Genomic DNA, 63,214 nt, shown 5'->3' with positions numbered 1-63,214 from the left:
CTAGTACCAACAGCCCTGTGATGGAAAAAAAAATTTAATGATCTTGTGTTGCTTGTAAACCACTTCTACTATTAAATTAGGGCATGTATCAGTTTAGAAAGTAATATTGAGCCACTCCTGCATGCAGCGAACCATGCAAAGCATGGAACTGGCTCAGACTACTGGGTAATGGTGTCATATGGAACAATCATTCTTTCTCACACTGCAAAAAACCACTGTCTTCTCATTTACTGGCAGCGGTGAGTTCTGTTGTAAGAATGGAGGGTCAAGAGAGAGCAGAGGTGAAGAGAACCCATGTGTTATTATCAGTCACAATGTAGTGAACGTGCTGCTGATACTCATGGCCATTTTCAGCCACAGTTTACACCATTCAAGCAGCAGAGTTAAAGAACAAGGAGGAGATCCACTCCAATTTACAGGTCCACAGCAAATGCCGTCTCATTGGCTCTTCACTCAACCCTGGAAAATCTGGACAGCAAAGATGCATACATTGGGATGCCCTTATCAACTACAGCTCAGTATTCAATACCATTATCCCCTCAAAACTAATCAATAAGCTCCAAGACCTTGGCCTCTACCTCCACGTGCAACTGGATCCTCGATTTCCTTACATGCAGACCCCCAGTCAGTCTGGATTGGCAACAACACCACCTCTATGATCTCCATTGGCACAGTTGCAACACAAGGTTGTGTGGCTAAGCACACCTCTCATGCCATGCTCAAGTTTAATAATGACATCACTGTCATAGGCAGAATCAAAAGTGATGAATCAGCATATAGGAGGAGGATTGAAAATCTGGCTGAGTGGTGCCATAGCAACAATCCCTTACTCAATGTCAGCAAGATCAAGGAGCTGATTATCGATCATCGGAGGATCAGAGGTGGAGATAGTCAGCAACTTTGAAGGAGCTGACTTGGGCCAAAGCAGGTAAGTGCAATTGCAAAGAATTCATAGCAGTGCTTTAGGAGTTTGCAGAGATTTGGCATGCCATCTAAAACTTTGACAAACTTCTATAGATGTGTAATGGAAAGTATGTTGATAGGCTCTTATGGAAACACAAATGCCCTTGAATGGAAGATCCTACAAAAAGTAGTGAATATGGCCTAGCCCATCACAGGTAAAGCCGCCTATACCATTGAGTGTATCTATATGAAACACTGTCACAGGAAAGCAGCTTCCATCATCAGGGACGCCCACCACCCAAGACATGCTCTCTTGCTGCTGCCTTCAGGAAAAGGGAACAGGAGCCTCGGGACTCAGACCACCAGGTTCAGGACAGTTTACTAAACAACCATCAGGCTCTTGAACCAAAGGGGATAACTTCACTTGCCCCAGCATTGAAATGTTTCCACAAACTATAGACTCACTTTCAAGAACTCTTTATCTTGTGTTCTTGATATTTATTGAATATTTATTTACTAATGTATTATTTCTCCATTTTTGCATTTGCCATTTGTTGTCTCCTGCGCTCTGGTGGAACGCTCATGTTAGGTGGTCTTTCATTGATTCTGCTGAGGTTATTCTATTATGAATTCGTTGAGCCTAGCCACAAGAACATGAATCTCCGGGTGGTGTACATATAGTGCTATATATGTACTTTGATAATAAATTTACTTTCAATAAAGTATTTTCTCAGTTTCACAAAGTGCATAAAGGGGTCTCAGGCAGTTTCCTTTTGAGAGCCATCTGACCTCTGTGGAACAGCAAGCATTCAAACTGTTCACTTTTCTCTATACAAGGTTCTTGAAATACTCGAGAATTGAGAACATGGGACTTTATTTACCACTGTGATAACAGTATAATGATTTGTGCAGTCGATCACTTACATTTTTGCAACAAGATGTTATCTTTGAGTTACACAATAAATGGTGAATATTTTGAATATTTCAAGAAAGTAATAACTCCATGGTGGTGTCCTGTCATTAATGGTGCCCCATCTGTTGCACAAGCAAGAATGTTGGTGCTTGTTCTCTGAAAAATTGCTCAACAACCTGAAATATTGACACCTCCTTAGCATATGTTTCTCTTCCCCCTTGCAAATAACAACTCGTGAACCAAGCTTTCATGTTTTATGAAACGAACCCAACTAAGAATCAGGTTTAATAGCACTGGTTTATGTCGTGAAATCTGCAACAGCAGTGCATTGCAATACATATTTTTTTTTAAAAACTATATTATGACAAGATATACATGTTCCTGGGAAACTTTAAATTTTGTAAAGCGGAAGGGTTGGGCACAATGCACGGTGGGCAATCCAGTACATTGTATTCCTAACCACTGGAGAGTGGTGTACTGTTTGCTAAATTTTTTTTACACGTAGACGATGCAAAGCACAGAATGGCCATGACATTAATATGAAGAACTTGATAATGGAGAAATTTCTGTACTCTCATAGAAACAGTTCTACAAAAATTTAAATCATCACATTTTTCCTTAAATTCATAGTTTGGAGACCTCTAACTAGCTTGTCACACAGAAAATACAATTGCCCAAAACCATCATATTACAACTATGTTTTTTACTGTACTTGTTTTATTTCTAAATGATTAGTAACATTTACCAGGATAGGTGCAGTTTCAATGGCTCTCAAGAAATTTGATACTGCCTAAGCCAGGGGTAGGCAACCTACCAGATCAGATCAGGCCCACGAAGGTATTTTGACTGACCCGCGAGCAAATATTGGGATACTATGCTTATCCGGCCCGCGAGCGATTTTTCCTTATTCTGAGTGTTTCACGCGACCACGCTGATGGACATGCATGGCGTCTTGTTACACTGGTCCCAGGTTCCGTTTTGTTCCAAACCAAACACTGGTATATACGAATGACGGGAAGGCAGACTACCCTATTAATATGTATTAGATACTCTCCGTGCACGCACAGGTTTTCAGATGGGATTGTTCAAATTTGTAAACAGAAACAGCGTCACTATTTTAACAAGGAATCCACGCTAAATATCCAGATATTTACGTGTGCTACGATACTTGTTGAATAACTCGCGTTTCGAAATAAAATCGAAGAAAAAAATTCCAATGCAAAATGCAGGAAGGTAGACACTGAGTGCCGAAATTTGCAAGCCACTTGGACACTAGATTACTTCTTCATCGAGCAAGCTGGGAAACCAGTCTGTCTCATTTGCCTAGAAAATGTTGCTGTGAAGAAGGTGGCAAATAATCAGGCAATATTACGAGACCCGCCATACTGAAAATTTTGACAAGTTTACTGGGCAAGCAAGGAAAGAGGAAGTTGAGCGAATGAAGGCTAGTTTCGGAAAACAAACATCATTTTTTGCCAAGGAAAGCAGTGAAAATGAAGGAAATACCCTTGCCTGCTATATTCATCCAAGTGGGAAGTTTCCTAACTTAGTGGACCGTGCAAAAAAGATGGCATCATTGTTTGGCAGCGCTTATCTGTGTGAGCAATTATTTTCAAAAATGAAGCACACCAAGAACCATTTGAGAACAAGATTGACTGATGCCCATCTGGATAACGTCTTGCTCTTGGCATCAACAAGTCTGACACCCAATATTGAGAAGCTTTCAAGCAACAAACAGCATCAAGTTTCACATAGATTTATCAACTTTGCGTTAAAATTTTCTTTTTTATTATACTTAATTTACTTCTATTCAATGCATCATGTTCATACATTTTATGTTTAAAAGATTTTTTGTGTCCTTTTAATAGATTCAAAAGATGCCTTGATTGAAATAAATTGCAACTAAACTGAGTTCTTTGATTGGCATTCTTGGTTAAGCACAAATGATTTTCTGGCATGTGTTATTCATTAATTTGGGGCAAAACATATCTAGATGTATTTAAATGGATAATTCCCATATTTCAAGTTTTAATGGCATTTATCTTGCCTACCGTCGGCTTATTAGTACGCGATCCAGCCCACAGAGGCAAAAAGGTTGCCGACCCCTGGTCTAAGCCAAAGAAGGATTGCCTGATTGTCACTTCTGATGCCTTTAACCACCCCAAACGTTGATGCCTTTTATCTCTGGCACACGGTGCCTTTAGTATGCATTATCTACAAAATGAAGTGCAGTTATTCACAAACCTGCAATCTATGCCACTATGAAAGGCAAAGACAGCAAGCACATGGTAACACAACCATCTGAAAATTCCTTTCCAGGTTGTACACTATCCTAATGGGGAAATATTCCACCAAGTGCTCTTTGTTGCTGGGAATAAATACTGGAATTCCTGGACTTTACAATTCCAGTTTTTTGCCACTTTGTTGATGGAATTTGGGAATGGTTAGTAGAAGTTAATCTTTCTCGAGGAAAAAAATGGGAAGCCATTGATTGTCTTTTTAATTCCAATATTATTTTGAATTATAGGATACCAAAAATTAATATTTCACTGCTTAATATGAGAGCTTCATTCCTACCTGAAAATATAAAAGGTGGAGTTATATCATTAATATTCAGTCACATCAACAAGTTCACAGCCACCGGCTTTGGACAAGAAAATCATTTGTATGAAGGAGATCTTGTGAATACATTGGAAAAGCCTTCAAGGCTTGATAATGTACTGGATGAGCCCGTAAGCTTCAAATATATTAATAATTGAGACCTTTAATTGTATGAATGGGAATTACCATTCCTTAGAGATCTGGCACATTGCTATCATGGAATAATTGCCAGCTTTAGCATTTGGATTATAACTGCCAACTGATGTTTCAATTTGTGCTGGGTTCTTGAGAGCCCCTTCGAAAAAGATGTTTTTTTTTACTGGGTTGTTAATCTGCAAAGTAAATGAAAATATATATGAAGAGTGGGATTCAAGTTTAAAAAATCAGGAATACACAAGATCTGGAAAAAAATGGCCAATGTCTTGAGTAGGCCTTTGTGCACTTTTTTTTCTGCCTTGTTATGTGTACCCTTTAGTCCAGGCTGTCCTCCTGAGGGACTGATGGTCAAAAAAGCCTTAGAAGATATTTTTCCTCCTTTCCACATTAAGATAATGTGATTTTCTTTTTTGTTTTCGTATTATTAGAAATTCTTCTGTTACTTAGAAATTATCCACAGCACTGAGAGCCAGTTCTTCATTATGGGATCTGTGTACAAGTTGAAAGCTTATTTTGGCAGAGAGTATGAATTCTAAGATATCCTGAAAAAAGACAAATATGTAATCTAAAATGTGTGACAATCTCCAAATAAAACTTTGTTTTCATTTCAATTGTAATAACCTGATGAGATGGCCAGAACCAGAAGAGAATAGAAGAGATTTACTGGATTTCCCAGATGGAGGGTTAATGAGATCACTTAGCTTGTCATTTAAAAGACATATTAATTCCACTGGGGGGGGGGGTTGTATTTAAATTAGTTTGCTCCACACTTGCAAGAACCTAGTTAAAATGATCTCTGTTGATGTTTAAAGTTGTATAGAAAAGTGAAAGTAGTTAATGTTTTGAAGCATGTTCAAGCCTCTTGCGAAATGCAAACTTATTTCACAAGAGAATCCAGAATTAAAATAGCTTTTTGTAAGCACCAGGGCCCTTAAAGCTGAGTTTAACCAGATTTCTCTTTTGGAACTCATCACACTGCTTTATTTTACAGAGTTTCAATTTCAGTTTTGAGGGTGGTTTTGACGAGCAGTTATTTCATTACTTTGCTTGTAGGAAGGTTTCTCTTCCAGAATGCTATCCCTTCAGATAATAGAATGCGTCATTATGCTGTCTCACTAACTATAATCAGTTTACATATACAGAATATTGATTGTGCAGGAAGTAAACCAAATCCTGATTCACTGTATCCCCAGTAGGAATTAAAACAGCAGACAATGGACAGGGTTGCATCCTACAATTGTTTAGAAGTTATTTGGATTGGATTTTAATAATTAGTTCTTTCCTTTCCACCACTTTTGAAGTATCCATGGTGTGAGCCCTAATTCCTAATCTTTTCACCTCAGTGACCTAGATTTGACTGTAACCCATACTACTGGAATAAAATCTGTTTGCTACCCATTGAGAGTCCTTAGTAGAGTGGATTTAGGCGCACTCTCAATTCAAAGATGTGAGAGCAGATGAATGGTAATTGACTTGAAATTTTTATTATGTTTCTCTCCTCAAATACATCCCCACCTGCTGAAAATTTCCATTTTTATTTGTGGAGCTTTTTGCTTTAACCTGTGCCTTGACCCTAAATATTAGATAAATATTGCTATTCCTGGGCTGAAAGATTTTTCAGACTGACCCTGGTTGGTATTGCATTCCACAACTATTGATAACACAAAATTTGACCACCCTTCAAAGAAATGACTCCAGGCTCATGTAGTTTTAATTTTCTATATTTAATGAATATTCATTTTTAAAAAAGGTGGGGTACAAAACAGAATCTATTCTAAGGTACAAATATGATTTTTAGCCAATTATCAAAGAGAAGGAGTCACATTCCTAGGATAGAAAAGAAATATTTTAACTCACCAAAATCTCTCAAACATTCAAACATATTGTACTATTTCTATGCCATTGTGGTATGTTCCATAGTAGGAAATCAAATCAACTGTAAGCAATTTTCCTTTCTAAAATAGATTATAAAATGGAGTTTCCTACAATCTTTTTGTAAATTTTACCAGTAAAGATAGATGTGCTTGAAAAGTACTCAGGTTTGTTAGGGCAAAAGAAAATATAAATCTATGGGACATGTGTTACTTGCAAAAATTCCTGTAGAAAATCACGTTTTCCGTTGTGTAATTTTTTTTTTCTTTTATCAGATGATTTGTAATCTTCTGTCTACTTCCTTTAATCTTCTTCCTCTCCTGACTCTGAGTACAAGAGGCAACATCTTGCCAGGGCTACTGTCAATAATACTGACTGCCTGCTGGGCAACCTAAGATAAGTTCATCTCCGCCTGACACAGTTCAAATGGAAAACTTACAGGAGTACTGAATATTAATGATATTTTAGACAGTTCTGGTAAATGAAATATTCTAAATGTTACTTGCAGATACTCCACTATACTTAAACTATCAACATCTACAAATCAATGGCAAATGAACATACAAATCTCCAACCAATTCTCAAGAGTTATGTTCTTTCATTGACCTCTTTGACATGTAGTGAAAGGAGCAAGTATACAAATTTTAAAACATTAAGGTAAAAATATTCCTAGAAAAGACTATGTAATCCCCCATGAAATTTGTTGTTCACACCAGACTGAGTATAACAAATTTTAAGGTTTATATAAAGGAGTATGGGTATGATGGCAGAATGGCAAATAAATGGTTGTGCCAATTTCATGCCGAAAATTACAGACTGCAACATTTTGGAAAAAAATAACAAAATATATTAGAACAGTTGAATGATTTATTTAAAAAAAACATTGCAATTAAAATCACAATTAAAAATTTGATCCTTAAATTTGATTAACTTTAATCACATGTTGCATTGACATAAAAACAACATCTATCTCAGTCAAATTTGTTTGATCAAGATTGCTAATTAACCCTTCCTCATTGCTCAAAACCCAGTCCAGAATAGCCTGCTCTCTAGTCGGTTCCTCGACATGTTGGTTCAAAAAACCATCCAGCATACATTCCAAGAAATCCTCTTCCTCAGCACCTTTACCAATTTGGTTCACCCAATCTACATGTAGATTGAAGTCACCCATTATAACTGCTGTTCCTTTATTGCACACATTTCTAATTTCCTGTTTAATACCATCTCCGACCTCACTACTACTGTTAGGTGGCCTGTACACAACTCCCACCAGCGTCTTCTGCCCCTTAGTGTTACGCAGCTCTACCCATATCGATTCCACATCTTCCCGGCTTATGTCCTTCCTTTCTATTGTGTTAATCTCTTCTTTAACCAGCAACGCCACCCCACCTCCCCTTCCTTCATGTCTATCCCTCCTGAATATCGAATATCCCTGAACGTTGAGCTCCCATCCCTGGTCACCCTGGAGCCATGTCTCTGTGATCCCAACTATATCATAATCATTAATAACAATCTGCACTTTCAATTCATCCACCTTATTACGAATGCTCCTTGCATTGACACACAAAGCCTTCAGGCGCTCTTTTACAACTCTCTTAGCCCTTATACAATTATGCTGAAAAGTGGCCCTCTTTAATGCTTGCCCTAGATTTGTCGGCCTGCCACTTTTACTTTTCTCCATAGTACTTTTTGCTTCTACCCTCACTTTACACCCCTCTGCCTCTCTGCACTGGTTCCCATCCCCCTGTAGTGAACTAACCTCCTCACGCCTAGCCTCTTTAATTTAATTCCCACCCCCCAACCATTCTAGTTTAAAGTCACCTCAGTAGTCCCCGCTAATCTCCCTGCCAGGATATTGGTCCCCCTACAAATTTGGGTAAGAGTGACCATAATATGGTGGAATTCTTCATTAAGATGGAGAGTGACATAGTTAATTCAGAAACAAAGGTTCTGAACTTAAAGAGGGGTAACTTTGAAGGTATGAGACGTGAATTAGCTAAGATAGACTGGCAAATGACACTTAAAGGATTGACGGTGGATATGCAATGGCAAGCATTTAAAGGTTGCATGGATGAACTGCAACAAATGTTCATCCCAGTTTGGCAAAAGAATAAATCAAGGAAGGTAGTGCACCCGTGGCTGACAAGAGAAATTAGGGATAGTATCAATTCCAAAGAAGAAGCATACAAATTAGCCAGAGAAAGTGGCTCACCTGAGGACTGGGAGAAATTCAGAGTTCAGCAGAGGAGGACAAAGGGCTTAATTAGGAAGGGGAAAAAAGATTATGAGAGAAAACTGGCAGGCAACATAAAAACGGACTGTAAAAGCTTTTATAGATATGTAAAAAGGAAAAGACTGGTAAAGACAAATGTAGGTCCCCTGCAGACAGAAACAGGTGAATTGATTATGGGGAGCAAGGACATGGCAGACCAATTGAATAATTACTTTGGTTCTGTCTTTACTAAGGAGGACATAAATAATCTTCCAGAAATAGTAGGGGACAGAGGGTCCAGTGAGATGGAGGAACTGAGCGAAATACATGTTAGTAGGGAAGTGGTGTTAGGTAAATTGAAGGGATTGAAGGCAGATAAATCCCCAGGGCCAGATGGTCTGCATCCCAGGGTGCTTAAGGAAGTAGCCCAAGAAATAGTGGATGCATTAGTGATAATTTTTCAAAACTCGTTAGATTCTGGACTAGTTCCTGAGGATTGGAGGGTGGCTAATGTAACTCCACTTTTTAAAAAAGGAACGTCGGTGGTGGGGAAACTGCTGGAGTCAGTTATCAAGGATGTGAAAACAGCACATTTGGAAAGCGGTGAAATGATCGGACAAAGTCAGCATGGATTTGTGAAAGGAAAATCATGTCTGACGAATCTCATAGAATTTTTTGAGGATGTAACTAGTAGAGTGGATAGGGGAGAACCAGTGGATGTGGTATATTTGGATTTTCAGAAGGTTTTTGACAAGGTCCCACACAGGAGATTAGTGTGCAAACTTAAAGCACACGGTATTGGGGGTAAGGTATTGGTGTGGGTGGAGAGTTGGTTAGCAGACAGGAAGCAAAGAGTGGGAATAAACGGGTCCTTTTCAGAATGGCAGGCGGTGACTAGTGGGGTACCGCAAGGCTCAGTGCTGGGACCCCAGTTGTTTACAATATATATTAATGACTTGGATGAGGGAATTAAATGCAGCATCTCCAAGTTTGCGGATGACACGAAGCTGGGTGGCAGTGTTAGCTGTGAGGAGGATGCTAAGAGGATGCAGGGTGACTTGGATAGGTTGGGTGAGTGGGCAAATTCATGGCAGATGCAATTTAATGTGAATAAATGTGAAGTTATCCACTTTGGTGGCAAAAATAGGAAAACAGATTATTATCTGAATGGTGGCCGATTAGGAAAAGGGGAGGTGCAACGAGACCTGGGTGTCATTATACACCAGTCATTGAAAGTGGGCATGCAGGTACAGCAGGCAGTGAAAAAGGCGAATGGTATGCTGGCATTTATAGCGAGAGGATTTGAGTACAGGAGCAGGGAGGTACTACTGCAGTTGTACAAGGCCTTGGTGAGACCACACTTGGAGTATTGTGTGCAGTTTTGGTCCCCTAATCTGAGGAAAGACATCCTTGCCATAGAGGGAGTACAGAGAAGGTTCACCAGATTGATTCCTGGGATGGCAGGACTTTCATATGAAGAAAGACTGGATGAACTGGGCTTGTACTCGTTGGAATTTAGAAGATTGAGGGGGGATCTGATTGAAACGTATAAGATCCTAAAGGGATTGGACAGGCTAGATGCAGGAAGATTGTTCCCGATGTTGGGGAAGTCCAGAACGAGGGGTCACGGTTTGAGGATAGAGGGGAAGCCTTTTAGGACCGAGATTAGGAAAAACTTCTTCACGCAGAGGGTGGTGAATCTGTGGAATTCTCTGCCACAGGAAACAATTGAGGCCAGTTCATTGGCTATATTTAAGAGGGAGTTAGATATGGCCCTTGTGGCGACGGGGGTCAGGGGGTATGGAGGGAAGGCTGGGGCGGTGTTCTGAGTTGGATGATCAGCCATGATCATAATAAATGGCGGTGCAGGCTCGAAGGGCCGAATGGCCTACTCCTGCACGTATTTTCTATGTTTCTATGTTTCTATGTTTTATTGCTGATCTCAAGTCTGTCGTATATAAGGAACTGGTTTGTATACATTCACTAAAGGCAGCATTGCTTAGGCTGTTTTCTTAATTTCTGAGAAGGATATGTGGTAAGTAAGAATGCCTTCAACATTCTGGAATTTATATTTAATGATGGTAAATTATTCCTTCTGGTTATCAAAATAGTTTTCAAGATAGTAAGATAAAAATAAATTGTTAGAAAATTATGTTATTGCTTAGGTGGAAATCTCTTCTACAAATTCTGTTGCATTGGAGTCCATAAATTATAATAGAATCTATTGCTCAGAACAAGAGGGAGAATATTGGAGTATTTGGGAAGCAAACAAGTCAGGTGACCAACCATCACTGACTTTATAGCCAATTGTCCTTCTATGTTATTCTGCAATTTTATGATTTGTTGAAATACATTCTTTAGATGGACTGTGTTTATCTTTCCCTGTTGTGAAGTTTTCTTTTGAATGCCCAAAGAGGTAAATAACTGAAGTTAAAGCTGTTGAGAGAAAAACAAATTAAGTAATGACTGAGCAAGTAATGAGTAATTTACTTCACAAAAATAGTCTAAGATTGTAGTTCAGCAATTTTAACTTGGAATTCCAATAAAAACTTAAATCCTTGTACATGCATAACAAATGTATGTAATGATGTACCTGTGCGAATTGATAATATCTCTCCTCAATGACAATCATCAAGGATGTGTGCTTAGCCCACTGTTCTACTCTCTCTCTACCCATGACTGTGTGGATCGGTATAGCTCAAATGCCAGCTATAAACTTGCTGATGATAAAATCAATGCTGGTAGAATCTCAGATGGAGACAAGTGGGCATAGGGGAGTGAGATATACCAGCTATTTGAGTGGTGCTGCAGCAACAACCTTGCATTCAACAACATCAAGACCAAAGAGCTGAGTGTGGACGTAAGGAAGGGAACACAAACTAATCCTCAGGGAGGGATCACTTCCAGTCAAGATAGTGTCTGTGTACAACATTCTTTTGGTCAACATCCTCTGGATAGATCATGAAACTATCTTTTTCACTTCTTTTATGTCTTTTACATTTGTTTGTCATCTTGAATGTAATTGTGGAAGTGTTTGAGCCTGGGTTTTGCTGTTTGGAGATCGCTTGGGTGGTTCAGTACTCTGCAGTCTCTGAGAGGATTCCGGGAGGCAGAGGCAGTGTGCACGAACTTAATAGTAGGCAGTATGGGGTGCAAAACGATAATAACTTGCATTGTTCACCAATTAAAATGACAAGGGAGGTTGAAGCATCAAAACGAGTTCAGAGGGTGAGCGAAGGTTGCTTGCCTTTTGATCCATTGCTATGTACCAAAGAAGGGAGAGCTGCCACTGCGCCCTGATCCATTTTGTTCGATTTTATTTTTGTGTGGGAGGAGGGACTTGTGGGTTGTGCTGCCTTTCTTGGTTTCGAGGCTACCCAGAGGATTGAAGAATTATACACTTTGGTAATAAATGAACCTTTGATTTGCAGTTTGGTGATCGTTTGGGTGTTCCAGCACTCTGCAGTCTCCGAGACAATTCTGGCAGGCAGAGGCAGTGTGCAGGAACCTCATGGCGGGCAGGCTGCAGGACAGGGTGCAAGCTGCTGTTCGATTCCATTTCACCAATTAAATGACGAGGGAGATTCATACATCGAGGAGAATGCGGAAGTTTGGAGATTGTTTGGGTGTTTCAGCACTCTGCAGTCTCCAAAAAGATTCCGGGAGATGGGCAGCGTGAGTGAACTTCATGGCAGGCAGGCTACGGCATGTGGCGTAAGCTGATAAAAGCAATGAGGGAGATTGAAACATCGAGCAAGTGCAGAGAATGAATGCCAGCTGCCTGCCTTTGGATTGCTCTGCTACTCTACTGGAAAGGGGAGAACCTGCTGCTATGCCTGGACAGTGTTGCCCAGGTTTTTTGTGTTTTGGATGTGGACTTGGACTATACACCATTTTTCAGTCTTATAGTGTTATATTCTGTGTTTTTCACCAGATCTTTCTTGTATTTTTTGTGCAGGGACGGAGATTTGGGAGTTGATGTGCCTGTTCTGTTTTGTTCGTTTTTTTTTTGTACAGGAGGAGGACTTCAGAGAGGGGGTTAATGTGGCAGTTCCAATTTTGTTCTGTTTTTGTGACAGGAGGGGAGTTTTAGGGGATGTTTATCATGCTGCCTTTCTTTTCATTCTTGGTTTCATGACTACCCAGAGAGGAAGAATTTCAAAGTTGTATACTGTGATAATAAATGAGCCTTTGAACATTGAAGATGAGAGAGTGAACAATTTCAAGTTCCAGGGTGTCAAGATCTCTGAGGATCTAAACAGGTCCCAACATATCAATGCAGCTATAAAGAAGGCAAGACAGCGGCTATATTTCATTAGGAGTTTGAGGAGATTTAGTTTGTCACCTAAAGCACTCAAAAACTTCTATAGATATACTGTGGAGAGCATTCTGACAGGTAGTATCACTGTCTGGTATGTGGGGGGGGGAGGGCTATTGCACAGGACCCAAAGAAGCTACAGAAAGTTGTAAAATGAATCAGCTCCATCTTAGGTACTAGTCTCCATAGAATTCGAGATATCTTCAAGGAACGGTGCCTTAAAAAAACAGGATCCATATTAAGGATGCCAATCACACAGAACACGCCCTCTTCTCATTGTTACCATCAGGAAGGAGGCGCACACCCAGTGATTCAGGACAGCTTTTTCCCCTCTGCCATCTGATTCATAAATGGATGTTGAACCCATGAACACTACCTCACTTTTTTATATTATTTCTGCTTCTGTTCTATTTTTAATCTAACTATTTAATATACATATATATACTTACTCTAATTGATTTACTTATTTATTTGTTTGTATGATTCTATGTTTATCTATTGCATTGTACTGCTGCCGCAGTTAACAAATTTCACGACATACACCAGTGATGCTAAACCTGATTCTGATTTACATTTGCACTTCATTGTGTATTCATGTTTCAACCTTTTTCCCAGAACTTGCATTCATTTCATTAAGTGTTTTCACTCCTGAAGCAGGTAGAAGTTCACTGGAGATATCTGGTAATTGTTTTAATGTTTCTCTTCTTTATGAGTGAGGCAAAACTACAATGAAGAGAAATTTCTTCAGCCAGAGGATGGTGAATCTGTGGAACTTGCTACCACAGAAGAATTTAGAAGCCAAGACACTGGTAAATTTAAGGCAGAGTTTAATAGGTTTTGTTTTGCTAAGGGTGTTGACGGATATAGGGAGAAGTTTGGTGAGTGTCGTTGAAAAGATATTATGAATGGCAGAACAGTTGATGGACTGAATGGCCTAATTCTGTTCCTACATTTTATGGTCTGAAACGTGTAGGGTGAAGGAAGCATTTTGAATCTGTCCTTGCCCTGTGCACCTCATTATAGGCTTCACTGGGAATTACTTACCAAGAGAATCTTGCAATTCAGAACACATTTCATGCTCATTGGACTGGTTTGAGCATAGACGACAGAAGGAGTGGTTGAAAGGACTTGTTTGAGCTGGAGTCTTCTAAAGAGCGGATCTTCGCAGGGATCTGTGCTGGGACCTCTGCTGCTTGTGACATATATAAATTGCCGGGATGAAAATGTAGACGGGTACATTAGCAAATTTGTCAATGATACCACGATTGATGGAGCTGTGGATAGTGTAGAAGACTGGCAAAAAAATACAGCAAAATATAGATCAGCTGCAGAAATGGGCTAAGAAATGGCAGATGGAATTGACCCAGATAAATGTGAGGAATTGCACTTCAGTAGGGCAAATGCAAGGAGACAGTACACTGTTGTGGGCAAGGACCCTTCAGAGTGCTACTGAACAGAGAGGTCATGACATCCAAGTTCATAGCTCCTTGAAAGTAGCTACACAGGTTGATATGCTGGTTAAAAAGGCTAACAGAATGCTTGCATTTCTTAGTCAAGGCATCGAGTTCAAAAGTCAGTTGGTCATGTTCCAACTTCGTAAAACTCTAGTTGGGCTGCACCTGGATTATTGTGTACAGTACTGGTCTCCCCACTCTTGGAAGGATGTGGAGGTTTTGGAGAGGGTGCAGAATATGTTTACTAGGTTGCTGCCTGCTTTAGAAGGCATATGCGATCACATGAGGCATGATAAATGGGTTGTTTCCACTGGAGCTCCAGAGGCTGAGAGGTGGTCTGAAAGAGGATTACAAGATTATGAGAGGCATAGACAGAGTGGAGAGGGAGTATGTGTTTCCCAGGGTTAAGATATCTAATACAAGACTGCATGCATTTAAGATGAGAAGGGCTAGGTTCAAGGGGGATGTGAGGTGTATGTTTTCCCCCCCTCAGTGTATGGTGGATGTCTGACAGGCACTGCCTGGTATGGTGGTAGAGGCAAATACATAAGAGGCTTTCAACAGACGTTTCGATTGGCAAATGGATGTCAGGAAGATGCAGGGATTTGGACATGGTGAAGGTAGGAGAGATTAGTGTTTGGGAGTTTTTGATTTGCTTTTTAGCTGGTTCAGCACAACATTGTGGGCCAAATGGCCTTTTGCTGTACTGTACTGATCATTGTTCTATGTTCTACTTAGTTCTCAAAGCATTTTCATAGCAAACAGACATGTTTGACTGTTACTTTGTAGCTGTAGGTTAAATCCTTTGCAATTTACAAGTTGCTATTTCTTAATTCAAGGTAAATAGCAGATTGCATATGATTTTACAGAATGAGCAATTTTGTTACAGTATCATCAGTCATTAATGCTTCCTAAACTACACAAGCAGACAATTGTGTTGTTAGTTTCGACGTGCCATATGCTCAGAGTTGTTTTTCTGCACATCACTGATGTAACGTGTGGTTATTTGACTTAATATCGCCTTCCTGTCAGCTTAATCAATCTGGCCATTCTCCTCTGACTTCGTTCATAAACAAATGTTTTCGCCCACAGATGGCTACTGATCAGATGTTGTTTTTTGTTTCTCACACCATTCTCTGTAAACTCTGTAAACTGTTGTGCGTGAAAACCTCCGCAGTTTCTGAGAAACTCAAACCAGCCTGTCTGGCCATGGTCAAAGTCACTAAGATCGCACTTCTCTCCAAAGCTGATGTTTGGCCTGAACAACATCTGAACTTCTTGACCATGCCTGCATGCTTTTATGCATTAAGTTGCTGCCTCACAATTGGAGGATGAGATATTGGCATTAACGAGTGTAATGAGATACACAGGTGTACCTAATAAAGTGGCCACTGAGTGTATTATGCTCTGCTTGGACCATTTCTCTGCCAGTGAGGTATTTTTGAAATACAGAGTTTCTGGTAAGTTGGAAGCACAGGAGCCAACCTCCCACAAGCAGAGATGTTATGACAATGTGTTTGATAATGACATCGATTGAAAGGTAAAGGATTGAACACCAGGGAGAACTTGCATACCTATCCCTAGGAACATGGAAATCACCCAAGAGGTTTAACATCTCAGCCTGGATTCCCTCAGCACTACATTGAAATAGCTTCCTGGATTTAGCACTGTTCACTAGGTTGAGCCTCAAACCACCCCAATGCCTCAGGGAGAGGGTGACGCTACCTGGGCACATTTGACACCAAGTACATTCACTGTTAAGAACTCAGCACAGAAACAACATCAGGGAAATGGAATACAACACGATAAATCATATAATCACGCTCCGCGTAGTCAGCAGTAGAGGAGCTTGCAGCTCACATTGAATAGAAACTAAACCACCATCATTAAAAAGAGAATCACATTGTGTGGTGTGTGGCCAAGTGGTTAAGATGTTGGACTAGCAATCTGAAGGTCGTGAGTTCGAGCCCCAGCTGAGGCAACGTGTTGTGTCCTTGAGCAAGGCACTTAACCACACAATGCTCCAGTCGACCCAGCTGAAAATGGGTATCTAAAGCAGTTTTTATATTCCAAAAGGCTACCTGACATTGTACTACTGCAGATAACCAAGTATTTTCAGAGAGGTATCTGATTGTACAAGCCAACATATGGGAACTGAATTCCACACAAATATAATGTTAGCTGTAGTTGAACATGCACTACCTAAACTACAAAAATACAGCAATGGCTTTCAAACTGAGCTGGTTTACTGACCCAGCTCTCCAAAGATAAATCTTTGTTGTAATACAATAATATGTCTGTAGTCAGTTCACTTGTATCCTCAGGTGTCAGAAATATTCTACTTCTCGATTTGTAGTTTCCAGAAGTCATAGGAGCAGAATTAGGCCATCCGGGCCCATCGAGTCTGCCTCACCAAGGTATCTTGGCCGATTTATTATTGCTCTCAACCCCATTTGCCTGCCTTCTCCCTAGAACCTTTGACAACCTCATTAATGAAGAATGTGTCAACCTCCACTTTACATACCCCCAATTACTTCAACCTCACAGACGTCTGTGGCAATGAAATTCACAGACTGACCACCCTCTGGCTCAAGTGATTCCTCCTCATCCCTGTTCTAAAGGGACATCCTTCTACTCCGAGGCTGTGCCCTCTGGTCCTCGACTCGTCCACCACAGGAAACACCCTCTCTACATCATCTCTATCTAGGCCTTTCAATATCCGTAAGGTTTCAATGTCTTTCTGTTCTCTTTCCCAGAGCTATCAAAAGTGGGATCTCTTCCACCAGACAATGACCTTCCAAAAAACACTTGGCTTCCTGGTATTTCTCCTGCTGATTGTTAACCCTGAGTTTTCCAAAGCCCAAAGCCCAAGAAGGGCATATTTTGGTTCTAAAAGAAGCATTAAAGATGTGAATCAGGCAGAGGCTGTGATGGTGAGTTGATTTACCTCCACTTCTTTATCTTCGTGCAATGTTAAACGTCTGCAATTCCAACAATTGAACGGGTTCATTAACTCAAGTTCAAGTACAATTTCCTTGTCATCCGTACAAATATACCATCAAACGAAACAACATTCCTCTGGAACTCGTGCAGCGACAAAACGTTTATCACACACAGCACATAAAACAAAATATTACCACAAATAAATTAATAGAATATTAGTCACAATGCATGCAGTGCGCAGTGAAAAAAAATAGTAAAACAGTAAGTAGCTCACTGTCCTGTGACAAGACATCGGTGGTGGCAGGGCATTCACTGGATTTGTAGCCTAATGGGAAAAGCTATTACCCAGTCTGGCAGTTGTAGTCCTCAAGCTCCAGTGCCTCATTACTGATGATTATGGGTCAAAGAGATTGTGAGATGTGTGGCAGGGATCCTCAATGATGCCATGGGCCCTTGACTAATTCAAATGTGTCAGATCATTAACATTGCAAACAACATTTTAGTTAATGTAAAACATCTATTTTTTGAATATATTGAACATATGAAACGTGAACATTCCCAAGTGAAGTTGAGTCTATTGTAATGAACATAAGTTCGGTGAGGTGCAGATACAGTACAAAGAAAAATTTGCATACAACAACATCACAAGGATGAAGGGACAGACAGCACACAGAATATAGGTTATACATTAGCTATACATTAAATAATGCCATATGCAAAAAAGTCCATTTGCAGTAGCAAGTATATATTTTAAAAAAGTTAATTGACTGGAATAGGAAGGAATGGGAGATGGAATTGATTGGACACAATAGATGAATGTGAATTGAGGCAGGCATCACTGGCAGTGCTGGAAATATTGTCAATTACAAATTTCCCATGGGAAGTTACTAACGGACAGTTATAGAAAACTGTGAAGGTCTTGCAGTGAAAATGCTCCCATGACACTCCAGGATTTATTCATCGAGCAGATACTTTGATCTGTGCACAAGTCAGGTGAGAGGTGGCTTGGGTGGAACATGGAGGTAATAATTCCTAAGGAGCTGACTAGTCAAACTAAATATTGAGAACTGGTGCCAAATACTTTCCTGTGCTCAGTGGAGAGGAGGGTTTACCCATGATGGACTGGGCCATATCCATTACTTCTTGGAGGCTTTCTTTACGATGTCATTGGTGCTTCCATACCAGGCCGTGATGCAACCAGTCAATATTCTCTCAACACACATCTAGAGAAATTTGTCAAAGTTTCAGATGATATGCTGAATTTTGTCAAGCTTCCAAGCAAGTATAGGCGCTGCCATGCTTTCTGTGTAATGGTCCTTGCATGCTGAACCCAGGACAGATCCTCCAAAGTTATAACACCAAGGAATTAAAAGTTGCTGCCCACTCCTCCTCTGAACCCCAATGAGGTCTGGCTCATGGACCTGCTAATCCCTCCTCCTGAAGTCAGTAATCATCTCCACCTCCACCTCCAACGGGATCCCACCACTAAGCACATCTTTCCCTCCCCCCCTCTCTCTGCATTCCGCAGGGATCGCTCCCTACACAACTCCCTTGTCCATTCGTCCCCCCCATCCCTCCCCACTGATCTCCCTCCCGGCACTTATCCGTGTAAGCGGAACAAGTGCTACACATGCCCTTACACTTCCTCCCTTACCACCATTCAGGGCCCCAAACAGTCCTTCCAGGTGAGGCAACACTTCACCTGTGAGTCGACTGGGGTGATATACTGCGTCCGGTGCTCCCAATGTGGCCTTTTATATATTGGTGAGACCCGACGCAGACTGGGAGACCGCTTTGCTGAACACCTACGCTCTGTCCGCCAGAGAAAGCAGGATCTCCCAGTGGCCACACATTTTAATTCCACATCCCATTCCCATTCTGACATGTCTATCCATGGCCTCCTCTACTGTAAAGATGAAGCCACACTCAGGTTGGAGGAACAACACCTTATATTCCGTCTGGGTAGCCTCCAACCTGATGGCATGAACATTGACTTCTCTAACTTCCGCTAATGTCCCACCTCCCCCTCGTACCCCATCTGTTACTTATTTTTATGCACACATTCTTTCTCTCACTCTCCTTTTTCTCCCTATGTCCCTCTGAATATACCCCTTGCCCATCCTCTGGGTCCCCCCCCTTGTCTTTCTTCCCAGACCTCCTGTCCCATGATCCTCTCGTATCCCTTTTGCCTATCACCTGTCCAGCTCTTGGCTCCATCCCTCCCCCTCCTGTCTTCTCCTATCATTTTGGATCTCCCCCTCCCCCTCCAACTTTCAAATCCCTTACTCTTCCTTCAGTTAGTCCTGACGAAGGGTCTCGGCCTGAAACGTCGACTGCACCTCTTCCTACAGATGCTGCCTGGCCTGCTGTGTTCACCAGCAACTTTTATGTGTGTTGTCAGTAATCATCTCCCTGGTCTTGCTGACACTGAGTGAGAGGTTGTTGTTGCGGCGCCACTCAGCCAGATTTTCAATCTGATATGCTGATTCGTTACCACCTTTGATTCGGCCAACAACAGTAGTGTCGGCGACAAGATTAAGTATGGCATTGGAAGAAAGGAGAGTGCTGGAAATGTGGGAGCAGCAGATGCCCGTACCATTAAAATAATTAAATTTGCTGTGGCTTTTAGACAAGGAACACCGTGGATAGATCAAGTTAAGGCCGAGACCAGCCATTGAACTATGTTGGAAGGTGGGACAGGCTTCAGAGCCGCATGGTTAATCCCGTTTTCCTAAACTGATTAATAATATCACATCAAAATCAAGTTTAATATCACCAGCATAAATTGTGAAATTTGCTAATGATGTGGCAGCAGTACAATGCTTACATGATAATGGAGAGAAAGAAGAAAACTGCAAATGACAGTAAATATATAGTGTATATGTATTAAGTAGTTAAAATAAATAAGTAGTGCAAAAAATAGGAAACAAAAAGGTAGTGAGGTAGTGTTCATGGGTTCAATGTCCACTCGGAAATAGATGGCAGAGTGAAAGAAGTGTTCCTGAATCACTGAGTGAGTGCCTTCAGGCTTCTGTACATCCCTTTTGATGGTAGCAATCAGAGCAGAGGGCATGGCCTGGGTGATGGTCCTTAATGATGGGCACCACCTTGAGGATGTCCTGGATACTGCAGAGGCTAGTGCTCACAATGGTGCTGACTAGTTTTACAATGCTCTGGAGCTTATTTCAAACCAGTGCCATAACCCTCTCAGACCAGATGGCGATGCAGACAGTTTGAATGCTCACCACAGTACTTCTGCAGAAAATTCCGAGGAGTGTTTTTGGTGACAATCCAAATCTCCTCAAACTCCTGTTGAAATTTAGCTGTCGTCTTACCTTCTTTATAGCTGCATCGATATGCTCGGTCCAGGTTAGGTCCTCGGATATACTAACACCCAGAAATTTAAAATTGCTCCCTCACTCCATGAGGATTGGTGTGTGTCATTCACTCAACTACTTTATGTCACCTGTCCTCATACCCCAACTCTTTTTCCTCCAACAGCACCCTGGAGAAAATGCTTAGGAATTCTTCCATGGGCAATGAAGTCAATGGTCTGAGATAACTGAGCTGCATTTTGAATTCACTATTCTTTGTTTCTTGTCAATTTACAGGAAGAATTGTGCAAAGGTATGAGATGCATATTCCTGCGTAGCTCTCTGGGAGACAGAAGGTAACATTTTGGTAAGTAAAGATCTGTTAAGAGCTATTAAGAACAGTGCATTCCAGTCCTCCACCACTCTCTGAGTAAAAAAACCTACCCCTCACATGTCCTTTGAACCCACGCCTTCTCACTTTCAATGCATGCCCTTTGCAATTTGACATTTCAACCCTAGGAAACAGATACACCCTGTCTACTCTATCTATGCCTCTTACAATCTTGTAAACTTTTATCTGATCTCCCCTCAGGCTCTGGTGCTCCAGAGAAAACACCCCACCTTCCTTTCCAATTGCATCTGGTCTCATTTATAACCCAAGCTGATGCTGAAGAAATAAATCTCCAGAAATATGATTTTATATCTGCAAGGGGTGGGTGTGTGTGTTTGTGTGTGTGTGTGTGTGTGTGTGTGTGTGTGTGTGTGTGTGTGTGTGTGTGTGTGTGTGTGTGTGGCAAATATCCATCAGCATTTCCTGGTGCATGATCCAGAGCGCATGACTGATGATAAGAGGATGTTCACCATGACATTAGAGTAAACTCCAGATGTTTTCCTCTCCTGTGTAATAAAGAACTTCAATTTGCTACATCCCCACACCAATTGTGAAATATCATTATTCGAGAATGAGCAATGCTAAAAGTCCAAGTGCAACTGTTTAATTTATATTTTCTGTCCATTACACTACTGGTGTTTAGGGCAGTAGTAAAGGTCCTCCTTCTCTGGCCATGTTCAGGGCTTCCTTCAACATGTCAGTAGCTTCCTCTTGGCTTTCACTACTGTCTGGTATGCATTCCATGTGGAGACTCCAGAATACCATCACACTCTTTATTGCTGTTTCCGGAGCAGTTTTGTTTTACCAGTCAGAGTTGTTATTCCTGAGCTGAATCCCTGAACCCGTAGGACCCATGGACCTCTCGTATTCTGGCCGCTACCTTTTGACTTCTTTGGTATGACTGATGCTATCAAAGCCAAAGCTTAAAGCCCTGACTCCAGCCAACATAGATCTTCAGCTCATTGAGCCACATCGGCCTCCAGACCTAATGACAAGGTGGTGGTCCTCTTGCAGGCTTTTATTTATTGCTATCTCTTGACACATTTAACATTTATCATAAACTATTTCCTCTTGTTTCCAAACCTTTCTGAATCGTGTTTTCTATCCTATTCGTCATTAAAAGTTGATTGTATTCTACTTTTTAAGGCACCAAGCTTTAGGTAACAAATGAAGTTCTCTGATCTTGTGTAGCAGATTGGGAATTGCCCAGAGGTCTACAATCAGCTAAAGACTGGATGGTGACAATCTTCAGCCTTCCATGACGCTTCAATCAGTGATTAATGGATGCTTTAAATGAGTCAAAATGAAGTTGATCATCAGCTAAAGCCACATCTGAGTTTATTCTATTAGTTTACTCTCTGAATAATGCACATATAATGTACAAGTTTAAAATTCATTGCATCAATAAATGTTGTGTTTGATAAATTCAAGAGCACAGATGTTAGATACTGTCTCCTTGCATTTGCCCTAACAAGGAGCAACACCTCACATTTACCTGGGTTCTCCATCTGCCATTTCTCAGCCCATATCTGCAACTATATCGTACTATATCCTATGCTAGTCTTCGACACGATCCACAAATCCACCAATTTTGGTATCATCCACAAATTTACTAACCAACCCAAGTACATTTTCATCCAGGTCATCTATATACATAGCAAACAGCAGAGGTCCCAGCACAGATCCCTGCGGAACTCTACTAACTACAGTCCTCTAGCTCGAATAAGTCCTTTCAAACAACACCCTCTGTCAATGCGCATGCAGATTTTGAATCCAAACAGCCAATTCGCCACAGGTCCTATGCATCTTAATCTTCTGGATTAGCCTCCCACGAGACACTTTGTCAAACGCCCTACTGAAATCCATGTAGACAACATCCACTACCCTACCCTCATCAATCTCTCTCATCACCTTGTCAAAAAACTCAATCAGTTTGGTCAGGCATGACCTGACATGCAGAATGCTATGCTGGCTTCCCTAATTAGGCCATGGGTTTTTAGATGCTCACATATCCTATCCCTAAGAATATTCTCCAGAAATTTCCCTGAAATTGATGTGAGACTCACTGGACTGTATTTCCAGGAATTTCCCATGTTCCCTTCATAAATAATGGCACAACAATAGCCACCTGTCAGTCCTCCAGGACTTCACCTGTGGGTAGAGTGGACACAAGGATTCTGGTCGAGGGTCCTCTTCAACAACTTGGGGTGAATCCCTCCAGACCCTGGGACATCGTAGTTTCATGTACTGATCCATGCTCTCAACATAACCCTAACCCTATCCCAAACCCTAACTTTCCAAATGGACTCAGTGTCTCACCCCTCCATTATGTCTCATCTAAGTGCAGCTGTGATATTTTCCCTGAATAGTAGAGCAACTAACTCCCCAATCCCCTTTATCTTTTCTAAAACTTCAAAAACCTGGTATATTAATCACTCACTCCTGTCCCTCTCTCAACCAAGTTTCAGTAATGGCTATAATATTGTAATTTCATGTACTGATCCATGGTGTCAGCTCATCCCCTTACCCACAATACTCCTAGAATTGAAATATACACACTTCAAACTATCCGACCATTCAAACCTGTCATTTCAATTTTGCCTTTCAATTCTTTCCCTGACATCTGCCTTCTGATCCGATCCCTCCTTTATTTGGAGAGAGAAGTCTGAGAATCGGAGTGGGAGTGCGGCAGAAGACATTTTGATTTTTTCTTTTTCTCATCGGAATTAAGAGAGGCGGGACTGCACAGGCGTGTGACGTTGGGCACTGAAGCGCAGAAGATTTAAAAGGTCAGAAATCCTGATTTGGGTTTAATTCGGAGAAGGAAGTCTGAGAATCGGAGTGGGAGTGGGGTGGAAGCCATTTTGATTTTTTCTTTTTCTCATCGGAGATAAGAGAGGTGGGACTGCGCAGGCGTGTGATGTCGAGCAGTGAAGCGCGGAAGATTTAAAAGGAACACACCCATTTACAGCAGGCAGCATCATTTTGCGGGCAGCGGAGTGAGCTGGGAGCAGAGTGAAGGCCTAAGGGCTTTGGCTCAACAGGCTTAGGCAGAAGTGGGCGAGGCAAAGTAGGTTTGGTTTTCAATTTTTCCTGCTATTTGAGGAAAAAGGGAAGTATGAGTGTGAGGGCAGCTTGCTGTACTCGGTGTCGGATGTGGGAGGTCGTGGAGTCTCCTAGCCTCCCGGACGTCCACATCTGTGCCAGGTGTGCCGAGCTGCAGCTCCTAAGGGACTGTGTTAGGGAACTGGAGCTGCAGCTCGATGACCTTTGTCTGGTCAGGGAGAGTGAGGAGTTGATAGAGAGGAGTTACAGGCAGGTGGTCACACCGGGGCCACGGGAGGCAGACAAGTGGGTCACGGATAGGAGGGGGAAGGGGAAGAGTCAGGTCTTAGATAGTACCCCTGTGGCTGTGCCCCTTGACAATAAGTACGCCTGTTTGAGTACTGTTGGGGGGGGGACAGCTTAACTGGGGGAAGCAACAGTGGCCGTGCCTCTGGCACAGAGTCTAGCCCTGTAGCTCAGAAGGGTAGGGAAAGGAAGAGGAGGGCAGTTGTAATAGGGGACTCGATAGTAAGGGGGTCAGATAGGTGATTCTGTGGACGCAGTCAGGAGACCCGGATGGTAGTTTGCCTCTCTGGTGCCAGGGTCCGGGATGTTTCTGATCGTGTCTAAGATATCCTGAAGTGGGAGGGTGAGGAGCCAGAGGCCATGGTACATATAGGTAGGAAAAGGGAAGAGGTTCTGAAAGGAGAATATAGGGAGTTTGGAAGGGAGTTGAGAAGAAAGACCACAAAGGTAGTAATCTCGGGATTACTGCCTGTGCCACGCGACAGTGAGATTAGGAATGGAATGAGGTGGAGGATAAATGTGTGGCTGAGGGATTAGAACAGGGGGCAGGGATTCAAGTTTTTGGATCATTGGGACCTCTTTTGGCACAGGTGTGACCTGTACAAAAAGGACAGGTTACACTTGAATCCTAGGGGGACCGATATCCTGGCGGGAAGATTTGCGAAGGCTACTGGGGAGACTTTAAACTAGAATGGTTGGGGGGTGGGAATCAAATTGAAGAGACTAGGAGAGAGGAACTTAGTTCACAAATAGAGAAAGCTAGTAGACAGTGTGTGAGGGAGGATAGACAGGGGACAGAGAATGGGAGCACTCAGACTGAAGATGTAGGGGAGGAGGAAGAAAAAGATAACAAAGTTGTTTGCACCATTAGGGATAAACAGAGAGTAAGAGGTGGAGAATTTCTTAAATGCATCTATTTTAATGCTAGGAGCATTGTAAGAAAGGTGGATGAGCTTAGAGCATGGATTGATACCTGGAAATATGATGTTGTAGCTATTAATGAAACATGGTTGCAGGAGGGGTGTGATTCCGTTGTTTCAGGTGTGATAGAATCGGAGGGGCAAGAGGGGGAGGTGTTACATTGCTTATCAGAGAAAATATTACATCGGTGCTTTGGCAGGATAGATTAGAGGACTCGTCTAGGGAGGCTATTTGGGTGGAATTGAGGTATGGGAAAGGTGTAGTAATGCTTATAGGGGTGTATTATAGACCACCTAATGGGGAGCAAGAATTGGAGGAGCAAATTTGTAAGGAGATAGCAGATATTTGTAGTAAGCAGAAGGTTGTGATTGTGGGAGATTTTAATTTTCCACACATAGACTGGGAAACCCATTCTGCAGAAGGGCTAGATGGTTTGGAGTTTGTAAAATGTGTGCAAGATAGTTTTTTGCAGCAATACATAGAGGTACCAACTAGAGAAGGGGCAGTGTTGGATCTCCTGTTAGGGAATGAGATAGGTCAGGTGACAGAGGTATGTGTTGGGGAGCACTTTGGGTCCAGTGATCACAATGCCTTTAGTTTCAATATAATTATGGAGATGGATAGGACTGGACCCAGGGTTAAGATTTTTGATTGGAGAAAGGCTAACTTTGAGGAGATGCGAAAGGATTTAGAAGGAGTGGATTGGGACAATTTGTTTTATGGCAGGAAGTAATAGAGAAATAGAGGTCATTTAAAGGTGAAATTTTGAGGGTACAGAATCTTTATGTTCCTGTTAGGTTGAAAGGAAAAGTTAAAAGTTTGAGAGAGCCATGGTTTTCAAGGGATATTGGAAACTTGGTTTGGTAAAAGAGAGGGATCTACAATAAATATAGGCATCATAGAGTAAATGAAGTGCTCGAGGAATATAAAGAATGTAAAAAGAGTTTTAAGAAAGAAATTAGAAAAGCTAAAAGAAAATATGAGGTTGCTTTAGTAAGTAGGGTGAAAATAAATCCAAAGGGTTTCTACAGTTATATTAATAGCAAAAGGATAGTGAGGGATAAAATTGGTCCCTTAGAGAATCAGAGTGGACGGCTATGTGCGGAGCCAGGAGAGATGGGGGAGATTTTGAACAATTTCTTTTCTTCGGTATTCAGTAAGGAGAAAGATATTGAATTGTGTAAGATAAGGGAAACAGGTAGGGAAGTTATGGAAACTATGATAATTAAAGAAGAGGAAGTACTGGCACTTTTAAGGAAGATAAAAGTGGATAAATCTCCGGGTCCTGACAGGATATTCCCTAGGACCTTGAGGGAAGTTAGTGTGGAAATAGTAGGGGCTCTGACAGAAATATTTCAAATGTCATTAGAAATGGAGATGGTGCTGGAGGATTGGCGTATTGCTCATGCTGTTCCATTGTTTAAAAAGGGTTCTAAGAGTAAACCTAGCAATTATCGGCCTGTGAGTTTGACGTCAGTGGTGGGTAAATTGATGGAAAGTATTCTTAGAGATGGTATATATAATTATCTGGAGAAACAGGGTCTGATTAGGAACAGTCAACATGGACTTGTGCATGGAAGGTCATGTTTGACAAATCTTATTGAATTTTTTGTAGAGGTTACTAGGAAAGTTGACGAGGGTAAAGCGGTGGATGTTGTCTATATGGACTTCAGTAAGGCCTTTGACAAGGTTCCACACGGAAGGTTAGTTAGGAAGGTTCAATCTTTAGGTATTAATATTGAAGTAGTAAAATGGATTCAGAAGTGGCTGGATGGGAGAGTAGTAGTGGATAACTGTTTGTCAAATTGGAGGCTGGTGTCTAGTGGTGTGCCTCAGGGATCTGTACTGGGTCCAATGTTGTTTGTCATATATATTAATGATCTGGATGATGGGGTGGTAAATTGGATGAGTAATTATGCAGATGATACTAATATAGGTGGAGTTGTGGATAATGAAGTAGGTTTTCAAAGCTTGCAGAGAGATTTAGGCCAGTTAGAAGAGTGGGCTGAAAGATGGCAGATGGAGTTTAATGCTGATAAATGTGAGGTGCTACATTTTGGTAGGACTAACCAAAATAATGCATACATGGTAAATGGTAGGGCATTGAAGAATGCAGTAGAACAGAGGGATCTAGGACTAATGGTACATAGTTCCCTGAAGGTGGAATCTCATGTGGATAGGGTGGTGAAGAAAGCTTGTGGTACGCTGGCCTTTATAATTCAGAGCATTATAGGAGTTGGGGTGTAATGTTGAAATTGTACAAGGCATTGGTAAGGCTAAATTTGGAGTATTGTGTACAGTTCTGGTCACCGAATTATAGGAAAGATGTCAACAAAATAGAGAGAGTACAGAGAAGATTTACTAGAATGTTACCTGGATTTCATCTCCTAAGTTACAGAGAAAGGTTGAACAAGTTGGGTCTTTATTCTTTGCAGCGTAGAAGGTTGAAGGGGGACCTGATAGAGGTACTTAAAATTATGAGGGGGATAGATAGAGTTGACGTGGATAGGCTTTTTCCATTGAGAGTGGGGGAGATTCAAACAAGAAGACATGAGTTGAGAGTTAAAGGGCAAAAGTTTAGGGGTAACACGAAGGGGAACTTCTTTACTTAGAGAGTGGTAGCTGTGTGGAACAAGCTTCCAGCAGAAGTGGTTGAGGCAGGTTCGATATTGTCATTTAAGGTTAAATTGGACAGCTATATGGACAGGAAAGGAATGGAGGGTTATGGGCTGAGTGCAGGTCGGTGGGAGTAAGAGTTTAGCACGGACTAGAAGGGCCGAGATGGCCTGTTTCTGTGCTGTAATTGTTAGATGGTTATATGGTTATTGACCTGGGGCTTCAGTTCCCAGCCCCCTGCAAAATCTTCAATAGGGAAATTCTTTTGCACGCGGTTGTTTGATTATGAATAGATTTCCATTAATTCTGATGTATTTCTTTATTTTATTTTAAATACCTGCAAGAAAATGAATCTCAGGGTGGTATACGGTGACACCTACATAATTTGATAATAAACTTAACTTTGAGTTTTGACTTTTCAATATGGATTGTGATTCTTATCCGTGCACCTGTTCTGATTGCCCTGGTACTGGGTCAGTGTCAGATGATTTATCTATCCATTATGTGAATAGTCACAGAGTCATACAGCATGGAAATGGCCCATTTGGCCCAACTCATCCACACTGACCCTTCTGTGTTAATCCCATCTTCCATCACCCGACATGTAGCCTCCACTGTCTCGGCAATTCAAGTTCTCATCAGAATGCTTTGTAAATACTGGCAGTGACTCTGCCTGCACCTCCCTCCCAGAATTAGTCTCCAGAGCTGTTTGTTGAAGTGAATTCCACAGATTCATCACCCTCTTTATGGCTAAAAAAAAATCCTCCTCATCTCAGTTCTAAAGGGATATCTTTATATTCTAAGGCTGTGCCCTCTTGGTCCCAGACTCCCCAACTATCGGAAACATTCCCTCCACATCCACTCTATCCACCCTACCCAGGCCTTCCAATATTTGAAAGGTTTCAATGAGATTTCCCCGCCCCTCATTCTCTGGAAGGGCCCAGACCCATCAAACACTCCTCATATATTATCCATACTTCCCCGTGCTTACAAATCCTCTCCGGATCATTAACATGTGACCTCAGATTTACGTCCTCTGGTTTTACTTACCTCTGGTGTGGGAAACCATCTCCTGCACCTTTATTGATTAATCAATTGATTTGTTTGTCTGTTGTATCTGACAATGATAGTCAGATTTGTGCTGTTCATCTAATAATGTGAATTGCGTGAAGAATTTTTAAAAAAGAAAAGTCAGTGCACTGGGGCTGTTTCACTCTCTCAGCCTTGGAAGTCTGGGTCCAGTGGTATGAGTCATTGACATAACTGGACTCTTCCTTGGTTGTAACAGATGTTTTTGACTTCTGTGCAATATTGTGCCTTCCGCTCTCCACAAAGCATTGCTGAACTGCCTTCCTGGCGTAGATCTCACTGTTAATCTCATCCTTCTAGTCCACCAAAGATGACTTTGTATGTCACCAGGATATGAGGCTTCTTGGCTACCCTTATCTGCTTTAGCCTGCCTGTCGATACGGTGTACTGGGGTGCAGCCATATCGCATGCAGACAGCTACTTGGACCCTGTCTATATCTCTCATAATATTAAATACCTCAAGCATATCCCCATTTAACTTGCTTTCCACTGGACAAAACAGACTGAGCCTCTCCTAGATATGACCTAGGAGCAACTGATCCACTCTCTGTCTTCACAGTAAGTTAAAGCAATCATGAATTCATATCCAAGCTCACCCAGGAGTAGATTGTCACCATTGCTTCATGATACAGAGTCAGGTTCTCTATGGGAAAGATAGAAGACCTGAGTCCTCTGCTGAGCCTGATGAAGAATGTGTATTTCCTCCCCACTTCACTCACAGGTTCAAAGTGAAGAAAAAATCTGTCCAAAGTTTCCTTGGGATGAACTCTGAAGTTCTAAGTTCAAAATAAATTTTTTGTCGAAGTACATATATGTTGCCATATACAACCCTGAGATTCATCTTCATGTAGGCATTCACAGCAAAACAAAGGGATACAATAGAATCAGTGAAAAATTTCACACAAAGACTGACAAACAACTCATATTCAGAAAACAATCAGTGCAAATAAAAATATGAATTAAATAATTAACTAATCAATAGATAAACTCTTGGCTCATTCACTATGAAGTCCAAGGCAGTGTAGCTAAAATCGAGAGAGGTACCTCCAGTGAAATGCTGGAAGTTAAGACAAAACAAAGAAGGGAGTAGTGTGTTTCTGAACAAGCTTCCTAACTTCTAGCGAAGGAACAGTAAAATGATGGAAAAACCAGCAGGTCAGGCAGCACCTGTGGACTGAGAATAGAGTCAACGATTCAGATCCAAAGACAAAGTGTCATGTCGTGTTTGCTCTGATTCTCCTTCTGCCTGCTGAGTTTTTCCAGCATCGTCCGAGTAATTTCAGATTTTCAGCTCGGGTGATGTGGGCAAAAGCGATAAACGGCAAATCGCTGTGAGAGGGAGAATGCGATCGGTGTGGTCGGGGAAGACTCTGATTCACTATTCACCAGTGAGAGGGACCCTGACAACTGTGAGATCAGTGTAGAACAGGCTAATATGCTGGAACATGTTGAAATTAAGAAAGAAGGTGTTTCGGAACTTTTGAAAATCATTCGGATAGACAAGTCCCCAGAGCCAGACTATAGATTACTATAGGAAGAGATTGCTCTACAATTGGTGATGATTTTGGAAAACTTCAGGGCTGCGTATGTTATTGCTTTGTTCAAGACAGGTATCAGGGATAATCCTAGGAATTATGGACCAGTGGGGTTTACATCAGTCTTGGGTAAACTACTGGAGAGGATTCTTAGAGACAGGATTTACAAGCATTTCATGCAGCCAAATTACCCTGGATCACACGCCCCCAAACTTTCTGAATAAACCTACCACAGGGTACTGTGTCAAATGCTTTGCTAGCATTCATGCACCATATCCAATGTTCTACCTGCATCAATTTTTGTTATCACTTCCTCAAAATAAGCCAATCAGACTCGTGAGGCATGAGCTGCCCTTCACTATCCCCAGCCGCATTGACTATCCCTAGCCAGATAATGCTTATCCAAATTCTCGTCAACACTGTCTCTAATCATCCTCTCCAATAGTTTGCCCACCACTGACGTAAGGCTCACTGGTCTATGATTCCCAGGATTATCCCCATTACTTTTCTTGAACAGAGGAATAACATTTGCCACCGTCCAATCTTCAGGAATTGCACCTGTGGCTAGTGACAAAGACAAGATGACTGCCAAAAACGCAACAATCTTTTCCATCACTTCTTGTGCTAACCTAGGTTATGTCCCGTCTTATCCCAGGGAGCTATATGTCATAAAATTCTCAGCACTTCCAGCAAATCAGCCCATTCTACGCTGAACTCACATTCAACAAGTGTCCCCTCACTGATGAATACTGAAGCAAATTATTCATTGAGGAACTTCCCTACCTCCTCCATAGGTTAAATGGTCAGCACAACATGATGGGCTGAAGGGCCTGTATTCTGCTGTACTGTTCTATGTTCTATGTTCTAATATGATAGATTTCCAGCTGTATCTGTAGCATGCTTGACCTGTAGGACAAAACTGACTATACATTTCTTTCAACTTGACAGCTAAGATTGTTTTGAAATTGTCACATTCTTTCAAACAGTGCGTGATAAAGGGTGAGCCTCTCACCAGAAGTGCAGCAGATTCCTGATGTGGCACATTTTCCGCCATTCCTGCCACAGACCCTGCCTGAGGGTTCACAAGGTGAGGGCAGGTAGACTTCCTTCTGGCACCCCAATGTCTCAGAAGTTCCGAAGTAACAACCAATCTCCTGTCCACAGCAAATGTTGCTTCCAAAGCATTGGCCCTTATATGCAGGACCACATAGCATACATTGGGAAAGAGCAGAGAAAAGATGGCATCAGCAAGGCCACTCCCAAAGACAGTTCTATAATAAATCATAAAAACAAGAGATTCTGCAGATACTGGAAATCCAGAGTAACACACACAAAAAGCTCAAGCAACTCAGCAGGTCAGGCAGCAACTATGGAGAGGAATAAAGAATTAACTGGTGAAGAGTCTTGGCCCTCCAGCATTTTGTGACTTACTCCAAATTACAAATAATTCTTGGTAAATTGGTTCAATATTGTCATGCATTTCACTGTACAATTCGATATTTTGATGTACATGTGACATATAAAGTGAATCTATAGGAGTGGAATAGAAGTGGTTTGTGAGTCTTGTGCTATGTACTTTCAGGCATTTGAAAGTTCTGCTCGATGAGAAGAGTACAGTCTTACAGTATTACTGAGCTCTAAAGAAAATCTCTTTCGTTATGAACGGCAGTGGAAATTTCTGGAGGAACACAGCAGGTCGAGCAACATCTACTGAGGCAAAGAGATGGTTGGAGTGTTGGGTTGAGATCCTTTTGCCTCCACGGATGCTGCTCGACTTGCTGAGTTCCTCCAGCAGTTTGTATTTCTTGCTCCAGATTTGTTGCATTTGCAATCTCTCTTGTTGCACTGTTTTTGTCTGTTGGTGACCCTAATTACATTTTCTACAAGTGTTCTACAAAGTTTTTGAACCATAGAGCTTGGAAACAGGCTCTTTGATAAATTGAGTCCACACGAACCATCAAGCACTCATTTACACCAACCCTGTGCTTTCTCAAAGTTCAAATAAAAATTTATTATCAGAGCACAGACATGTCACCACGTGCAACCCTGAGATTCATTTTCCTACAGGCATACTTAGCATATTTATAGAATAGTAAATGCAAACAGGATCAATGAACAACAAACTGGGCAAATACAAATATAAGTAAATAGCAATAAGTAAGAAGCAGGAAGTAACATGAAATGAAAGTGCATGAAATTACAAAACAGACTCATTAAGGTGAGACCATTGGTTGTGGGAAAATCAGAAACATAATGAGTGTAGTTACCTCCTTTGTTTCAAGAGCCTGATGACTGAGGGGTAGTAACTGTTCTTGAACCAGGTGGCATGGGTCCTGAGGCACTTGTACCTTCTACCTGATGGCAGCAGCAAGAGAAGAGCATGGCCTGGGTGGTGAGGATCTTTGATAACGGATGCTGCATTTCTACGCAACGTTTCATGTCGATGTGCTCAATGGTTGGGAGTGCTTTACCTGTGATGTACTGGGCCATATCAACTAATTTTTATAAGATTTTTGTGAATCCAAGATTGAATGGCTTGTCATATGGAGAGCTCTGGGCTTGTTTTCACTGGAATTCAGAAGAACAAGGGGTGACCTCATTGAAGCATATTGAATGGTTAAAAGCCTTGATCTGAAAAGGATGTTTGCTGTGGTGGGAGATTCTAAGACCAGAGGACACAGCCTCAGAATAGAGGGGCATCCTTTTAGAATGGAGATGAGGGGGAAGTTCAGAGAGTGGTGAATCTATGGAATTCTCTGCCAGAAGCAGCTGTAGAGGCTAAGTCTTTAGAATATTGTAAAACCATAATCTTAGGAAAATTCATCTTCCTGTTGAGCAATGATTAATACTATTTAGACTCTTTAAAATTAGTTTGTCCATTTTGTCAATATTGTCTATTCCTATAAATTATCCCTCTCAGTTATCCAATCCTTAGACCTGATAGCAACCCAGCAGGGGGTCATGGGTGAGTGACACTACCACAAAGTAGAATTTGGTGTTCTCGGCAGTGGTTTCTCACAGAAACCAAGTGAGGGAGACTTTTGCTCCCAAAACTCCAGCAGCTTCAAAGTGACTGCATTGGGCAACATGTTCAATAACTCTGGAATCATCCTAAGGCATTGGGGTCACCAATGTAGGTTTTTACAAATAAAACAAAGTGAGGCATTTTATGTTTTATGAAACCCACAACACATTTTATCGAACTCCAAAACCTAAACACCAAAAAATACACTATCAAATCTTTATGTTGTACCATCATCATGTCAGGCCAGGCTCTTAAAGTGAAACCCCAGCTCAATGTCAGTAGTTGTGAATGATGTACGTTTCTCCTAATTACGTCACCTTGCGCTTTAGTTAGACAGAGCCACCATTCTCAGAATTATTTCGTAAATTTCAATTAGATACTTTTAGAATTATCCATTTTATGGAATTGCAAACACTCTTCCTCACTGTTTGGAATGTCAAGGATAATTGTCGATGACAGACTGAAGCCACAGGTTTTGATGAGGGGGTTTGAATTCAGTGTCTTTATAGAAGAAGGTCAGATCACTGATTCTTACACCATAGACCATCTGATTAGAAGCCGCCCTTGCTTAAGAACCATCCAAGTGAATCTCTGTGGCACATGAAAAGAACCCTGTAAGATCTTCAAATTAAGAGCAATTTCACTATTAGTACTGGTACCCAATGTAAAAAAGACTTTTGAAAAATAAAGGTGTTATTCCCTTACAAGCAATGATTATCAGAGCTGTTTAGAAATTTACTCCTAACCTGTCTGGTCTCCATGTCCATGATGGATCTTTTGCCTCCGATGGGACAGTTGTTGATGTAGCAAGCTGAAGAGAAGGAGATGAGACAGAGGAGTGCAACGATGAGGCAAGTAGTCTGCAAGATGTCCTCCTGGTGTATCTGGACACAGGAAGCCTTCCAAACTGTTCTGAGTGACTTCCTCAAACACGAGGAAATCTGCAGATGCTGGAATTTCAAGCAACACACATAAAAGTTGCTGGTGAACACAGCAGGCCAGGCAGCATCTTTAGGAAGATGTACAGTCGACATTTCGGGCCGAGACCCTTCGTCAGGACTAACTGAAAGAAGAGCTAGTAAGAGATTTGAAAGTCGGGGGTGGGGAGGGTGATCCAAAATGATAGGAAAAGACAGGAGAGGGAGGGATGGAGCCAAGAGCTGGACAGGTGATTGGCAAAAGGGATATGAGAGGATCATGGGACAGGAGGCCCGGGGAGAAAGAAAAGGGGGAGGGGGGGAAAACAGAGGATGGGCAAGGGGTATAGTGAGGAGGACAGAGGAGAAAAAGGAGAGAGAGAAAAAGAGTGTGTGTATATAAATAAATAAATACCGGATGGGTTACGAGGGGGAGGTGGGGCATTAGTGGAAGTTTGAGACGTCAATGTTCATGCCATCAAGTTGGAGGCTACCCAGATGGAATATAAGATGTTGTTCCTCCAATCTGAGGTGTGGCTTCATCTTGACGGTAGAGGAGGCCGTGGATAGACATATCAGAATGGGAATGGGACGTGGAGTTAAAATGTGTGGCCACTAGGAGATCCTGCTTTCTCTGGCAGACAGAGCATAGGTGTTCAGCGAAATGGTCTCCCAGTCTGCTTCGGGTCTCGCCAATATATAGGAGGCCGCATTGGGAGTACCAGACGCAGTATATCACCCCAGCCGACTCACAGGTGAAGTGTTGCCTCGCCTGGAAGGACTGTCTGGGGCCCTGAATGGTAGTGAGAGAGGAAGTGAGAGGGATGGGGGGGACGAATGGACAAGGGAGTCGCGTAGGGAGCGATCCCTGCAGAAAGCCGGGGGGGGGGGGGAGATGTGCTTAGTGGTGGGATCCCGTTGGAGGTGGCAGAAGTTATGGAGAATTATATGTTGGACCCAGAGGCTGGTGGGGTGGTAGGTGAGGACAAGGGGAACCCTATTCCTAATGGGGTGGCAGGAGGATGGAGTGAGAGCAGATGTGCGTGAAATGGGGGAGATGCATTTGAGAGCAGAGTTGATGGTGGAGGAAGGGAAACCCCTTTCTTTGAAATAGGAGGGCATCTCCTTCGTCCTGGAATGACAAGCCTCATCCTGAGAGCAGATGCAGTGGAGACGGAGGAATTGCGAGAAGGGGATGGCAGATTTGCAAGAGACAGGGTGAGGAGAGGAATAGTACAGATAGCTGTGAGAGTCAGTAGGCTTATAGTAGACATCGGTAGATAAGTTGTCTCCAGAGATAGAGAATCTATCTCTGGTATCTTCTGGTATCTGTCCCCAACTTTTCCTTCGCTACATTGACAACTGCATTGGCGCTGCTTCCTGCACACATGCTGAGCTCGTTGACTTCATTAACTTTGCCTCCAACTTTCACCCTGCCCTCATGTTTACCTGGTCCATTTCTGACACCTCCCACCCCTTTCTAGATCTTTCTGTCTCTATCTCTGGAGACAACTTATCTATCGATGTCTACCCTTCCTCCACCATCAACTCTGCTCTCAAACGTATCTCCCCCATTTCACGCACATCTGCTCTCACTCCATCCTCCCGCCACCCCACTAGGAATAGGTTTCCCCTTGTCCTCATCTACCACCCCACCAGCCTCTGGCTACAACATATTATTCTCCGTAACTTCCGCCACCTCCAACGGGATCCCACCACTAAGCACATCTTTCCCTCCCCCACTCTGCTTTCCGCAGGGATTGCTCCCTACATGACTCCCTTGTCCATTCGTCCCCCCCCATCCCTCCCCACAGATCTCCCTCCTGGCACTTATCCTTGTAAGTGGAACAAGTGCTACACATGCCCTTACACTTCCTCCCTCACTACCATTCAGGGCCCCAGACAGTCCTTCCAGGTGAGGCGACACTTCACCTATGAGTCGGCTGGGGTGATATACAGTGTCTGGTGCTCCCGATGCTGCCTTCTATATATTGATGAGACCCGACGCAGACTGGGAGACCATTTCGCTGAACACCTATGCTCTGTCTGCCAGAGAAAGCAGGATCTCCCAGTGGCCACACATTTTAATTCCACATCCCATTCCCATTCTGACATGTCTATCCACAGCCTCCTCTACTGTAAAGATGAAGCCACACCTCAGATTGGAGGAACAACACCTTATATTCCATCTGGGTAGCCTCCAACCTGATGGCATGAACATTGACTTCTCAAACTTCCACTAATGCCCCACCTCTCCCTCGTACCCCATCCGTTATTTATTTATTTATATACACACATTCTTTCTCTCTCTCTCCTTTTTCTCCCTCTGTCCCTCTCACCATACCCCTTGCCCATTCTCTGGGCTTCTCCCTCTTTTCTTTCTCCTTAGGCCTCCCATCCCATGATCTTCTCATATCCCTTTTGCCAATCAACTTTCCAGCTCTTAGCTCCATCCCTCATCCTCCTGTCTTCTCCTATCATTTCGGATCTCCCCCTCCCCCTCCCACTTTCAAATCTCCTACTAACTCTTCTTTCAGTTAGTCCTGACGAAGGTTCTCGGCCCAAATTGTCGACTGTACCTCTTCCTAGAGATGCTGCCTGGCCTGCTGCGTTCACCAGCAACTTTGATGTGTGTTGTGTGAGCAACTTCCTGTCTGCTCTCTTTTTATACTCACAAAAATGATCAGCAGCCAAAGTGTTTTAACTTTGCTAATTTGTTGAATTTTGATTATATTTTCGAGACCATTATAATGAATTCTCAAACGGCACTACTCACAAATCACCTGAGATCAGTCCATAATCTCAACATTTTAATTTTATAAATACTTAATTTATTCTACACATTTTTCCAATCTGAATATCATTTACCAATTAAACATTACTTTTGCACTTCAATGCACAAAGATCATCGCAATCAAGGGTAAGGTGAAAATTAATAGTTCACATTACTGTGTTTTAGAAAGTAGTCTCTGGGGCTGGAAGTATTGGGAAATAGTTCAGTAAGAAGTGGGATTGAACATCAAAAGAGCTTCAAAGACTTTGAACGTTTCAGAATAATGTTGTGCATGATAACCAAATCCAATCCAAACTGAAATGGCTAACACAAGAGGAGAGGGCACAGTTTTAAGGTGCTTAGAAGTAAGTACAGGGGAGACATCAGGGGTAAGTTTTTCAGGTAGAGAGTGGTGAGTGCATGGAATGGGCTACCAGCAACAGTGGTCGACGTGGATACAATAGGGTCTTTTAAGAGACTCCTGGATAAGTACATGGAGCTTAGGAAAATAGAGGGCTATGGATAACCCAAGATAATGTCGAAAGTAAGGACATGTTTGGCACAGCTTTGTGGGCCGAAGAGCCTGTATAGTGCTGTAGGTTTTCTATGTTTCTATGTCTATGTTTCAACCCAAAAGACTACAGCCAGGTGAATGAAATGTACTACATTACCTTTAGGTGAAGCTGCTGCCTTTCAGTCAGAACAACCAATGTGCAACAGCCACCGGACCAGTGAAGTGCATTTCCAAGACTGTCTAGAGCAATACATCCTGAGCACTGTATTCTCTGCTTATCAAAAGGGGAAAAAACTCAAGTTGGGGACAACTCTGTGCCATAAGTCAGCTTGTGAATCGAGGAAGCAGGATCAGGAACAGACTATTCAGCCCTCATCTGTGTTCTATCATCACTCGATAAGACCGCGCCAGATCTTTGGCTCAAATCCATTCATAAATCAGACTGAAGAAAAAGATGGGGATGGTAGGGCTTTTGGTCCAGTTATGAAAAAGAAAGTGTAGGACTTGATTTGTTAGAGAAATGGAAATGAGAGAATTACCATTTTTTTTTTGTTGATGCATAAGAATAGATTAGTAGTTCACTAGCTCACACTATTTCAGCTAAATTTAGGAGCTTTGCGATCAAATTCTTTCCTCAAAGAGAGGTCAGATGCTGAACAGAACTCTTATGCTGGCCCATAGGAGATCACAAAATAGAAGAAAAATTACAAGACAGATAGGCACAATTCAGCCCATCATAAGGAGTGTCATAAGGAGCGATGCAGTCTAATTCAGTCTTCCCACACCTGACCCACAACACTGTAAGTCACGGCTTTTTAACCTCAATATCCAGAGAGAACTACTGTACACCAAGCAGACGGGAATATTTAGTGCTCTCTACGGATGAATAACGTACACTGTCTGGGTTTGGGTATCAGAGACAAAGTAGATCAGGTATGCTTTTTGTGCATCGCTGCTCAGGCAAACAGCATTCCTTTTCAAAGGAAGTGTGCAAAATAAATGACAGAAAATGTAATATGCATGAGAAAATTAGTGCTTAATATAACAGGATTATATTAGAAGGAAATATGGAGCAGTGGAGGGTCCTTAACTTTTTTATGTAAGTGAAGCTAAAGCAAGATGTCAGAAGGTAAAGAATGTTAGATTTCTCCAAGGAAACAAAGGAAGCAGCCTTTATGAATGCCTAAGCTTCGTTGGAAGTTAATTAACAGTGGCAATTGTTACCATGACTGATTTTTGAACATGCTGAATTTACAGGTTGTGACCAAACTTACACCCGTGTGCGCGTGTGTGCATGTGTATACGACATGCCGGTATTCTTCATGTGAGCCAACATGAAGACGTTCTTTTTCAATAGGTTAAAGGTGAGTCACAGTGGAACGAGTTGGATGGGTGCTGTACTGGTAGACATGAATAGGCTGAGTGGTGGGTTTTGAAGAGGAGTGAGAGATAACTGCTAGTTCCTGTTGTCTGTCCCGTGTTAAACATTTTCAGAACAAAGAAAAATCTTGTGGCACATGCAGGATGTGGCCACAGTAGTGGTGACACGACATGGAAAGTGCCCTTGGCAGTTACTTCCACTAAATTTATAACCGTTATCATGCATCAAAACTTAAATCATCTATTGCGAAATGAAGACTCCATTTAATCACATTTTCCAGTGGAAATACCTCAGTTCAACGTGTAGCTTTGTAGTAAACAGATCTATTTCGCAGTGATTTGCATAGTTAGTCCACAGTATTACGTCAGGTTACAATCAGGATAGTCGAGAGAAAGAATAACTGCTCTGCAGGCTTATGGAATGCTTTGCATGTCACAGGCCACCCTTCCATTGGTATGGAAATTACATTGACCTATCACATACTGCAAACAGAAAAAATTTAAACAGCACCACTGCAATGTTTTGCATATTGCATTATGAAACTGTCCCAGTGCTTCAGTGTCATTTGTGCAAACCAGGCTTGAACAGTGATGTTTTAAGATTAATTCCGCAACTAGCAAATGACGGTGAGATTCTGCAAATTTCATTTTTTCTACAGTATACCATAAAGTTTCCCATCTTCCATAACCAAGCTTTTTATTAACATTGGTTCAAGAAGTATCAGCTCTTTCAGTTCCAGGTTAAATCCAGGCAAATGTAGGTCAGACACTTTGAAAGTTTTGCAATGTGAACTCAATCTGCAAACAATGTATTCATTCAATGAAGAAAATAGTTCACAACAGAATCCTCAGGAGTTAAATTATTCCACTTATAAAAATATGCATTTATATTTTTCGTTATCTCTAAAATTCATTCAAGTGGTAAATGTTGTCAACATCTTTTACGTGCAGCTTTTGACACTGTTGGTTCCCTTCCCAAGTACTGAAGCTCTGTATGTTCATTTTAAACCACTACATAACCAATGATGTACATTTGATTTACTATCAGTACATTGAAATTGGTTTATTATTGTTAGATTTATTGATGCAGAGTGAAAAGCTTGTCATACATACTATTCAGACAGGTCAATTCATTTCACAGTGCTTTGAGGTATACAAGGTCAAACAATAACAGAATGCAGAATAAAGTGTAACGGCTTCAGAGAAAGTGCAATACAGGTAGACAATAAGGTGATAGAATCGCACAGCGCATGATGCCGACCATGACGTACCTTCTTGCTCTAAAGTAATTACAGTAAATACTGCAAACAATAAGCAGGTCAAGCAGCAGCTGTGGAAGGAGAAATATTTATGGTTTCAGGCTTTAGGCACAAGCTACGCCTGTTGATTTTTTGGATGCATGCGTGGAACAGACTTTATTTTGGTCTACATTCTCAACCACATTGCTCACTGCATTGCTGCTGCTTCCTGCACTCATGCACACCTAAAACATTTCTTCACCGTCCAGTTTGTTCTCACCATCTCAAGGATCCTTTCTGACTTTTCCTTCTCTTTCTGGATCTCTGTTTCTATCTCACGGATAGGCTAGACACTAACATGTATTTCAAGCCACCTCCCCTTAGGTTAGCTGAGAGTTTCCACTTTTCATCTTTTTATTTCAGGTTTCCAGCATCCCCAGTTTTTTTTTAAAAAAATTATACCGACCTCCTCGAATTACATATGCCAGCATTTGGTCCAAAGTCATTGAAGATTTGCAATCCAAGTGCTTGTCTAGCTGCCTCCACCACACATCCAGAAAATGCAGTTTGAGCATCCAGCCACACCCTGGTGAAAATGAGAGTCTATCTGAGTCTATCTGAAACACCTACTCTTTTACACTAAACCTGCACCCTCTAGCTTTAAACATCTCTGCTATGGGGAAAAGTTTCCTTATCTGTAGCTTACCTCTAGCCCTCATAATTTTGTATATCTCAGTCAGATCCTTCCTCAGCCTTCTCTGTTCCAAGGAAAAGAACCACAGCCTATCCAGTCCCTTTTCATAACTGTTTATCCAAGACTTTTTTTTTTCTTTTTTAGGCATCACTGACTGTGCTGATTCTACCAAGGCATCCTTTACAGAGTTAAACATCATTTCTATATGATTGCTATCATCTTCAACAGATTCTATTTCTAGACTTTGAAATCTATTCCTTACTTCAATTGTAAATTTTTGTCTTAAGTTTTCTTCTTTAATTAATTGCAAGTAGTCAAGGGATTGTTCAGGTATTTGCTTCTTTAGTTTTTTAAGTTTTACTTTTACATGACATACTACTGGGTTATGGTCACTATTACAGTCCGCACCTGGATATGTTTTGCATTGAGTCACTGAGTTTTTAGATCTTTGGTTTATAGTAATAAAGTCAATTTGATTTCTAGTGTCATCACCTGGACTTTTCCAGGTCCACAAGCATCTTGGATGGTTTTTAAAGTAGGTATTCATAATGACCTGATTATTCACCTTGCACCATTCTACCCATTTCTCACCTTTTTCATTTCTTTCCCCTAGTCCAAATTTTCCTATGGTATTTCCATCAGCACCTTGTCCTACTTTAGCATTTAGATCTCCCATGACAATAACAATATCTTGAAATTTGCATCCATTCTTTACTTGTTCAAGCTCTTCATAGAATTTATATACAAACATTTGTATATCCTCATTTGTTCCATCTGTTGTTGGTGCATATACCTGTATAATTGCTAAATCAAATGGTTGTCCTCTGAATCTAACAAGGAGCACTCTTTCTGATATTGCCCAATGTCCTAAAACAGCGGTCCCCAACCACCGGGCCACAAAGCATGTGCTACCGGGCCACGAGGAAACGATATGATTTGGCGATATGAGTCAGCTGCACCTTTCCTCACTCCCTGTCACGCACTGTTGAGCCTGAACGCACACGAGGTCATTACGCACACGCCATCCAGGTCAGCGCGGGAAGGAGATCAACTCCTCGAGCTTTCAAATGATGGCGGGCTGATAAGTATGTTTGACATAACATCTCTGCCAGCATTCTGGATCAAAGTCAAGGCTAAGTATCCTGAGGTAGCCACAGAAGCACTGAAAACATTGCTTCCATTTCCAACATATCTCTGAAATGAATGCAACGAAAACTAAATTGCAGAATAGACTGGACATAAGGAACCCCCTTCGAGTATCGCTGTCTCCCATCACCCTTTGGTGGGACCGTCCTTTTGCAGGGAAACAAGCCCAGGGCTCCCACTGATTCAGCGATATTAGTGTGTTGCAATGATTTTATACGTTCATACGGGGAAAATATGTGCTGTGTGTTTAATATCCAAACGTTACTTAAAATGTTATGATGCTATTGACTTATAAGTGACTTATATAACCATATAACAATTACAGCATGGAAACAGTCCATCTCGGCCCTTCTAGTCTGTGCCAAACGCTACTCTCACCTAGTCCCACCGACTTGCACTCAGCCCATAACCCTCCATTCCTTTCTTGTCCATATACCTATCCAATTTTTCTTTACATGATAATATTGAAACTGCCTCTACCACTTCTACTGGAAGTTCGTTCAACACTTACTTCAAACGCCCCTGTCCTCCCCTGATAATTGACTTATCACTATGTTCATGCGAGAAAAATATGCGCTGTGTGTTTAATATTATATTCGTTAGATGAACCCTTTTAGAAACGAAATTGAATGTATTAGCCACTTATCACCTATATTCCGGTCGTGATTAACACCCCGCCCCCACCCCCGCCGTACAGAATCGCCAAAAACGATTTGTGGGAAAAAAATCGGCACATACACGCATGTGCACTGATGCCCGTGCAAGGCTTCATGGTCATTGTAGTTTTGTAGTTTTTCTCGGGGTGAACACAACGTATTTGACTGCTACTCTTGTCCGTTGGCAACCCTACCCCCACTCGCGCCCCCCCCCCCCCCCCCCCGGGTTGGCCGGTCAGCAAGAATATTGTCAATAATAAACCGGTCCGCATTTGCAAAAAAGGTTGGGGACCCCTGTCCTAAAACACTTTTTGCCATGTTTTCATCCATAAGAATTCCTACTCCATTAGTATGGGATGTTCCACAAGAATAAATTAGCGTACTATTTCTATTCTGACATGTTCCAGCACCTATCCAGCGAACTTCACTAATTCCTATGATGTTAATCTTTAGTCTTTCCATTTCATTTATTACATTGTCCAATCTTCCTGCTTGATATAGGGTCCTTACATTCCAAGTGGCAATAATTCAAGTGTTACTTGAATTTTATGAGCAGTAGCTTGATAACGGTCAGGGATCCCCTGCTGACCAAAATCAACCCTTCCGAGCAAAGCATCTTCAGAGTTGTCTTGAAGATTCTCTTGACACTGTTGTTGCGTGATACATTTTGTGAGTTTGACCATGGTTGTCTTAGCAAATAAATTCTAGGAAACCTAGTATCTAGCAACGGTGCTTTGCTATTGCCTACTGTTGGCGAACTAAAGAAATCACCATTTCTCTTCCCAAATGTTAATCCATCTATACTATAGCCGTTGTCATTTGAGGTCACAGCTCAACCGCCTTCTCCGTCATAAGTTCAGTTACTGAACCTGCCGGATCTGCCGTTGGCCTTCACTCGTATCCTGAGCAGGAGCCCTTGCAGGTGCTACCGTTCCGGGTCAGAGTGGCCCTGGGAGCAATGAATGACTGAGGGGTAACTCCACTTTCCCCAAAGCTCTGAAAGTCCCCAGTCAGAGTCTCATCACCGATAAATGGATGACAGACGAAATCAAAAATCTAATGGAAGAAAGGAGACAGAAGAAAGCAAATCCTATAGAATATTAGTCCTTAGATAAAAAAGTTAAAAGCTTATGTCAAAAGGCCAAAGAAGAATGGTTAAACCAGGAACGTGAGCAAATAGAAAGAATCCCTATTACTGATCCAAAACGGTTACGTCAACAAATCAAGAATATCACTGGTGAAAAGATCCTCTGTTCTTCAGGTGGATGTTTGAAAGCAAAGGATGGTACCATTATCATGGAAAAAGATGAGATTATGAACAGATGGACTGAGTATATTCAGGAATTGTTTGAAGACGATCAAGGCGAAAAACCAGAAATTAAGAAAAACATTGAAGGTCCAAGTATTTTAAAATCTGAAGTCTGTCATGCAATAAATAAGATGAAGAAAGGAAAGGCAGCAGGTCCTGATAAATTAGTAATAGAACAAATTATCGCCCTTGAAGATTATGGAATTGAAAAACTTGCTGATTTAATCAATGACATTTATGAAACTGGAAAAATACCAGAAGAGATTAAAAAATCTGTATTTATCACTCTTCCTAAGAAACCTGGAGCAATAGAATGTAAATTACATAGGACCATAAGTTTAATGAGTCATATCACCAACATATTTCTGAGAATTGTGATGGCAAGAGCTAAAAGTAAGATACAAGCTGAAATAGGTAAAGAACAATGTGGTTTTGCGAAAGACAAAGGTACAAAAAATGTGATATTGAAGTTAAGGATACTATCAGAACGAGCTATTCAAGTGCAAAAAGATTTGTTTGTTTTATCGACTACACAAAAGCATTTGATAAAGTGAAGCACAATAAGTTATTTGAACTATTACAGGAAACTCTAGATCTAGATTCGAAAGACCTTCGCCTTATCAGAAATCTGTACTGGGAGCAAACTGCCGCTGTAAGAATAGATGGAAAAGTGAGTCAGTTTACAAAAATCAAGAGAGGTGTTAGACAAGGGTATGTTTTCTCCCCTGATTTATTTAATGTGTACAGTGAAACAATATTACAAAAAATAAGAGACCATGGGAATCAAAGTTGGCAGTGAAAACATCAATAATTTCAGATATGTGGATGACACTGTGCTAATTGCAAGTTAATTGACAAACCACCTCAGAGTACTGAAATGTTACATTTATCCAGTTATGTTATATGTCTCAGAATGTTGGACAATATCTAGTAACATGAAGGAACGAATTGAAGCAGCAGAGATGTAGTTTTTGAGGAAGATGCAGAGAATATTATGGACAAAACGAATATCTAACAAGGATGTCATGAACAGAGCAAACACAAAAAGAGAAATAATGTGTGAGATCATGAAAAGGCAACGTAACTTCATTGGACATGTAACTAGGAAAGAGGAGTTAGAATGCACGGTAATTATGGGAAGGATTGAAGGGAAGAAAGCAAGAGGAAGACAAAGACAAATGATGATGGAGACAGCAGCCAGAAAACTGCAAGTGAATACCAATGAATTGATTCACTTGACCTGAAACAGGAGTGTGTGGGCCATGGCAGTCAAAGCTCAAACTGGCCATGGCACCTGATGATGATGATGATTATCCAAGCCAACTTCTCAAAGTATCTTTTCTGCACCCTCTCCAGTGCAATCAAATCCTTATCTATCTTGGTAATGTTGAACAAGCGTCATGTCAATGAGGTCAGTAAAGATCATTGCTAGTTCTTCTAAATATGTCAGTTGATCTTTTATGCTTGCTTGAGAGAGCTCACGTATAACTTAAACTAATGATGTATAAAAGTATATAAGGTACATAAAATTATGAGAGGTATCATCATCATATGTATTGTGTCGTATGATGTAGGTGATCATGCTCTCAAGAGCGTGATTGTTCCTGGCAAGGTTTTCTACAGAAGTGATTTGCTATTGCCTTCTTCCGGGAAGTGTCTATGAGAGGAATGGATAGGGTAATTAGCCAGCGTCTGTAGGGATTCTAAAAGTAGAGGTATATGTTTAAGGTGAGAGGGGGAACATTTAAAGAACATCTGGAAAGGACTTTTTTTTAACAAAAAGAATAGTTGAAATCCAGAATGAACTGCCAGAAGAGGTGGTGAAGACAGGAACAGTAATGACATTTCGAGGGCATCTTCACAGGTACTAGAATGAGCAAGACATAGAGGGATATGGCATGAATTCAGGCTGTTTCTATGCCATAGAGTTTATGACTCTATAACTTGGTAACTCCAATCCTGCACTACCTCAGTCTCATACTCGACTTTTGATGTGCAATTACAAAGGCACAAATTTCTTGTATTTCCTTCCTTAATCTTCTAATTAAGTTACTATGTACTGGGGTGGCAGTCCTGTGGCTGATTAGGTACTGAATGAAAAAGAACAAAAGAGTGGATTTAGAGACACAAGAAGGTGAAGTAAAATAATACTAATTTTAAAGAATTTGCTGACAACAAATATCTGCAATAATTCCACACATCGAAAAGAACATAGAGATTTCAGAGATTGTCATTGAACCAGCTGCTAAAATCTACTTACACTGGAAGGACGTGAATTAACTTGCTATGTGAGATTTGCTTTGTATATGCCAGGACAGGCAAATGCAGATTTTGTAAAGTGAATGACATGTTGTGCACCTCTGTCTGCGACTTACCAGTTTCTACATTTAATTGTGGATTACCTTAGCCTGAAGTCATTGTGGTCTTTGGGCAAATCACAATGATTCTTATTAACCTTATACTTGTGCTAATAGCAAGCTTTGAGCCATTATTTTGAAAGTTAAGGGTGTAAATTAAAATCTTAAAATGCAAGGGCTTAATTTTAACATTTTTTTCACCAACTCCCCTACTATTTTCACTTGGTCTTTGCAACACCAAGTGAAAATAGTTAATTTATCTTTTATAAATTTTCAAAACAGTGAAAATCGAACTGCTAAAAGCAGTAGGAGTGAATAAATTCAGTAATTGCACAGGCAAGTTACATGAAAATGTTTCCTTCCACCCTAATGATTTCTGCATCTGAATTTACCGTTGGGGAATTGCAAATTGGAACTTTTTTTTTGAGCAGCAGAAGATAAACTCATAGCCTCCAAAAGTAACAAGTACAAGATAATTGCATAGATAAGTTAAAGGCAGCATACACTTTAAATGCAGAAGTGGCTAAATCCTGATTAGGGCTTATATTTCTTCAGCCTTGAAGATTAGAGGGTGATGAATTGAGATGTTTAAGTCTTTGGAAGGTGACACAGTGAGAAACTATTTTCTCTGGCAGAAGAACCCAAAACAAGGAAACATAAGCTTAAAATTACAGCCAGGCTGTTTCAAGTTGATGCTAGAAAACATTCCATGTAAAGAGCGGTGGAAAGCTGGGACTGAATCCAACAAGAAACTTATAAGGCAAGGTCAACTGAAGTTGTATAAACAGAGTTTGAAAGCTTATTAGGTAAAGGATTAAGAATAATTTAGCTAAAATGGTTAGATTGAGTTAAGTTACAGATCAGAAATGATATAATTAAATGACCAACTCCTGTATCTAGGTAGGTTCTTAATAATAAAATAATGTTTAGAATATGTTTCATTTTTTTAAAGGAACATCGTGGTACATGGTTGACCTGTGTAGTTCAAATCAATTTTCTTCATAACTAGGATACTGTGGGAGGGTGGGGAAAAAATGGTGGGTGCCCTGGCAGAAATAGTTGTATCATAGTTGGCAACAGGTGAGGTGCCAGAACATTGTAGGGTGACTAGCATAGTTCCTTTATTTAAAAAGGGCTGCAAGATCAAGCCAAGGAACTACAGGCTGGTGAGCTGTTGTTTGTCATCCACATTAATGATTTAGACAAAAATGTAAAAGGAAATGTTAGTAAGCTTGCAGAACAAATTGGTGGTATAGTGGAGACTGAAGAAGATTATGACTGTGGGGCTAGGCATAGTTCAAATGCCACCCATAAATTTGCTGATGATACAACCATTGTTTTCAGAATCTCAGAAGGTGATGAGCGGGCATACAGGAACAAGATATGCCAGCTAGTTGAGTGGTGTCGCAGCAATGCCCTTGCACTCAACATCAGCAAGACTAAAGAGCTGATTATGGACTTCAGCAAGGGTAAGATGAGGGAACATGAACCAATCCTCATAGAGGGATCAGAATGAGCAGTTTCAAGTTCCTGGGTGTCAAGATCTCTGAGGATCTAACCTGGTCCCAACATATCGATGCAGCTATAAAGAAGGCAAGACAGCGGCTATATTTCATTAGGAGTTTGGGGACATTTGTTTTGCCATCTAAAACACTCAGAAACTTCTGCAGATGTATTGTGGCAAGAAATCTGACAAGCTGCATCACTGTCTGGTATGAGGGCGTGGGGCGGGACTACTGCACAGGATAATAAGAAGCAACAGAAAGTTGTAAAATTAGCCAGCCCCATCATGGGTTCTATCCTCTGTAGTATCCAAGACATCTTCAAGGAGTGGTGCCTCAGAAAGTGGCGTCCATTATTAAGGACCCCTATCACCCAGGACATGCCCTCTTCTTATCGTTACTGTCTGGAAAAAGGTACAGAAGCCTGAAGGCACACACTCAGTGATTCAGGAACATCATCTTCCCCTCTGCCATCCGACTTCTAAGTGGGCATTGAACCCATGAACACTGCTTCACTATTTTTTAATTTCTGTTTCGCACTATTTTTAATTTAACTATTTAATATAAAGAGGTGACATGGGATCGGAAGGTACAGAGTCTTTATGGGTCGAGCTAAGAAATCACAGGGGTAAAAGGACCCTGATGGCAGTTATATGCAGGCCTCCAAACAGCTGCAGTGATGTGGACTACAAATTACAACTGGAAATAGAAAAGGCTTGTCAGAAGGGCAGTGTTATGATAATTGTGGGGGATTTTAACATGCGAGTGGATTGGGAAAATCAGGTCGGCACTGGATCTCAAGAGAGAGAATTTGTAGAATGTCTGCGAGTTAGCTTTTTAGAACAGCTTGTTGTTGAGCCCACTAGGGGATCGGCTGTACTGGATTGGGTATTGTTTAATGAACCGGAGGTGATTAGAGAGATTGAGGTGAAGGAACCCTTAGGAGGCAGTGATCATAACATGATTGAGTTCACTGTGAAATTTGAGAAACAGAAGCCGAAATCCGATGTGTCTGTATTTCAGTGGAGTAAAGGAAATTACAGTGGCATGAGAGAGCAACTGGTCAAAGTTGACTGGAAAGGGATACTAGCGGGAAGGACAGCAGAGCAGCAGTGGCTGGAGTTTATGCGAGAAGTGAGGAAGGTGAAAGACAGATATATTCCAAAAAAGAAGAAATTTTCGAATGGAAAAAGGATGCAACCGTGGCTGACAAGAGAAGTCAAAGCCAAAGTTAAAGCAAAGGAGAGGGCATACAAGGAAGCAAAAATTAGTGGGAAGAAAGAGGATTGGGAAGTTTTTAAAAGCTTACAAAAGGAAACTAAGAAGGTCATTAAGAGGGAAAAGATGAACTATGAAAGGAAGCTAGCAAATAATATCAAAGAGGATACTAAAAGCTTTTTCAAGTATATAAAGAGTAAAAGACAGGTGAGAGTAGATATAGGACCGATAGAAAATGATGCTGGAGAAATTGTAATGGGAAATAAGGAGATGGCAGAGGAACTGAACGAGTATTTTGCATCAGTCTTCACTGAGGAAGACATCAGCAGTATACCGGACACTCAAGGGTGGCAGGGAAGAGAAGTGTGTGCAGTCACAATTACGACAGAGAAAGTACTCAGGAAGCTGAATAGCCTAAGGGTAGATAAATCTCCTGGACCAGATAGAATACACCCTCGGGTTTTGAAGGAAGTAGTTGTGGAGATTGCGGAGGCATTAGCAATGATCTTTCAAAAGTCGATAGATTCTGGCATGTATCCGGAGGACTGGAAGATCACAATTGTCACTCTGCTATTTAAGAAGGGGGCAAGGAAGCAAAAAGGAAATTATAGACCTGTTAGCTTGACATCGGTGGTTGGGAAGTTGTTGGAGCCGATTGTCAAGGATGAGGTTACAGAGTACCTGGAGGCATATGACAAGATAGGCAGAACTCAGCATGGTTTCCTTAGAGGAAAATCCTGCCTGACAAACCTATTACAATTTTTTGAGAAAATTACAAGTAGGTTAGACAAGGGAGATGCAGTGGGTGTTGTATATTTGGATTTTCAGAAGGCCTTTGACAAAGTGCCACGCATGAGGCTGCTTAACAAGATAAGAGCCCATGGAATTATGGGAAAGTTCCATACGTGGATAGGGCGTTGGCTGATTGGCAGGAAACAGAGAGTGGGAATAAAGGGATCGTATTCCGGTTGGCTGCCGGTTACCAGTGGTGTTCCACAGGGGTCTGTGTTTGGGTCTGTGTTTGTCTTTTTACATTGCACATTAACGATTTGGATTATGGAATAGATGGCTTTGTGGCTAAGTTTGCTGTTGATACAAAGATAGGTGGAGGGGCCGGTAGTGCTGAAGAAACAGAGAGTCTGCAGAGAGACTTGGATAGATTGGAAGAATGGGCAAAGAAGTGGCAAATGAAATACAATGTTGGAAAATGTGTGGTTATGCACTTTGGCAGAAGAAATAAATGGGCAGACTATTAGTTAAATGGGGAGAGAATTCAAAGTTCTGAGATGCACGGGACATGGGAGTCCTTGTACAGGATACCCTTCAGGTTAACCTCCAGGTTGAGTCGGTGGTGAAGAAGGCGAATGCAATGTTGGCATTCATTTCTAGAGGAATAGAGTATAGAAGCAGGGATGTGATGTTGAGGCTCTATAAGGTGCTGGTAAGATCTCATTTGGAGTACCGTGGGCAGTTTTGGGCTCCTTATTTAAGAAAGGATGTGCTGATGTTGAAAAGGGTACAGAGAAGATTCACTAGAATGATTCTGGGAATGAGAGGGTTAACATATGAGGAATGTTTGTCTGCTCTTGGACTGTATTCCTTGGAGTTTAGAAGAATGAGAGGGGACTTCATAGAAACATTTCGAATGTTGAAAGGCATGGACAGAGTGGATGTGGCAAAGTTGTTTCCCATGATGGGGGAGTCTAGTACGAGAGGGCATGACTTAAGGATTGAAGGGCGCCCATTCAGAACAGAGATGCGAAGAAATTTATTTAGCCAGAGGGTGGTGAATCTATGGAATTTGTTGCCACGGGCGGCAGTGGAGGCCAAGACATTGGGTGTAATTAAGGCAGAGATTGATAGGTATCTGGGTAGCCAGGGCATCAAAGGTTATGGTGAGAAGGCGGGGGAGTGGGACTAAATGGGAGAATGGATCAGCTCATGATAAAATGGCAGAGCAGACTCGATGGGCCGAATGGCCGACTTCTGCTCCTTTGTCTTATGGTCTTATGGTCTTATACATATATATATATATACTTACCACAGTCTACTTATTTATTTATTGATTAATTGATTTGTTTATTGATTGATTTATCTATCTATTTATTTATCATGTATTCCATTGTACTGCTGCCACAAAGTTAACCAATTTCATGACTCATGCCGGTGATATTAAATCGTATTCTGATTTAAGATTACAGCAGGTTTTAACTCAACTCAGAGTAGACCAAGGAATGGCAGACAGAATTTAATTTAAACACGCAGGGCTTTGCATTGAACCGGGGCAGGGTTGTAGAGTAAAGGGCAGGATCCTGGATAATGGTGTTGTAGAATAGCGGCACTGATGGATATATGTGCATTGTTCCCTGAAAGTGGCCAAATAAGTGGACAGTGCACATTTGCTTTCATTGGTCAGGACATTGAGTGCAGGAGTTGAGACACCATGTTACCACTTAGAATATCGTGTGCAGCTCTGGTGGCCCAGCATTAGGAAGGATGTCATTAACTTGGAAAGAATGCAAAAAATATTCACAAGGATGTTACTAGGACTTGAGGGCTTGACATACAAGGAGAGTCTAGATAGACTGAGATGTCTCTCCATAAAACCATAAGGCGTAGGAATGGAATTAGGTTATTTCGCCTATCGAGTCTGCTTCATCATTTGATCATGGCTGACTTATTTTCCCTCAACCCATTCTGCCTTCTCCCTGTAACCTTTGATGTACTTTCTAATCAAGAAGTTATCAACCTCTGCTTTAAATATACCCATTGAGTTGGGCCATCTTCACACCCATCTATGGCAATAAATTCCACAGATTCATCACCATCTGGCTAAAGAAATTCTTCCTCGTCTGTATTCTAAAGGGAAGGCCTTCTATTATGAGGCTGTGCCCACTGGTCCCAGAACTCCTACTATTGGAAACATTCTCTCCATGTTCACTCTCTCTGGACCTTTCAATATTTGGTAGGTTTCAATGACAACCACTCTCAATTTTCTAAACTCTAATTTCCAAGGAGCTCATCTAAATGCCCAGAGCTATCAAACACTCCTCACATGTTAACCCTTTCTTTCCTGGGATCATTCTCGTAAATCTCCTCTGCACACTCTCCAGTGCTGGCATATCTATTCTTACAGTTTGGCCCCATATCTAAGAAGGCATGAGTTTTCTCCAGAATACATTGATCGACAGCACAGGAAAATGTGAGAAGATAAATCTACGAAAGTCAAGTTTATCCGATTCTATTTCAGGAGTTTTGAACCATCCATTGTGTCTGTTGTACATCAGGATTCTATTTGCTGGGCTTATTCTTCTTTTCATCCGATTTTCTGATAAAACATATCTACCCCAAAGTGCTCGTGTATGATTTTTGCCAACATCAGGTGAGAACTGTATCAAAACTGTTTTGATACCATTCATTATTAGGTAAATACACACAATATTTTGATTAAATGTAAAGGATGGACACTTCATTTGCATACTGGAAAACTGCATTTTCTTATGGACCCACATCCAGGAGCTTCAGGACCTGAGGAATTTGAGAAGGAGGCAGAGGGGTAACCTTACTGAGGTATATAAGATATGATAGGCATAGATAAAGTGAATGATCACAGTCTTTTTGCCAGGGTACGGAAGTCTAAAACTCTAAATCTTGGTAGAGGGCATGGATTTAAGGTGAGAAGGGAAAATGTTAAAGTGGATCTAAAGGGCAAATTTTTCACGCGGAAGGTGGTGGGTATGTGGAATTAACCACCACTGGAAGTTATAGGCTTTGGTACCATTGTTTAAAAGACATTTGTATGGATACATAGATAGGAAAGGTTTAGAGGGATACAGGTTAAATGCAGGGAAATTATATTGGTTTAGCTGGCAAGTTGGTTAGCATGGATGAGTTGGGCCATACCATGCTGTAGAATTCTATGACTATCAGAAACATTATTTTAAGTTGAGACTGATATTCAGTTGTGTGAAACCACTAACTGGTTTCATTAGGCTTTTCCTTAGACTGCAGGATTTGCAATAATAAATGTCGCTTGAGTATTAGTGTATTTCATTTACTTCAAAATTGTTTCACACGGGATTCCTATTTTTGAGATGTTACTTCAGTGCACGGTAATGTATGATGCACTCAGCTAGTCAACATGTCTGTTAATTGCAGACCCTTATTACACTCTGTTTCTTAGGAAGTTGTTCCAAACCTGTTTAAGCACATAAAGGAAAGAAACGTGTGTTACCATGCAGAAACTGGAGAGAGAGAGTTAGGCAGTAATTTCTATTTCAGAACAATTAGTATCCACAGGAAATAGTGTGCAGTGTTATTAAAAATCAATAAGAGTAAAATAGATTGTAAATATTAGATTCCCACCATCTGTTCTACAAACTATGTTTGCACTTTTCCGTGTGTAGACCTTTGTATTTCCAGTAATTTCCCTTTGTTGAATAGTTCAATACAAATCATATATTGTTCCCAATAATATATTAAAGTGTTTAAAGAAAGTCTTATGCACAGGTGACTGTGAAGGGAATTTGCCTGAAGCCATTTGTTAGACCTATTTCCAAAGCAAATCCAGGGCATAATTGGGTTTCAACTTTACTTCCTAAGTTAATTGTGGCAGACAGCATCAAGCAAAAGGATAAGGTGCAGATGAATTGTTAATGTCCAAGATAGTCACTTGCGTGACCCTTCATAAGACAGCTAAAGGTCACCACAGTATGGTAAACAAACTTGATGCAACTTTCTCTATGGAGAATAAGGAGGAGGTAGAGGCTGAGGCTGAGTACAGGGCTACGGTAGGAAACTTTGTCACATGGTGTGAGCAGAATTATCTGCTGCTTAATGCGAAAAAGACTAAGGAGCTGGTGGTAGACCTGAGGAGAGCTAAGGTACCGGTGACCCCTGTTTCCATCCAGGGGGTCAGTGTGGACATGGTGGAGGATTACAAATACCTGGGGATACGAATTGACAATAAACTGGACTGGTCAAAGAACACTGAGGCTGTCTACAAGAAGGGTCACAGCCATCTCTATTTCCTGAGGAGACTGAGGTCCTTTAACATCTGCCGGACGATGCTGAGGATGTTCTATGAGTCTGTGGTGGCCAGTGCTATCATGTTTGCTGTTGTGTGCTGGGGCAGCAGGCTGAGGGGAGCAGACATCAACAGAATCAACAAACTCATTCGTAAGGCCAGTGATGTTGTGGGGATGGAACTGGACTCTCTCACGGTGGTGTCTGAAAAGAGGATGCTGTCTAAGTTGCATGCCATCTTGGTCAATGTCTCCCATCCACTACATAATGTACTGGTTGGGCACAGGAGTACATTCAGCCAGAGACTCATTCCACCGAGATGCAACACTGAGCGTCATAGGAAGTCATTCCTGCCTGTGGCCATCAAACTTTACAACTCCTCCCTTGGAGGGTCAGACACCCTGACCCAATAGGCTGGTCCTGGATTTATTTCATAATTTACTGGCATAATTTACATATTACTATTTAACTATTTATGGTTCTATTACTATTTATTATTTATGGTGCAACTGTAATGAAAACCAATTTCTCCCGGAATCAATAAAGTATGACTATGACTATGACTATGAAATGTTGAATTTTAATATGCCAAGGTCCATGATGCATCAAAGCTTCCAAAAGACTCACCAACATTACCAAATTAAGTTCTGATCTTCTATATTGATTTGGATCACAAAAGAAAATGTCTGGATGGCCATCAGTTCAGTTAAAATTTCTGGTTTTAATTACTTTATTAACGTCTTCTGTAAAATGTGTCATTTTTATACCTAATTCGAGTTTAAATTTGAACAGTAATTTTTAATAGTGATATCTGGTTTAAAAGAGGGACTGATTGGGGTCAGCATTGGGAATTGTTGATAAAATCTCTCTTTGTTCAATGCTGTCCAGTTTCATAAACAGGAAACTGAGGCCCAGACTATCACATGTTTCCAGTAAGCGTAAGGCATTGAAATTGGTCTCTGTATCAGTGTGTCAATGTTGAAGCAGCTGACCAGGTGACTATGAAACTTGACTATAATCTACAGCATTTAGTTTCCTGCAGCACCACTGGATATTTAATGCTTTTAGGACTTAAGATTTCTATTTCAATAACGGTTTTTCTTTCTGCCATTTACTTTGAACTAACTTAGGGTGATTTTGGTTACACTATCAGTCCACTTGTTCTTTCAAATGATGCAGCAGAGGGATGAAAATCATGCTTGTACTGATTGTCAACTGCAATGGATGTCCAGCTGAAGTGTGCCTGTCCAATTAAAAACCCCAAAGGCAGTTCCATTCCTTCTTTATTATTGCTGCAATTCTGAGTCTAGCAAATGACAGGTGCCACAAGTCAAGAGATGGCCACATCAGTGACCTGATCTCATCAGATTTACTAAAGATTGCCCCAAACTATTGGAAGGATATTAGTATTTTTACTTTTAACTCTTCTCACAGCATTGGTTACATAAAGTTGCGTATGTTTTAACAGCTCATCAGCCTGAACCCTACTTCAAAGCCATGATTGTCATCAGAGTTACTTTACCTGAGATCTGTCTAAACCAGTGGTTCTGATGTTTCATTGTGCAATTTCACTGCATTCTCCATCCTTTTTTATCTCTTTGCTTTATAGTTTTCTTGTTAAAGTCAAGGTATTACAGTATTCTGTCTTTCTGATAGTTTCCCTTTCTTGCCTTCTGTTCAGCGCAAGTAACTTCAACTGAGGAGTTAATGTAATATGTAAACTTTTAAAAAGTTGATACTCCATCACTAATCCCAGTGACACACCACTCAATATATCTCGACTTTCAGAAAAGAACCCATTTATGTTCTATGTTTCCTAGTGGTTAGCCAATCTTTTCAGCTCCTCAACATGTCACATCCTACAGCATGAGCTTTTATTTTCCATAATATTTTTTGTTGCTGCACCTTCTGGAAATGCACAAGCAGTTATCCATCAGTTCCCCATTATCCATAGAACTGTAATACATTGATCTAACATAATTTCCATTTCACAAATCCCAATTGGCGTTATCTGATTGCCTTGACTTTTTAATTGTTCTGCTATTAACATTTTTAATGATAATTTGCAGCATTTTCTCTCTGTCAGTTGTTAAGCTAATTGGTCAACAGTTTCCTACTTTCTGTCCCCCTTTTAAAATAAAGGAAAACATTTGCTGTTTTTAAATCTAATGGGACTTATCCTAAAACAAGGACATTTTAGAAAATTAACCCAACTACCTGGCCAATGAAATCAAAAATGACTGCAAAGACTGGGGTCTGGAAAAAGCATACATAAGCAGGATGCTGAAAAAAAAACTCAGTGGGCCAAGCAAAAAATGTAAGTCAAAGTTATAGGTTGAGATCCTGCAGTAGGAATGGGAGAAAGAGGACAGATGCCAGTATATGGCAGTCCAGGATGTTTGGATGGTGGGGGGTTGCTGGGAGTTGTAGGAATTGAGGCTGTTAGTTAATAGATGGATCCAGGTGGAGAGGGGATGATGTTTGTAGGGCAGAGATTTACTTGACCTCCTTCCAACCTGGTCTATGACATTCGGTGCTCACGATCTGGCTCTGTTTACATAGGCGAAACCAAGCCTGGATTCGGTGATTGTTTTAATGAGCTTCTATGTTTTGCCCACAATGGACATCTTGACCATCCAGTTGCTTGTCACTTGAACACTCCTTTTCATGCCCAAATCAACCTGTCTGTACTCATCCTTCTCCAGCACCACCAAGGTGCCAAATCCAAACTAGAAGAATAACATCTCATATTCAGCTTGAATAGCTGGAAACTCAATTGTACAAAAACTGGATCTGCTCCTGAGATCCACAATGTTACAAAAGCTGGGCTCTAGCCAATTAGGTTTGGAAGCCTGTGGGGACTAAGTCATTGAGTGTATTTAAAGCAGAGGTTGATAGGTTTGTGGTTAGTTAGAGTGTCAAAGGTTACTGGAAGAAGGCAGGAGAATGGGGTTGAGGATGACAATGAATTAGCTATGATGAAATGGCAGAGCAGACTCGATGGGCTGATTGGCCTAATTCTGCTCCTATGTCTTATATAAAGAAACAGCTAAGAATCCTGGCTATAGCAAAGGCAATTGGACCAGGCAACATTCCCGATGTAGAAATAACAACCTCCACTCCAGAAATAGCTATATCTCTAGCAAAGCCTTTACAGCACAATTTCAACATTGGTGCCTACCCAACAAAATCGTATCAACCCAGTTATGTCTTGTTCACAAAAAGGCAGTAAAAATCCTGTCTACCTATTTAGTCTCTAATTACTCTACTATTCTGCTGTCAGTCATTAGCAAAGTTGTACCACCAATGCCCAGTATATTCTTGCCAGGCCTACCTAGCTCCAGTCCTCATCTTATTCTTAATCCAAACATGAACCAAACTTCAGAGTTGAGGTGAGATGGGTTTTCAGAGGTGAGGTGAGCATGATAGCCCTTGATATCAATGAACTGTTTGTCTAAGGGTGACATCAAAGACCCATAATCAATGGAGTCCAAGAGATTGTGTAATATCTCACACAAGGGAAAATGGGTGTCATTGTTGGAGATCCTCAGGAGAATGTCCTAGGGCATACCATCTTCATCTCCTTCAACAATTACCTTCCTTCCATCATTAGGCCAGAAACAGGGAAGTTTGCTGATTAGATAGATAGTTTAATGGCCCCAAAGGAAATTACAGTGTCTCAGTAGCACTACAAGTGCACAGGTATAAATATTAGAAGAGAAGTAGAAAGAATAAAAAATGTTACCTCAAACAGTCTAACGGGGGGGGGGGGGGGTGCAGGGGACATCACTTCCCTGGCTATGGGTTGACTCATTATAGAACCTAATGGCCAAGGGTAAGAATGACCTCATATAGTGCTCTTTGGAGCACCACAGTTGTCTTAGTCTATTACTAAAAGTGATTCTCTGTTCACCCAAGGTGGTATGCAGACGGTGAGAAACAGTCTTTTCAGACAGGATTTGTCTGAAATTGACAGGATATTCTACAGGGTCATTTGTTCTACCACAGCCTCCAGTGTGTCCAGTTTGACTCCTATAACAGAGCCAGCCTTTCTAATCAGTTTATTGAGGCTGTTGCCATCATCCGTGTTGCTGCCATTGCCTCAGCACACCACCGCATAGAAGATTGTACTGGCGACAACAGACTGGTAGAACATGTGGAGGAGGAGCCTGCATACTCCAAAGGACTTCAGTCTCCTCAGGAAGTAGAGGCAACTCTGGCCCTTCTTGTACACAGCCTCTATGTTGGTGCTCCACTCATCCATCATCCAAGTGCACCTCCAGGTACTTGTAGGTGCTCACCACATCCACGTCCTCACAATCAGTAGTAATAGGGAGCAGTGCAGGTTTAGTCTTCCTAAAGTCCATCACCATCTCCTTTGTCTTACTGATGTTGAGCTGCAGATGATTTAGCTCGCACCATTTGACAAAGTCCTCCACCAGGGCCCTGTGTTCATCCTCACGTCCTCCCTTTATACACCCAACTATGGCTGAGTCATCAGAGAATTTCTGCAGATGACATGACTCAGTGTTGCATCTAAAGTCCAAGGTAAACAGGGTAAACATGAAGGAAAAAATACATTCATCAGATGAAGCAGCCTGTGCCTGCATGCAGCAAAGCTCAGGGGTGCCGTGCTGCTGGAGCTCACCAGAGCGCTGCTCCGGCACCTCTGTAAAAGGAAAGTCAAAATAAACAAGCGGGGAAATTAACAGCAGCCGCATATTAAATAGAGGGAATTCTACAGAAGCAGGGGTTGGGGAGAGGGAGTGGTGGCTGGTGGCGGAAATACCACTAATGATATTAGGATGTCTGATTGGTTTTGGTGAAATCCTGGAGCTGTGACTGTTTTGTGAAATTCCTCCTCACTCGACCCATTGTCCCAGCATGCCCTGCTGTAGCCTCCCACCATTTCACAGATCCTCAGTCTCTCTCCAGCACTCGTTGTTTGAGCATTGTTCGCCGAGACAATAAAAATCTTAGATCTTTTGAAAAGTGGCATGTCACTTGCCGAAGTGGGCTGTAAGGTCAGTAAGAACGAATCGAGCATTTGCACGATAAAGCAGAAAGAAGCTGAAATACGTGGAAGTGTTAGTGCTAACCCTACAACGGCAAAATGGTCTCTCTGGTTCATGATAAAGTGCTTGCAAAGACTGAGAAAGCATTAAGTGTGTGGCTAGAGGACATGTTACAGAAGCATATCCCTGTTGATGGCAAAATTATGCATGAAAAAGCACTTAGCCTCTATGAGCCCTACTGTCAGGGGTTTGAGGAGAGCGAGAGGAAGGAGTTTAAGGCTAGTAAGGGATGGCTGGCTGGCCATGTAAAACGCTACAGCCTCAAGAACTTAAAGATCAGGGGAGAATCGGCACGGCAGATGTACCAAGTATCCTATTATGGAGCCGATCGAAGTACACGCTTGAAGTCTCTCAGAAAAATAATTGTTGATCTCAAACTATCAAAAGCTCACACTGCTGCTCTAAGTGTTGAAAATATAGCTAGTGAAGATGCTCTTGGAAAATTATGTGACACCATGAATGCTTCGCATCTAAAGGCAACTTGTTCAATTTTTCGTTCTGCATATTATTTAGCTCAGAATGACAGACCATACTCTGATCACTTTGGCTTATTGGAACTTCAAAAAAAATGGTATTGACATTGGAATTGGACAGCATTCCTGCACTGGTGCTACAGAGATAATTAATCACATAGCCATTAATATGAAAAAGAAAATTTGCCAGCATATCAAGAGGATAAATGGTAAATTTTCTGTTCTCATTGATGAATCAACAAGCCTGAGCATTAAGGCGACCCTAATAGTTTATTTGAAATGTGGAAGTGATAAGGAAGGTGATCCCCATTTTATGTTTTTAGATCTAATTGAACTGCCTGATCAGAAAGCTGCAAATATTGATGAGCGTCTATTGAGCTGTCTCAATAACCATGGGTTTGATGACTCTTACTTCACACAGAACTTTGTAGCATTTGCTAGTGATGGGGCCAGCGTAATGCTTGGTGTCAAATCTGGTGTAGCTACAATTCTCTAGGAATATTACCCTGATGTGATAATTTGGCACTGTCTTAATCACAGATTAGAACTTGATGAAGGTGATTCAGTGAGAGAAGTTCATGGAATAAATCATTTTCAATCATTTATGGACAAATTGTACTCTGTTTACTGTAGATCACCTCTAAATCAAAAGGAACTGTCTGAATGTGCCTCTCAACTAGAACAACAAATATGCAAAATAGGCCATGTTCTGGGCACCAGGTGGGTAGCTAGCACATTTCAAACAGTTTCAGCAGTGTGGCAAAATTATGAGGCATTGTGTTTTCATTTTGAAAAATCAATGAAGGATGAAACAAGACCTGGGAGTGACAGAAAAACCTATGAAGGTCTGTTGAAAAAACTCTCCTCAGAACAGTTTCTATTGGACTTAGTTCTAATGTATGACCCCTTGCATGAACTTGGTTTACTGTCAGAGTGCTTACAGAAACGCACCACTACGATTGTTTATGCAGACAAACTGATCCAACGGAGCATAAGATCTCTGTGTGGACTGAAAGAGCAACCTGGTACAAAAACTCTAGAAGCTCAAGAGGCAGTTGAAAAGAGGAAGTTTGGAGAAATTACCTTAACAAGCAACAACAAAATTGTCTCCATTAATTATCTGCAGTTTCTTACTAGTCTTATAAACAATTTTCAGCACCGTATGTTCATAGCAACATCCTTGAAAGGTTCTCAAACTTCTAAACCTCAAAGTATGTATAAATCCCTGCTAAATGAAATGTGTGTCCTTGATAAAGATAACTGGCATGCTGAAATACTGCCTAATTATAGAGAAGCTGCAATATCATCTCTCTGTAAGAGGTTTAAGCTTTCTTCTCCCTCTGTAATAAATGCCTTCAGAGATTATATGGAGGATCGTGGACGCTGCATCCCCCAAGATTTATACCCATTACTGAGCTGTTCACAAGTTGTTCCTATTAGTACTGCTGAGTGTGAGAGAGGATTCAGTCACATGAACTTGATAATAACAACAACATGCTCAAGAATTCTCATAAATCATGTATCACACTTATGTTTGTTAAACTACACGGACCTCCTCTAGTTCAGTGGAATCCTGAGCCGTATGTCACATCATGGCTATGGTACCACAGATCAGCAGATGACACCAGGAGAAGAGTTGCTTCAGACCCCTGAACACATATTATGCCTAACCCTTTGTGGAAATTATTGTGAGACTTCTCATTGGTGGCATTTGGTAAGTAAGTAATTACTTTTAAATTGGTAAAATACACAATTACCATCTTTTGATAATTATATTTTATGATAATTAGTGAGTGCAACCATGCAATACTTTGTCATATTACTAATTTAGGTATTATATGTTTTATTATACCAGTTATACACTGAAATGTAGTGATAGGCTATAATCTTGTTAATGTCTTAACTATCACTGTATTCCTGTGGAGCTCTGGAATTCATATATTCTTTTCATCTTGGGTTAGTGCTTGACATTATAACATTGACATCATATATACAATGTATGTCACACCCAGTTTGTGTACCTGCTCATTACATGAATGGGGCAAGGAAGTGGCAAGTAACTACTGTGCAATAGAGAACCATCTTCAACAAGAAAGAGTCTAGATAGACACTCTTGAATTCATTGACATTACCATTGCTGAGTCCTCTAACATCACAAACTTGTCCTGTACTGCACAGAGTACAGGGCAGGTATGTTCTGGTGAGAAGGCAGGACAGTGATCGGATGGTGAGTTTAGTCAAGAAGTTAAAGGAAGTCTATGGAAGCTTTAGGAAGCTAACATCAAACAAAGCCATTGAGGTTTATAAAGAAACCAGAAAAGAACTTGAGAAGGGAATTTGAAAGCCAGAAGGAGCAAGGAAAAGTCCATAGCAAGTAGGATTAAAGAGGATCCTAGGCACTACATACAGACCTCAAGAGCAAAAGTATAGGACTACTCAAGATAAAGGAGGAAGTATGCACTTGGACATGGAGGATGTGGTTGAAGTCCTAAATGAATACTTTGCACCAGTATTTACCAAGAAGAATGTAGAGGATAGGAAGATAAGTGTGAAATGTGCTAATATGCTAGGGCATTCCAAGATAAAGAAGCAGGTAGTGTTGGGTCTCTTAAAGAATATTATGAGGGTTATGTTCCAAGTCCTGATGGGATATATCTAAGGTTATTGAGAAAGACAAGTGATGAGACTGCTGGGACCTTATCCAAGAACTTACATCTTCTCTAGCCATAGGTAGGTCTCAGAGGACTGGTGAACAGTGAATGCTGTTCCATTGCTCAAGAAGGGAATTAGGGAAAATCTTGAAAACTATAGACAGCTGATGCTGATAGGGAAGTTACTGGAGAGGATCCTTAGGGAAGAGATTTATGAGCATTTGGAAGACCAAGGCCTAATTAGAGACAGCCAGCGTGGCTTTGCGCAAAGCAAGTCTTGTCTTACTAATGTGATTGAGTTATTTTGGAGGAGGCGATGAAGATAATTGATGAAGGTAGATCTGTGAGTGTTGTCTACATGGATTTTAGTAAGATGTTTGAAAAGGTTGCTCATAGGAGGCTCCTCCAGAAAATTAAGATGCAGGGAATCGATGGTGACTTGGCCATTTAAATTCAGAATGAGCTTGACCATAGAAGACAGAGGGAGGTGATCAATAAGACTTTTTCTGGAAAGAGATCTGTATCTAGTGGTATTCTGTAGGGATCTGTACTGGGACCTCTGTTGTTTGTGATATGCCGTGCATTCCAGTTAATTGGGCCATCAGTTAATCAGGGCAGTCACTTATTTGGGACAACTCTTAAAGAACAAAAGGTAATCAAGAAAATAGTCAG

At 41.3% G+C, this 63,214-nt stretch overlaps 1 protein-coding gene across 1 annotated transcript; it reads right to left on the bottom strand.

The window, feature by feature from the left end:
• Positions 1-31,557: 31,557 nt before the first annotated feature.
• On the bottom strand, positions 31,558-59,390 carry LOC140195703 (neurophysin 1-like). Its single transcript, XM_072254416.1, has 3 exons — positions 59,352-59,390; positions 34,377-34,498; positions 31,558-31,822 (listed from the first exon to the last, which is right to left on the bottom strand). Exons 1-3 carry the CDS (start codon positions 59,388-59,390, stop codon positions 31,558-31,560), a joined length of 426 nt encoding a protein of 141 aa, XP_072110517.1.
• Positions 59,391-63,214: the final 3,824 nt, after the last annotated feature.

This window comes from Mobula birostris, chromosome 3, assembly GCF_030028105.1.
Source record: "Mobula birostris isolate sMobBir1 chromosome 3, sMobBir1.hap1, whole genome shotgun sequence".
Classification (NCBI taxonomy): Eukaryota; Metazoa; Chordata; class Chondrichthyes; order Myliobatiformes; family Myliobatidae; genus Mobula; species Mobula birostris.
The sequence above is the reverse complement of the archived record's forward strand: the minus strand, read 5'-3'. Positions and strand labels throughout refer to the sequence as shown.

Coding starts and splice junctions, on each gene's coding strand:
- LOC140195703 (XM_072254416.1), bottom strand. CDS start 59,390: ATGCTCGATTCGTTCTTACTGACCTTACAGCCCACTTCG. Junction 34,499..59,351: donor TGACCTTACAGCCCACTTCG/GCAAGTGACATG, acceptor TCCTGTGTCCAG/ATACACCAGGAGGACATCTT. Junction 31,823..34,376: donor GGCAAAAGATCCATCATGGA/CATGGAGACCAG, acceptor ATGCCATCTTTT/CTCTGCTCTTTCCCAATGTA.